Source organism: Cupressus sempervirens, chromosome 3 (genome assembly GCF_028749045.1).
Source record: "Cupressus sempervirens isolate cs-2001-9-10 chromosome 3, ASM2874904v1, whole genome shotgun sequence".
NCBI lineage: Eukaryota > Viridiplantae > Streptophyta > Pinopsida > Cupressales > Cupressaceae > Cupressus > Cupressus sempervirens.
The window spans coordinates 631,954,518-632,016,009 of record NC_143120.1 but is presented as its reverse complement, the minus strand read 5'-3'; the positions used below and the strand labels follow the sequence as shown (position 1 = coordinate 632,016,009).

At 33.7% G+C, this 61,492-nt stretch overlaps 1 pseudogene; it reads left to right on the top strand.

Moving 5' to 3' along the window:
* Positions 1–6,070: 6,070 nt before the first annotated feature.
* LOC149568269 (T-complex protein 1 subunit alpha pseudogene) lies at positions 6,071–7,255 on the top strand (annotated as a pseudogene).
* The last annotated feature ends 54,237 nt before the right edge of the window (positions 7,256–61,492 follow it).

The window sequence follows — 61,492 nt, the reverse complement described above, 5'->3', positions numbered from 1 at the left end:
GAAAAGAGTAAGATCTCCCCCCTCTCCCCCATAATATAATGCCATGTTTTCTTGTGTGTAGGTTGTATATCTATAGGTTTTTTAAAACAACATATTTAGATCTTGGAACTAAGGTTTTAGATAGCATGTGAACTTTTAATCCCAAAGATTTGTGTAAAGCATGTAAAAGACGACCTCATCCTTGACCCTCAATTCATCCCCAAAATTCACTTCATCCCTGTCAAGAGACCTCAAAATTCTTATAGATATTAGTTTTTAGGCCCAAAATTTGATCTGTTTCAATTCCTATCAATATTTTCTACTTGATTCTCATATTTAAAGTGATCCTTCCCATCGATCCTCAAAGTGAGTTTGGTATCTCATTATTTGTTTTATAATTATCACTTTGATGTATTAGATCCAATCATTTCAAGAATTTGGTTTTTATATGTGTTTTACATTACTTGCATCTTAATTGGTCAATCTACTTATATTAAAAGATTACATAATCATATAAATTATTTACACAAAAAAATGGAAAGAACATCTTATAGAAAGAGATCCTTAGGTATACTTCTTATAAAATGCCTTGGATTCAACATTGATACCCCTTGTATCCACTTTTGGTAGTGTTAATCTAATTTGGGCCCGTTGGAAGGTTATGCTTGAAAGCCCCTCTTTTTCTTTCCCTAATGTGACATTTACAATTAGGGTAATCAATATACACACTTTGATTTATTATCTTACATATTGACTGGTGTAGGGGCACACTCAAATGCATCTTCATCAAGGAACTAATGTATTAAAACTTCTCCATTTCATCTATGTAATAAGTTCTAGATGTAAGGGACACAAGATGCAATTATAAATCTTGTCATCTAACTTGGGTCAAGGGACACTTTTATGTTAGAATTAGAAGGACTAGATGTTAGGAGGTCTATATTATTGTTTTAAACATCTTCTAAGTCCTTTAGTATGCAAGAAACAATGACAACTTGCTTTTGACAACTTCTTGCTAAAAGTTGTCAAAAGTTTGTCAAAGTTGCTAATGAGCAACTTTTTGCATTTTAGTTGTATTTGTGAAAAATCATTCCAAACCACCTTTTGGTTGAAGTAATTGTTGTAAATGTAGAAATAGGATGGAAACATGTCCTATGATATATTGGAATTGATATTGTATGGAGGAAGCATGGATCAATAAGAAAACTGAGATTTTGGTGTATTTTTGTTGTTTTTGAGCATTGTATAGAATTGTACAGCCTGACATCATTGGATGAATTGCATCATGAGATAGAGGATTGAGTTACCTTTCTTTTGCATCTAGTTTGAGGCTTTGAAGTGCAGGAATAAGCCTGTTAGAGATTTTTTTGTGCTAATTGGTTTAGAACAAGCCCGTACCTAGGGTTTCATCTTCTTTTGCTCATATCTTACAAAGTAACCATGGGAAAAATATGATTCATGGTTATTTGTAAGATATGGTGGTTTATTTTAACACATCGGTGGTTGTAGGAAATGTCAATGTTTGCCACTGGAGTTATAAGCCAAACCTTAGGACAGGCATCTCTATGTGACTATCTAATTTTGTGAAAATAAATGCATAGATTGGGTTGGGGGTGGAATATGAAGGTGAAATCAGAAACCTTGACATGATCCAAGTGTTGGTGTTGATTGGGATGTAGTTTATAAGGTACTTGCTTTGCAAAAGAGCCCTAATTAGGCCTAATTTCTACTAGGTGAATTGAAGGAAAAGGGGTTTTAGAGGATTGGTCAAGTTCTCATCTCTTGGAATACCTTGAGACTAGTTGAGAGTGCCCTATAGAACTAAAAATTGGAAATTTTTTTTAATCCTTGGGAGCAAGTTATACCAAATTTCTGGTCACAATCCTAGTAGCCTCTCTTGTGGAAAGAGAGTTTCTTTGGATGCCAACACTTGGGGAATGTGTTGTGTATTCTAAACTTGTTTATTTTAAATTGTCTTAGTGTGAGGGAGATTAGATTCCACCCTAATAATCAAATTGAACCTTTAATACCTATTATTCCTAGATAGCCCATTATTTCTAAATAGCCTAGGAGAAGGCTAGTTTGTGGGTGTGAACTACCTTGTGGAGTCTCAACCTATCTTGTGGAATAGGATTTTTAGAATTTTGTTATTCTAAAAATAAAAAAGGTGTGAAAAGAGTGGATAGATTGGGGCTCTACACCAAGTGGTATCAGAGCAACATTAGATCTTTGGAAGAAGACAATTTTGATATGTAGACAATGAAGATGTGGAACTCCCTAGCAGGATAATAAATGCATAATTGTTGAAGATAGTTAAAGAGTATGATGTTGACAGAAAAATGATGAGGAAGGAGATGGAAAAGCTTAAGGAACAAGTCAACAAAGGAAGTACTGGAAACTCTAGACTTGAAGAAGAGGTTAGTGATAGAGAAGAACCACTGCAAGATGAGGAAGAAGAAGACATTCTTGCTAACCAAAGCCTACTTGTGAGGACTTTGAAATCCATGGAGAGGAATATGGATGGTAAGATTGACCTACCCATTTTAAATGGAAAGATGGACTCTGAAGAAGGCATGGATTGGCTTGATGTTCTCAACAGTTTCTTTGACTGTGAAGAGATACCTAAACAACAAAAGGTAAAAAATACAAAATCCAAGTTGAAACGATTTGCCTTAACTTGGTGGGATTTAACTCAATCAGAGACTGTGAAATTGGAAAAGAATCCTATAAGTACATGGAAAAGGATGGAAACCTTGGTGAAGGAGGCTTATGTACCTAAAGATTATGAAGTACAACTTCATGTACCAAAAGGTAGAATCTAAGACAAAATGAAATCGATGTCTCTAGTTATACAGAAGAATTTCATAAATTTTCCATGAAATCAAATATGGTGGAGCCTAAAAGTCTTAAAATTGCAAGGTATATGTGAGGGTTGAGACTCAACATTCAGGATGAATCGACTCTATGCTCTCCTAATACAGTCCAAAAATGATATTAATTAGCATTGAAAGTTGAAGGAAAAATCAAGAGGAGACAAGACCTAAGTGGAAGAGGTAGAGGCTAGAAGGACTTCAACAATAAAGGAAGAGGAACAAGCAATGGGAGAGGATAGAATAATAGACAATTTGGTGATAGCAGCTAAGAAAGCAATTAGGTAGAAGATAGTTCTAGAGGATCCTGTAGGGGAAGAAGAGGAGACTCTAGGGGAAGATTTGGAGGAAGAAATTTAGGACCTCCAAGATGTTATAGATGTAATCAAGTTGGGCATATTGCCTCAAGATGCCCTTAGAAGCCAAGTAATCAGATAGAGAGGAGAACTACTCTAATTAGGGAAGATGACAGTCAAAGGGACTAGATTCAAAATTCTTATGCACCACCTGACTAAGGGGAAAATCTAATGATGAGAAGGACCTTTTTAAGGATACCTACCACACAAGAGCCACCACATAGGAAGTCTTTGTTTAGGACAACTTGTAGAATTGGAGGCAAGGTATGTAAAATGGTGATTGATAGTCGGTCTACTGACAACATGATGTCTATAGAAGTAGTGGAGAAATTGAAACTAAGAAGGGTGCCTCAGCCTTTCCCCTACAAGGTGTCATGGCTCACAAAGAGTCAACATGTTGTCATTGAAGAACAAGCTTGGGTAGAGCTACAAGTTGGAAAGTATAGAGATAAGGTACTTTGTGATATTGTTCCAATGGAATTTTGCCACTTGTTACTTGGGAGACCATGGCAGTATGATGTGGAAGCACACCATGATGGAAGATTGAATACCTACACAATCAATAACAAAGGAGAGAAGGTAACTTTCTTACCCATGTCTGATAATATAGAGGAATAAAAGGAATCAAATTTTTTGTTTGTAGGAGAGAAGAAATTTCTAAAAACTATAAAGAAGGACGGATCCCCATGCTATGCTTTGGTAATAAAGCCACAAGACAAGAGGAAGAAGAAGGAATCCCCTAAGATGGAAGAACCAAATAGGAGAGTAGGTCCTAAGGAGGTTGTAGATCTACTTGAGATGTATGTTGGCATCTTGGCCACAAATATATCAAGCACACTTCCACTAGTTAGAGAGGTAAATCACAATATTGATTTGATTCTTGGAGTAACTTTGTCAAACAAAGCTACTTATAAGCTAAGACCTCAACAAAACAAGGAGATGGTAGAGTAGATTCAAGAACTCCTAGGAAAGGGGTTGATAGCAAAAAATTTGATCCCTTATGTAGTTCCATCCCTTTTAGCTCCAAAGAAGGATGGGACATGTAGGCTATGTATTAGACTCCAGGGCTATAAACAAGATTATTATAAGGTATAGATTTCCTATGCCTAGTATAGAAGATTTTCTTGATCATTTGAGTGGAGCAAGGCATTTTTCCAAGGTTGATTTGAAAAGTGGATATCAGTAGATTAGGATAAGAGTGGGGGATGAGTGGAAGAATACCTTTAAAACCAATGAAGGCTTCTTTGAATGGAGGGTGATGCCATTTGGGCTATCTAATGCCCCAAGTATATTCATGAGACTCATGAATGAGGTCTTGAGATAATTCCTTGGAAAGTTTTTTATACTGTATCTTAATGATATGCTAGTGTTTAGTAAGACAAAGGGAGATCACTTGGAGCATCTTGATTTGGTCTTAAAGAGGCTACAAGAGGAAAGGTTGTTCATCAACTTGGAGAAGAGTGTCTTTTTGCAAGAGGAACTTATATATCTTGGATTTATCATATCTAGAGGGATTATCAAGATGGACTTTGATAAGGTGGCAGCCATACTAAGTTGGCCTTCTCCAAGAAACATGTTTGAGGTCAAAGCTTTCATGGACTTGCTTCTTTCTATAGAAAATTTATTAGAAATTTTAATCAATATTGTGCACCTATATTGGACACAATAAAAGATGATCAGAGATGCAAATGTTCTTGGACCAAAGAGGCTAAATAAGCATTTCAAATGCTAAAGAAGAAGGTGGCAGAAAAACTAGTACTTGTTGTTCCTAATTTTCAAAAGGTATTTACCTTGGAATGTGATGCTTCAAATGTTGCAATTGGGGCAGTTTGGAGTCAAGAGAGTAGACCTATTGCATTTTTTCAGTGAGAAACTAAATGAATCCAAGAAAAGGTATTCATCTTATGATTTGGAATTATATGCATTGGTTCAATCATTGAAGAAATGAAGGCATTATCTGTTGCTTAGGGAATTTTTGCTTTTTACTGAAATAAGGCCCTTAGTTTCCTAAATAGCCAAGAGAAATTGACCATAAACACATGAAATGGGTAGAATCTATTCAAGCATTTACCCTCCCTATAAAACATAAGAAGGGAGTGGCCAATAAAGTGGTAGATGCTCTGAATAGGAGGAACTTGATAGTGTAAGAAATCAAGTTGCAAAGTGTGGGAGTTGATTCCTTGAAAGGAATGTATGAAAATAATGAAGACTTCCAAGAAGCATATCAGGTATGTTCTAATTTTTCTAGGGATTATCATGTAAAATATGTATATTTTCTCATCCAAGATGGGTTACTATTCAAAGGACACCAATTGTGCATCCCAAAGTGTTCAATGAGGGAAAACATAATAAAGGAGAAACATACAAGTAACATGAGTGGCCATTTTGGCTTGCATAAAACTTTGGAATAGGTAAGGAGGTACTATTTTTGGCCTTAAGGTTCAAATAGATGTGAGGAAGTATGTGGAGTCATGCACTATTTGTCAGAAGGCCAAGGGAACTTCTACAAATGCTGGTTTATACCAAACCCTACCTATACCAACTAGGCCATGGATTAGTTGCAACATGGACTTTATCATGGGATTGCCAAGAACACAAAAAGTTTTTGATAGTATATATGTTGTAGTTGATAGATTTAGTAAGATGTCTCATTTTATTCCATGCAAAAGTACTAGTGATGCTACCTATATTGCTAATTTGTTCTTCAAGGAGATTGTGAGACTTCATGGTTTACAATAGTCCATCATCTCAGATAGGGATGTAAAGTTCCTTGGGCATTTTTAGAGGAAACTATGGAGGAGTGTAGGCGCACTTTTAGTACCCCTATTTCAAAATTCCAAATTGTCTAGGTCAGTTTTCCCATAGATGGCAAATGACCTGGTTCAGAATAAAATCCACCCAACTCCTATCATCAGTGGATATAGACTCACAATGAGGGAAGCCTACAAATACATTGATGATAAATTGGTTGTCAAGGATGAGAAGTTTGGTAATGATTTTCTTATCAACTATGCGAAGACTAGCATGTCTTCAAAAATTGTAGCTATTGACAATGACCTATTTTCAAAAATGGTTGTTGAAGCTGTCCAAGCAATAAAAACTCCTAGAAGCAAAGGTGAAATGAAGTATCTGATAAAGGGCATCAATATTTTGAAGGCACATGGATAGGGATCAAAATATAGTTATCTATTAAATGGTTACGCCCTAAAAACTGGTCGGGTAGCTCAAGGAATGCCTACAAGAGTGGCCCCAACAAGAATTGCATATTTGGATTTCAATCTTCAGAAGACAAAAATGCATATGGGAGTGTAGGTTCTTGTTACTGATCCAAGGCAGCTTGATAGGATCCGTGAAAGAGAAGTAGATATATCTATCATTCCTTGGCTCTATAGATGAGTTTGTAGAAGAACGCATTGTTGATGATGATGCAATCTTAATTAAGGGACCAAAGAGTCCAAGGTGGTTTCCATAATTCTAAGATGAGCTAATGATTATATGCTGGATGAAATGGAGTCTAACACTGTAAGTTGCTGGTGGTGATGCTGTTGAAGTAGCTTTATCTATATACTTGGAGATTTTGGCAACTACCTTGGGTTCTCAAAAATAACTTGCTATCGCAGAGTTTGCAGAATATTTTTTTAATCATACCAAAGGTTCTTGCAGTCAATGTTGCAAAAGATGCTATAGAGCTTGTTGCAAAACTTCATGCCTACCATCGTAGTGCTCAAACAACATCTTTCAAACATGGGACTCGATCTCATAAAAGGGCAAGTGAGAAATAATCTTGAAGTAGGTGTTCTTGAGCCAGCAATGAGCAAAGACAAAATCATATAGTTTGCAACTGGTGATGCATCTGTTATTGGAGATGTGAAGAGTTCTGTTACTAGTAATCCTAAGATTGATCCAATAACTAAGCTTTTCAACTTCTTGAGAATTGAAGATCCCACACCTCTCAGCAATGTGGCATCTACTCCCCAAGCAGATGATGAACCATGGACAACATTTCATTGCAAAAATGACCAGATGGTGGATTCGAAGCTAGGCCAATAAAAAATGAATAAGCTCTGGAGCTATTGTCACTTAATGCAGATATATGAATGTCTACTGTATTGGTTATCGGCCATGACAAGCATCCAAACAAGGCATCCAAGTGCCTCAATCAAGGAATTTTAAGCATAGCATTCTCTTGGATGAAGTTATTATAATAAAACAATCAGACCTGAGAAGCATGTTGCATAAGGATCGAGCAGGAGACTCCATTGTGAGATATTCTTACAGCTGGGTGATAGCATACAATATTAAGTTATCTCGAAGTAGCTAACATTAAAACATTAATTTAGAACATACAGTGGTGACTGCATATATATGTTAGAGTCAGCGAAATCAACATCGGGCATATAAATTATCCAATGAATGAACATAAAGTACAAACATCAATGCTTGGAGATTATATCATATAGTAACAAATTAAATTGAAGATCATCGATGGGACATATTTAATCATTCAACCTATGTCTTAGTGTTGATGACAATCTTCATAGAACAGGCACTGATCTAAGACAAATATGTTTTAATGTGCCAGGCTAGTCGATTATTTAACCTTCATACTGTACCCATAGACATGAATATTAGTACTATTGCGAGTTTAAGAGAAGGAAAAACCATTATTATGTTTTAAAAGAAATCTAATTTAAATGATATTTCTTTTAGAATTTGAAAGGTTCCAATTTCAGTAGCTGAGAACACATGATCGATCAAGATAAATGGAGAATCTAAAAAGACAAATAGGAAAAGGGGAATTAGAAAGAAGTAGTCATGAAACCAAAGGTCATCATGCAAGAACTAAAAAGTCATCGGAGGGAAACCAAACAGGGGTTGAAGGAGATTATTTATTGCAAATCTTTTCCTAAGCCAGGTGTTCTTCTTCTTGGCTGCATATAGTCAGAGAGTTGGAGCAAAGGAGAGGGCATGTTATTTTAGGTTTTTTTCATTCTATTGCATATAAGGGTCGACAAATTTTGGGTGTGAAGCTGGTTGCAGAGACAATCAAGTCTAGTGCCATTTATTTTCTGTCCAATTGTATCTGGTGTTATTTCATTGTGTTGAATTGGGAATGATAAATAAATAGAGTTTTGTTCCATTGTTTTCAGTTTAACCAATCAGTAGGATAATCAGAGAATTATAACTAGCTATGGAATTGCATCAGCTACTTCATTTGCATTTCATAACTTGCATAATCATTCTTAAATTTCATTTCATAATTTGCATCTTTCATAATTGCTTCATTGCAAAATTCATAAGATTGTGAAGGTCATAGCATAGCATCTTTGCATTTAAATCCTACCTGAGATTTCACTTGCCTGGGTGGAATTCAGTTTCCTCTATTATTCTCCGGTTAAGAACATACTTGCAATAGGGATTAGTATTGAAACATAATTCATTGAATATCATTTACATAGGGAGTTGTACCTCAATTCAGAGGGAAACTAGATATTCTTAGAAACAGTTTCCCAACTATTGTGTAAAGTTGTTCTTCGTTATAAGTTTGGGCACATAAAAAGAGGAAAAGAAGAAGAACAATCTGTTTACCAAGAAGGAGATTATGCACAAATTTGAGTTTTAGTTTTGCCTATCACCCACAAATAGATGGGCAGACTGGAGTGGTCAATAGATCACTAGGAAACTTGCTTAATTAGATGTCTTACCAAATAATATGGTGCAAAGTGGGATAAAATTCTACTACAGGGCGAGTTTTCATTCAATGATTCAGTGAATAGAAGTATGGGGAGGGGTCTCTTTCAAATTGTTTATGGGTACAACCCGAAGGGTATCTTGGAGCTAAGAGACATTCCATCCAATGTTCCAAATAGTGCCCATGGTGAATAATTTTCTAAACACATGAAGCATGTCCATGAACAAGTGAAGATGACATTGGAAAAGAGTGCAATAAAGTATAAATAAGCCAAAGATAAAGGTAGGAGAGATGTGCAATTGTAGATTGAAGACTTGGTGTGTGTTTACTTAAAAAAGGAGAGATTTCCAAAGAGCAAGCACACCAAAATGCTCATGAAAAAGGTTGGTCAATATAAGGTGTTGAGAAAATTGGGAACAAATGCTTAAGAGTTAAACTTCCAACACACCTTTGTATCTCACCAATCTTTGATATCTTTGATCTCACACCTTATAAAGGTGGTATAGATGAAGGAAATGAAACATAGTTGGAGGAGTTTGAACAAGATGTTGCAAAATTACCTTCTGTAATGCCCCACCAAGGAATCCAAAAGAATTAACCTAAAGTTTTACTAAGTTTGCCAAACATTTCTTTTTTGAAAGAAGATAATTAAATCATTCACATCAAACACATAGTAGTGGAAGAAATGACATGTAATCAACTAAAAGCATACACAATAGGTTACATTTCTTAAGGATCCCAAGACGTTGAATCACATATAAATTTAACTAATACTAACTCTAACAACTACCACATCCATAAGAAAGAATAATTAAAAGTACAATGTCCATTTAAATAATATACATTTGTTCTAAATGCCTCTTGGCAAATGAAATTCGAAATGCTCAATCATCCACTGTACATGTCACAGGGTATGAAAGGCTTAAAAGTATATACATATGTAGAAATAGCAATACATCATCCTCCTCAAATCCATGATACAAAGTACATTAAAAATAAATAAAACCATCCACCATACATGATACATTCGTCCATCATAGAAGGTACAAACATCCATAATAAAATATAACCATCCATCATGAAGATACATAGATAGAATGAAAGCAAATGTAGACAAAGAAGCTCTAGCCATGGTGACTATGGATGGATCTCAATGGTAAGAGTGAAAAAAAGCACTACCACCCAACTGCGTGGAACCTAAATGCTCACTCCCACCACGCTGAGGAGATAGTCTCAAGTCCCAAACATGATATCAAACCACATATCAAAAATAATCTCTAAGTCCAGGAAATCCTAAAAGTATTCTAACTCAAAGGTTCTAATAAAGAACGACATCTAATCCCAGAGGCACAGAAAGAAACGTAGGAAACCTACTATGTAAGTGGGCAAGTGTCATCGCATGAATCACGCTGGAGTTACCCTGGCAATCTCTTAGGACTCCAAAGTCCATAGTGATCCCTATGTGGCCACTAGTATCCTCTCGTACTGACAAGACATACTACAAAATGCAAGGTTGCAACCAAGCGTTCTCTCTACTCTCATCCTAGTCTGTACTAGCACTTGAGGCATGGGCGAGAACATACAAAGACTCTTATTAGGTTCATTTTAATCCCCATTTAGTGTAATGTTTTCACTTATTAAACAACTTACAATGAGTTACCCTGGCAGTCACTTAGGGTCCCGACCCCCTTTGCAAGCCATTTCCCGACACTACATATAGATTACCTACCCTAGGCTCATAAAAGCACAAATGAATAATCATATAAAAATCACCTCAATCATATACAAGTGACTGGAAAGCATCAAAAGATAATCCACAATAATCACATCAGTTCTCTACGAGCAACTGGAAAGCATCCCAAGATAAATCACAATACCCATTGGTTCTCAACGAGCAACTGAAAAGTATCCCAATAATACTAATCAACGACTCAAAATGGTTAAGTCAAACATGTCACAACATAACATCACCAAGATCAAAGCAAACACTTCAGTCCCATCAAGGCGACCAGAAAGTAACCCAAGTATAATTGACCGAGGACTCAAAAATGGTTAAGTCAAGTAAGTCATACATTCACCTCAGTGTCACACAAGATCACTCGAAAGCAATAATGGTCAATAAATACAAACATATCATAGAGCATATCATCACATTACCATGGTTGGGTATGAAAGATCAAGAATAAATCATCATAACATCACATTCACAGAACCCCCAAGCCTCTAGTAACATCCTACAACTGGTCAAACTAGGTCAACTTGAAAACCCCAAAACATGGACAACACAAAAAAACAGAGTAGACTAATAGTTTGGTTTGATTTGAAAACACATTGTTGAGTTAATAGTAAGGTTCAACTTATTTGTTTCAATGCATGTTTTCAAGTAAATAAGTCTCATAGTTCACCCTTACAGTTAACCCATTCTTATTTTTAAATATTCTACGCAATTACCCCTAATCAATTTAAGTAAATTTTCCAAAATATTCAAAGGTAATTATTTATTTAAATTATTAAATAATACCTATCAATTTTCAAATAGAATAAGTTACAATTTATTAAAATTAGTATGGATTAAAACTCTATTGGATAACTTTAATTATCAAATAAACTTAATTAATTTACAATTAATTAATAATTACATAAATATCTATATTAGTATCTCAATAATATTAGTCATTAATAATTAATAAAATTAACAATAATTTCATTAATTAAAAATTAACGATATTTAAAGGCATTAATGTTTAAATTAATAATTAATAGTAAAACTTATTAATAACACTCTTTATTTATCTAAATTCATTAATTATTAATTAATTTAATAATATTAATATCATACTTCTAAAATTATTAAATAATAATAATTTAAATTTACATTAAACTTTTAATTAAATTATATTTAAACTAATTTAAGTTTTAATTAAATTAAATTTTTTAATAAACTAAATTTAAATAGTATTAAAATTTTTTTTTTTTAAACATGGCAGGCAATATGAGATTGCAACTGCCCACGGCAGCTCTACTGTCCATGACAACAGGTCTATCGCAGTAGCTTGCTGCCAGCCGCGCAGACCTTTATGGCCGCCGATGTTTGAAAGGTATGGAGAAAGGGGGGTGGGGGGGTGGTGGCCCCTGCCTCCCCAAAAAAATTATATATATATATAATTATTTTTTATAAAATTTAAATAAAACAAATCCCCAATATATATATGTATATATATTTTAAAACCTTGCAATTTTAGTCTGATAGGAGAAATACAATTAACTAATCAAATTTCTAATTAAAAATTTTCTTTTATTTCAAACCCTTCTCGAATAAAAATACTATATTCTTTAATCTACAAAACGAGGGTTTCTTGATTACTTTTCTAATCAACACGTATGCAGAAGATATTGACATGCATTCAATAATTTACAACATTGAAATATTCCCAGTTCATCACAGAGAAATTTTGATTTACAACCCACAGTCACGAAGAAGACAGAATTATTTAAATAACATAATTAACTGTACAATTCAAAACATACGAATCTACTTGAATTTTGATGCTAAAATCGCAATGCCCCAAAGATCTATGAGAGAATTCACCTCTATCCAAGAACTTCTCTCTAAATTTTTTTCCAAAATTTCCCTTCCCAAAATTCACTTCAGAATTTGCTTCCCAAATTCACGTCAAAATTTGCGTCCCTCAAAATGAACCCTCCAATTGTGATAAAGACTTCTCTCCTTAAATTAGGGCACTAATTGTGCATTCACCCAGGAGAACTTCATGCTCACCAGACTTCAACTCTTTATTATCTTTTCTTTATCTTTTCCATGCACATTCATTAATTAATTAAATTACTTTATTTAATTTTCACTTGACTCTTTTTAAATTAATTTGTTAAATTTAATCTCATGCACGTATCATGCGATCATGAAATTTTTAATAAATTAATTTCTTATATTTTAAATCTCATGCATACATCATACGAACTTAAACTTTTAATAAATTAATATCTTCTCACTTTTAAATTTATTTTTGAAACTTAATTGATGAAATATTTATTAACTTAAATAATAATATTATTTAGCATTTATTTAAAAATGAACTCCAAATATATTGTTATTAAATTAAATAAATATTATCACATTCTAAAGTTATCCTTATAACTTTTATCTTCAAACTTAATTCTTTTTATTTAATTAATTTCCTAATTAATTAAATATAATTAAATATTAAAATCTAATAATAATTTTCCATTAAATTAAATCATTTAATTAGACTTAATTAATAGAAAATTTACCAAAGACTCATAAAGCAACATACAAAAATCCATGAATGACAAGTCAGACAATTTCTCTCCTGAGTTCGATGAATGACAACATCCAATCCCTTGCTGGTAAACTTAAGGACAGGGGCTTGATGGTGGAGGAGGGAGGATAGAATAGGGATAAGGCCAAGTCAGATGATGACAAGGCCACAATAAATACTCTCACCAGTATGGATCAGGGCATTGAGAAGGTCCAGGATCAAATGGCAAAGGAGCAGCAAAAGATAATCGAGGCAGCTCAGACTATGCAGGAAATGGAGAAGATAACTGAAGACTAGTTTTCTTGTCTTTTGTCTTTTTGTCTTCCTGGCTTTTGGCTTTTCGACAGGCTTTCTGTAGTCTGTTTTAGTTTGTTTGTTTTCTGGCCTTTTTGTGGGCCTTTGTTTTGGGCTGGGCCTTTGGGTCTTTTTTCAGTTGTTGGACCTCTGTTTTGGTTGGGCTTCTTTGGCTTATTATCAACCTTGTTTATGTAAAACTTATGGGTTTCAGGATCCCTTAAAACCTGTTTTTCTTATAAAAAACATACGAAAAATCCATCAAAGAAAAACACATACAAAATCAAAGTAAAGGGTTATAATCATGAATTAATGTCATTCGACATAATTGGAGGGTACTCAACTCAGATACTTGTCCTAAATTTCAATTAGGACAAATTGTTTAAAGGTTTAGGATTTGGACTCAAGAATTTATCTCCCCTCTCTTACCATTGAGATAATGTGATAGGGTACGCTCATCTTGGCAATTTAGGGAAGTCGATACCCAGTACCTACAACCTGCATAAAATCCATGCATGTACAAACACAATATTCTAAGCTAAATATGCAATGGTAGGAAGTGGTGCATCATGTAGATCTTGACTAGCAGGTGACTATGACTCCCTTCTTTAACCACATCAAAAATGCCATACATAAAGAAAACAAACATGCACACCATACACATGCAGTATGGGGTAAGTATCCATAAGAAAATGTGTATGATAATAAACCAACTAACTAATCATCATCAATAACTGCAAACACTATGATAATCATCATGCATACATGAAATATAGAGTACCAAGTAATCTCATTATAAAATCAACTGAATGTAAAACAATATCTGATAATCTCGAAACAATGCTACTAATCATCAAACATAAAACTGACCTAAAAGAGTTTGGCAATGATAACAAAAATGCTCCAGCCATGGTGACTATGGACGGATCTCAATGGTAAGAGTGAAAAAGCACTACCACCCGACTGCGTGGAACCTAAATGGCTCACTCCCACCACACTCAGGAGATAGTCTCAAGTCCCAAACATGATATCAAACCAAATATCAAAATACTCTCTAAGTCCAGAAAATCCTAAAAGTAATCTAACTCAAAGGGTTCAAAGGTAAGTAAACATCTAATTCCCAGAAGCACACAAGACACATAGGAAACCTACTATGTAAGCAGGCAAGTGTCATTGCATGAATCACATTGGAGTTACCTTGGTAGTCTCTCAAGACCCCAGGGTCCCTAATGATCCCTATGCGGCCACTAGTATCCTCTCGTACTAACAAGGCATACTACGAAATGCAAGGTCGCAACCAAGCATTCTCTCTACTCCCATCCTAGTATGTACTAACACTCGAGGCATGGGTGAGAACATACAAAGACTCTTATTAGGTTCATTTTACTCTCATTTAGTGTAATGTTTTCACTTATTAAACAACTTACAATGAGTTACCCTGATAGCCACTTAGGGCTTCGGTCTCCATTGCAAGCCACTTCTCGACACTACATATAGATTTCCTACCCTAGGCTCATGAAATCACAAATCACAAAATCATAGTAAATTTCACCATTAGTCCTATACAAGTGACTAGAAAGCATCATAAAGATAATCATAATAATCACATTAGTTCTCTGCGAGCAACTGGAAAACATCAAACATAAATCACAATATCCATCGATTCTCAACGAGCAACCAGAAAGTATCCCAATATTACTGATCAATGACTCAAAATGGTTAAGTTAAATAATTAATTTATGTTAAATAATTAGTTGCGATATAAATAGATATTAAACTTATTTGATAATATGGGTTATTTAAGAAGGTTGGGAATTTATTTAATCTTGTTGAAGAGTTATTTAAATTCTGATTTTAGTAAATTACAATTACCTTACAAAAAGAAAATTAAGGAGAATTATTTTTAGCAAGTTTTAAACAAATACATTACTATCCTTAGAATATTTTAGGTAATTGACTTTAAATATAATGTGGTGATTCTATATTTTAATTGATTAAATGAATAAGTTAAATTATAGGGTAAATGATGAATCTTTTCACTGAAAAACAGACACTGAAATGGAAATTGAAACCCCACATTTAACTCAACCATGTGATTTAAAACAAACCAAAACATGTACTTGCATCTGGTTTCTATATGCTATCTGTATTTTGGGGTTTGGGGTTGACTAGATTGTTGACCAGTTCTAGGATGTCTACTAGAGGCTTGGGGGTTTTGTGAGTGTGGTATCATGCTGACTCGATCTTGATTACTTTTACTTAACCATGGTATGTGATGGTATGCTCTATGTTGAGTGTGATTATATTACTAATTACCATCTTCAGTGTCTTTGTGGGATAGTGAGATTTATGCTATGAGATACCTGACTTAACCTTTTTGAGTCCTTGATTAGAATTGTTGGGATACTTTTCGGTTGCTTGTTGAGAATCGTTGGATATTATGATTTATCTTTGATGCTTTCTAGTTTCTCACAAAGAACTAATGTGATTATTATGGCTATCTTTATGATGCTTTCTAGTCACTTGTATAAGACTGAAGTGATTTACAATGATTCTATGATTTGTGATTTCATGAGCCTAGGGTAGGAAATCTATATATAGTGTTGGGAAGTGGCTTGCAATGGGGGCCGAGGCCCTAAGTGGCTACCAAGGTAACTCATTGTAAGTTGTTCAATAAGTAAAAACATTACACTAAATGAGAGTAAAATGAACATAATAAGAGTCTTTGTATGTTCTTGCCCATGCCTCGAGTGCTCGTACAGACTAGGATGGGAGTAGAGAGAACACTTGGTTGTGACCTTACATTCCGCAGTATGCCTTGTTAGTACGAAAGGATACTAGTGGCCGCATAGGGATCACTAAGGGGCCGAGGTCCTGAAAGACTACTAGGATAACTCTATCATGATTCGTGCAATGACACTTGCCTGCTTACATAGTAGGTTTCCTATGTGTCTTGTGTGCCTCTGAGAATTAGATGTCGACCTATCTTGGAACCCTTTGATTAGATTACTTTTAGGATTTCCTGGACTTAGAGAGTATCTTGATATTTGGTTTGATATCCTATTTGAGACTTGAGACTATCTCCTCAATGTGGTGGGAGTGGACCATTTAGGTTCCATGTAGTCAAGTGATAGTGCTTTTTCACTCTTACCATTGAGATTCATCCATAGTCATCGTGGCTGGAGCATTCCTTATCTGCATTTATTTTCATTATTTCTATGTATCATTTGATGGATGGTTATACTTTATGATGGATGTTTATATCTTTTACGATGGATGGATGTATCATGTATGGTGGATGCTTTCATTTATTTTATTGTACTTGTATCATGGATCTGAAGAGGATGGTGTATTTCTATTTCTACATATGTATATTCTTTTAGCCTATCATACCCTGTGACATGTACAATGGATGATTGAGCATTCCAAATTTAATTTTCCAAGAGGCATTCAGAACAAATGTATATTATTTAAATGGACATTGGACTTTATAATTATTCTTTCATATGGATGTGGTATTTGATGGACTTACTATTAGATTAAATTTATATGTAATTCAACGTCTTCAGATCCTTAAGAAATGTAATTTGTTATGTATGTTTTTAGTTGATTGTATGTTGTTGCTTCCACTACTATGTGTTTAATGTGTACGCCATTCTTTCTTATTTAAATGAAAAAAATGTTGGCAAACTTAGTAAAACTTTAGGTCATTTCTTTTGGGTCCCTTGGTGGGGCATTATAGCAGGGCATTACACCTTCCCATGCAAAAAAGGAACTTGAGATGATATTGGACACTAAGGTCATTAAAAAGACCAAGAAGAACACTTACAAGAAGTATCTAGTGAATTGGGTAGGATATCCTGAAGAGGAGGCTATTTGCATGGATGAAGTAGACATGAAAAGGCATGGTACAAGTTTACAATAACTCATCTCAAAGGGACATGAGATTAATCAACCCCGAGAGAAAGGTGTAGGGGCACACTCAAATGTATCTTCATCAAGAAACTAATGTATTAAAACTTCTCTATTTCATCTATGTAGTAAGTCCTAGATGTAAGACCAAGGGACACGAGATGCAATTATAAATCTTGTCATCTAACTTGGGTCAAGAGACACTTTATGTTAGAATTAGAAGGAATAGATGTTAGGAAGTCTATATTATTGTCAAGGAACACTTTATGTTAAAATTAGAAGGAATAGATGTTAGGAGGTCTATATTATTGTTTTAAACATCTTCTAAGCCCTTTAGTATGAAATAAATAATGACAACTTGCTTTTGACAACTTCTTGCTAAAAGTTGTCAAAGTTGCTAATGAGCAACTTTTTGCATTTTAGTTGTATTTGTGAAAAATCATTCTAGAACACCTTTTGGTTGAAGGAACTATTAGTAATTGTATAAATAGGATGTAAAACATGTCCTAAGATAGATTGGAATAGATATTGTATGGAAGAAGCATTGAATCAATAATAAAACTAAGATTTTGGTGTATTTTTGTTGTTTCTGAGTGTTGTACAAAATTGTATGGCTTGACATCATTGGATGGATCACATGATCAAATAAAGGATTGAGTTACCTATCAATTTCATTTTTTTTGAGGCTTTGAAGTGGAGAAATAAGCCTGCTAGAAAGATTTTTGTGTTGGTTGGTCTAGAACAAGCCCACACCTAGGGTTTCATCTTCTTTTGCTCATATCTTACAAAGTAATCATGGGAAAAATCTAATTCTTGGTTATTTGTAAGATATGGGGGTGTAATTTAATATTTTTTTGGTTATTAGGAAATGCCAATGCTAGCTATTGGAGTTTCGAGTGAAACCCTAGGACAAGCATCTCTACGTGACTGTCCAATTTTGTGAAAATAAATGCATAGATTGAGTTGGGGAGTGAAATATGAAGGTGAAATCAGAGACTTGGTAATTTTTTATGATCCTTGACATGATCCAAGTGTTGGTGGTCATTGGGAGGCAGTTTGTGGGTACTTTCTTTGTAAAAGAGCCCTTATTAGGCCTAATTCCTACTAGGTGAATTGGAGGAAGAGGGATATTAGAGGATTGGTCAAGTTCTCATCTCTTGGAATACCTTGAGACTTGTTGAGAGTTTCCTATAGAAATAGAAATTGGGATTATTTTTGTCCTTGGAAGCAAGTTACACCAAATTGTTGGTCACAAACCTAGTAGCCTTTCTTGTGGAAAGAGAGTTTCCTTGGATGCCAAAACTTGGGAAATGTGTTGTGAAGTCTAAGATTTTTTCCTTTGATTTCCTTTAGTGTGAGGGAGATTAGATTCCACCTTGATAATAAAATTGAACCTTGAATACATATTATTTGTAGATAGCCTATTATTTTTAAATAGCTTAGGAGAAGGCTAGTTTGTGGATGTGGACTACCTTTTGGAGTCTCAACCTATCTTGTGGAATAATACTTTTAGAATTTTTTTATTCTAAGAATAAAAAAGGTATGAAAAGAGTAGATAGCTTGGGAATCTACACCGTTGATGCTTCTAAAATAATTTATGTTACAATATATAATAAGTTTTTACACTAATATTTTGTAAACACATTTGTTTCTTTATTATTAGACACTTTAGTTTTGATATAATTATGAGTTCCATTTTGTAGTAACATAAGTATTTAGTTTTATTCTTATTCATCTGAGGTTCTATTTGATGTAGATTTTATGAGATTCTATTTTTATTGTAAAGTTCCATATGATTCTTCAAGATCTACAAATGTTGGCTTAAGGATTTTAGGCTTTAGTGGTGCAAGGACTCTAACACTAGTTTTTCGGATTGGTTCCCACAATATGACTTACAATGGTAAACACTTTCTATAGAAGTATCTATAAAAGACCTTTTCATCTTTCTTGATTTTAAAATGTAATATATCAATGGTTAGATTTATATCCTCTCCTCTTTGGTCATGTTGTGGTGTTTCATAAATATAGATTTTATAACTCTAAAAAAAATTCATTCATTTGAAATGGTTAGGTGACAAGTTAGTATTGCATTGCCAAGAAAGAATTGAATGGAAAATTGAAAAAGAGGGAAGAAGATAACTCAAAATACTCTTGGATTTATTTGAAGTTGTAAGAAAAGGACTGTGTCTTTAATGCACCAAATAATGTGCCACTTGTGTTCTCTTCTCTTTAATGTAGCTTTTACATGCTTAACACATGATTCACATAGGTGAAGTCTTTTCTTCATACTATCTAATACTTGGAAATAGAGAGTTTTGGATATTCCAGATGAATGTACGTTATTTATTTACATCCACAAACTCATAACTAACTTTTATTTGACCTATTAGTAAGCTCAATCCATTATCTCATGTTTTGGGAGATTATTCATCTTACAAGTTTAACACACATGTCCATATTTCTATCACATATACAATTGTTATTTACATTTATATTTTTTGAATGCATTTTTTTCTTTATTATCAAATTCTTCATATTTTAATGTAATTGTGAATTCTATTTGTAGCCACAAGATTTATTTTTATTTTCATTCATTTGAGGACTAATTTGACATAGAGGTCAGGATGTTCAAAATTCTTCTTAAGTGTCATATTATTCTTTGAAATCTACAAATATTGATTTAAGAATCTTAGTTTGTACTAGTTTAAGGACTCTATAATACTAATTTTTAGGACTGATTCCCATAGTGTGACTGTATGGTAAATACTTTATACAAGAAGGCATCTATGCAAGACATATTCATCTCACTTAAATTAAAATTTTAAAATATCAATGGTTATATTCCTCTCCTCTCCTCTTCAGTCATGCTTTGGTGCTTAAAAAATGTAGAGTTGATGTAGGAGCATCTTGGGTGTACGAGCAATCTTGCATCACCCAAAACTATTTCTATTTCTAGTTTTGTAGTTTTTGTGTTTTTAATAAGGGTTACTCCTATACAAAGTTTCTATTTGTGGGAGCTTTCTAATTTTAATAAGTTGATATTATGTGCTCAGATTATTCTAATCTCATATGTGGAGGTTCATATTTGACATATCAACCTGCCATGTTTTGATGCAATTAGTGTATATTTTTTGTATGAATTTTGGCTATCAAAACTTCAGGTACAATGATGAAGGCTTGAATGGCTTTGAAATGAGGCAAAATATTTACTCATGAATGCTTGCATAATCAATTATTGTAGATCTCTAGCTGAAGATTTTAGAATGGGGTATAATAGCCCATCGAGTCAACGATTTTCTAGTTATGGTCTCCAGAAGTGGACCCATCCAATAATGTAATTTGTAAATTATCTTGAGTTGATCTTATGTAATAAAGTGTAATGAAATGATATAATATGAGGTTGGCTAACCTCAAGGGTTAGGGCTTAGTATCTAGAACCTTCTCAGGCAGTAGAAAGTGTCTATATAAGGAAGGCCTGTAGGTTATCTAGGACACTTCTAGATAAGTCTTGCAAACTATTGTAAGGAAGGCATCCATGTGGGTTTGCATATTTTAATTATGCGATTCTTCATTTATGGCAATAACAAGAAACCCATATTTTGTTATCTCAATTTGTGTTTCTCTTTGTTTTTGTTGTTTGTTGTGGTATTGAGGGGAACACCCTTCATCAAGAGCTTATAACTCTAAATTATGGTCATTCATTTGAAATAGTTAGTTAGCAAGTTAGGAGTAGATTGCCAAAAAATAAGAAAATAGAAAACTAACAAAGAGGGGGAAAAGGGAACAAGATAAATGAAATTACTTTTGGGTCTATTTGAAATTGAGTTTAGTTTTTAAATTAATATTAATCTTTTGAATCTCTAAAATCTATTCATCAAATATTACAAAGGTTTTTTTTGAAACAACCCAAAAATATTTATAGCTTAAATAAATGTTCCTAACAATATTACATTATTTACTAACCAAAATGTAAAATTTCATACTCTAATTCCCACATCTTATGTGATGCATTATTGATCATGTTCTAATGACCCTGTATAATGAGAAAGGATTCTCAACTAGTATGATCATATTTTAAATTATTATGATCTATTTTGGTATAATTCATTGTTGTTTTTACTTTTTTATTCATTTCTATGATGTTCACTAGAGGGATCATCTCAAACTTTTGGGTGTAGATTCAACTATAGGCTTCTAACTCCATATGGTGTAAAGGTTGGTGACAAATTCTACAGTAAAGTTTAAGGCAATATTTCCTAGGTCAAGATCCCCTTCCCACACCAACTTAAATCAACTCTTTTTTCTATCAATATACAACATATAAAGCTTCTACTTATATGAATTATGTAGTGCAATTTTAGTTTCTTTTTTCCAATTTAAAAAAATTCGTCATATAGTTTTGTTAGTGTAAAATCCTTTTGTTGAGATTTCTTATTGTGAAAATTCCAATCCTTTTAGATTTTATAATTTTGTTTAAGAGAGTTATATAGAAGCATGAGTAGTTGTGTAACCATCTCAAAATTTAATAGCGTTATTAGATTGAAGAAAGTGAAGAATTACAAGAGTAGAATGAAGGTGATGATTTGATTTTATTTTTTATTTTGGAAAAATGAAAGAAAAGGTAATGGAACCAATCTTATTGAGAAAGAGATGTGCATTTATATATTCAATTCCATATTTTTGTTTGACTAAGACTATAATAGACATATTGCACTAATTTGTCATTATTTTACTAGAATATAGGTCGACCATTTAATAGTTTGGATATGAATTCTAATTATTCAAGTTTGACTCTTTTTGTTTGTTCTAAGGTCAAATATTAAAAAATATTTCCTTAGTCTAAAATTACATAAGTATTAATGATTTAAAAGTTAGATATATTTGATTCAATCATAGAGAATTGACCATGTTTGGTGTTGGATAAATGAGGTGGGGGATGAATCAATTATCTTAGGTCCCTTAAAACAATATTCACCTTCTTAAACTTATCGAGAAATAATCCTTACTAATTTGATTTAGCATGCAACTGACTTACAACAACTTGCATCTTTATGCATACAAAAACATGAAATAGCATGCAATGCATTCAATCACATATTAACACCAATATTTAATGTGGAAACCTAATCTAGGTAAAAAAAACATTGTTGGAAAAGTCACCCACAAAGAAATTCACTCTTTTGAAGTGAGCTTAGTTAAGAATCAAACATGTTAAAGGTTACAAACAGTTTTACTAAGTGTGAACCTATTAAACTAACATTAGTAACAAAAAAAAAGACCCTATTAGGGTATTAAAACCAAATATTAGCTAGATCTATCACTTCTCAATGAGTGGCCTTATTAAAGGACTTAGTACATTTGTTATAATGCCACCTTACAAACAATTTACAAATAAGACTATTAAATCCACCACTTAAGATATTTTCTACTATAAGGGTTAGAAAGTAATAGTAAAAGCAATAAGAACTAGCTTTGCCTATTCAAATCTCCTTCCTACTCTTCACCCTTTTGCACATTCTTCCTTGTTTTCTGATCAATACACACACTTGATATCATTTCTTTCATTCACACTTTATTTGGTCTATGTTCTACTTGGTGACTCTTCTTTCCTCATTTCATTGTCAACAAATATCAATAGAAACATCATTCTTACTCATCCCTTATATAGGCTCAAATTAATCATATTCATTAGGGTTTCTTTGAATTCATCTCATCTATTTGATCACATCTCGTCTTCTGTATAATGTATCTGGTAGTCATAAAAATATTTTATGCATTGTTCCAACTGTAATTCACCTTGTAACTTGAACTTTTCTTGGATCATGAACCTTTCCTTGAATCTCTTCAATTTGATCTTACCTAACCAATTTTACCCATAGATTTCATTAACAAACTTCTTTCCTTTCTTATAATCTTCTAGAATAATCTAGATTCACCCTCAATGTCATCCCATAATTGATTTTATCAAAATTATTCTCCTTCATCAACCCATGTTCTTCCTTCGCCAAATAACCTCATCTACTTGATTAATATTGTTTACCCAGTTGACATTTTATTGCTCGATAACACTTTCTTTCTCAAACACTTTATTGCTTGGTAAGACTTACAAATTTTTTTCTAGACTTATGCTTGGTACATTTCCATCAAATAATATATTTTCTTACTGACCACCATTTCCATCTCGGTAGCACACTATTATTCCTTATCTTTTCACTTCACAACTTTAATCCTTTCTTACCAACCAATATATCTGAATTGTACATCTTTCTAATTCTTCATCAAATTATGTAATTTAACAATCAAACCAATATTACATTGTCAAAGATTGATTCATCAATTGCTCATTTAAGCTCATACACTTAACATTACTTCTTCATTTCATCTTCAATCTTTACCAACCATTATTTTCTAAACACCACATCCTTTAGATTATTTGGAAACTTGGATAAATTAGTAGGTCAATATTTATGACATCAATCACAAAATAACAACTAATCCAATTCTCCTACATTCCTTTTAGTGCTCAGTAACTAACCTTGTTCATCATCAACATCAGTTTGGGAATCAATATCAGTTATAGTAATAATCCCCCCTTTTGGAATTGATGGAAATACATATGAAATATACCATCCAATACCATGAATCTTCATCATTTGTATTCTTCTGTGGCAACATATCTTCTTTATTATTTAGTATCCCCCTTTGATTATTCTTATCGTTCTTTCTTCTTTTCTGCATCTTTCTTCTTTTCTACATTCTCATACTTCTTTCTTTGTCTATTTCATTCTACTCTCTTTTTATTTGTTCTCTCTCCCTTAACTGTATTATATTCTCATCTTGTTTTCTATGCTTCACTTCCATATAGTTCTTCTCCCCAATTCTCTACCCATATTCCCTTTGGATAGTCTTCTACCCCTTCGACAACAATTCCAAAGGTATCTCCAAAACTTAAATTAAATTTCTATAGAGTTATACCTTGTACCTTGCTTGTACCAATCACTTTTTTTTCCCTCATATCTTTCACTTTCTTCAAAACTTTAAGTTTCTACTAAAGAGTGAACACCAATATCAATTCATAGATAAATAATCTAATAAAGCATGAATTGATGCAACATGCATCTTTCTCTAATGAACATTAGATAGGTGAATGAACCCTGACTTCCTTCTCAAGTACTCAAAAATATCATATGGATTGTGGTGCTTATAGAGGGCACTGGCTACGGTGCAACATATTTGCACCGGCCGGGCCCCTCCATCCCGGCACTCCATCCTCGACGCAAGTACAAATGTCAGGGCAGTCAGCAAGCGCAGTCTGTTCATTCTGATTGCCGTATTCTAACTGCGCCGTATGTTATCAGACGTTGCCCTCCGCCCCCCTCAGCCATCCCCTCCGCCATCCAGCTTGCCTAACGCGCAATATTTCCCGCCAACGTTTTAAGCATGTAATAATTATGGCAATTAACAACCTATCAAATAACATAAATTTTCGCGTTCAAAGTTGTATATATAGTTTTTTACGTGGTGTTTTGTCCTCTGGTCAAAAGTTGCTTGTTTGCTTTGCTTTACCTTGTGCCTAAGGATTATGGGTTGCTTTGATTCTTAGAATGAGTTTGGTTTCTTTGGATCTAGTATCAAAACTTTTTTAATCAGTATAAAAAGTTTGAAGGATTTTTATTATTATTAAATTTAGAAATCGTAAATTGTATAAGGTTTTTGTTTAGGAAGTGTGTTGTTGGAGTAATTAGAATGTGATCTATTGTTTATCAATCAAGTCATTTCATTCCTTTATTTATATAAATTAAATTTAGATGTTACTTTTTAAAATTAGATTAGACTAATAATAGTTTCATTTAATTGAACTAATCTTTATTTTTTGAGTTAATTAATTTTACTTTCTTAATTTTAGATTGTGTTTCACTTGATTCTTCAAAAAAAAGTGGTCGTCATTTGTAATCATCTAATTTATTTACAACTTAATCTTAATATCACATTTTTCTTTAGATTTGTAGTTTTTTTTTTTACATGTGTAGGGTGTTTTGTTAGGAGGCAATGTATGCACTAGTGTGGATCTTATCAAAATCTTTCATTCATGCTTGCAATGAAATTATTTAATTTTTAAATTTATAATTAAGGAATAAAGTTATAATGATTATATAGTATTTAGTTATTTTTGTTTTAACTATAGAAATTAGATTTAATCTTCTTCAATATAGTCTTTTTAAAAAAAAAAATCCTTCTTCAATATAGTCTTAAGGTTTTGTGCATACTTATCATACCAATTGAGATATCTTCTTTGGTTTAGTTGACAAGTTCTATGTTTGATCAATTTAATGTCAATAATGAAATATTTATGTCTAGCTTGGTCTCACTTGACTTACCTAATTGGCTCGCTTTTCTAGTTTTTTTAAAGGACAAGGGGTGCCTATTTTTGTCAATTGCAATTCCCTTCACTTAATGAATGACTTAGAGAGGTATCTAATCCATCAAATTGTTATGCCTCCGTGTAAGGATGAAAGTGCCTTAACTTGCCATATTTAATGTCCTTCAACTTAGTTTCTAATATTAAGAGGTACCTATATATTTAATTAGTTTCCCTTTGTTTAGCCAATCATAAATCCTCATTTCAATAAATTGACCATAAGATTTCTCATTAATGTTTTTGATGTACTTACTCTCTTTAATGTAGACTTTGAATTAGCAAGTGGACACATATTTATTTATTAATGATATTATGTTTCCAGAAAAGGTATTTCAAGCACTAAATGGATGAAATATATACCTATTAAGGATAAATATTTATCTATTTCATCAATTTAATCCTCACAATCGCATATCTTAGAAATAAGAGGTTGTTTTTATTATGTCAAAAAAAATACCCTTTAACTTGGACTAAATAAATAATTAAGAAGTACATTTTGACAATGTCAACTCCTTCCCAACTATATGCTAAAGTTTGTCTTTTTCAATTTATTGTATAATCAAATCACTCATTTTGAAATCAATCAAGGACTAAGGAATAACTAACTTGATAAAAACCAATTCCTTCATTTTATTACTACAAACTAAAGATATATAGAATTTATTGTAACTAGTTTTAAACTCGATATTGTAAACAAATAAATACTATATTACAAAAGTCAAAATTCTCACTTTCAAAATTAATGTTTAAAATATAAGTATCAATTTTCCTACACTTATACTATCTTGACAAATTTTTATCTCCTACTATAGATATTTGAAATTTAAGATATTTGCCCAACTGTAGATAATTCACCCTCTACCATCCCCTTGCCTTTATTTAAATTATATATACATTGTTCTACAATTTTAAAGAATTTTGTATATAATAATATAATAAATATTAGTTATTTTAGATAAGTAAATAGAATTTATATATTTTTATTATAATAATTATATTGTTAATTTTTTTTGTTTTAAATACATAGTAATATAGAAATGAAATAAATGTTGTTTATTTTATAGAAGTAATAATTTTTTAAAAGTAAAATTAGTTGTTTGAGAGATAAGATTAAATGAATTGATTATTATATTAATTATATTATGAAATTCAATTAATAATTTAGTACATTAAAAAATAAAAAAATATTTTTGCATGAAATATTTAACATATTTAAGATTTCTAACTGATTTTGAAAAAGAAAATAATTTTAAAAATTGAAGTGAAATAGTTTAAAATTAATAATTATAATAAATAAATAAATAAAATAAAAATAAAATAAAATAATTTAAATGTATATCATTATATCATTATAATTTTCCTATTAAACAATAGGTTTCAATTTATTTTTCTAAACTACATTATTATTTGAATTTTTAAAAATAAGACTACACTATTGTATAAATTTTATCCCTTACACTATAAAAATTTCCAATGTGAAGCTTAGCGTATTCTTATGTTATTTGATAGGTTGTTAATTGCCATAATTATTATATGCTTAAAACATTGGCGGGAAATATTGGGCGTTGGGCAAGTTGGATGGCGGAGGGGATGGCTGAGGGGGGCGGAGGCCAATGTCTAGTAACATATGGCACAGATAGAATACGGCAGTCGGAATGAACAGACTGCGCCTGCTGACTGCCCTGACGTTTGTACTTGCACCGAGGATGGAGTGCCAGGATGGAGGGGCCCGGCCGGTGCAAATATGTTGCACCGTAGCCGGTGCCGCTTATAGAGACCCTTCTATTTTCCACTATTCTGATGAAAGGTTGGCCCCTACTATTCCAAGATAGAGATAGATAGTTTGTAATAAATAGAATGCATTGATTCCTCCATTGACATTGTGTAGGGAATAACCATGATCAGACCCTATATATGGGGACAAGAGTTCAATAGGGGTTTGGTTCAAACTTGGCCCACTCTGTCCTTTAATGAGTTGGGCTAGAGATAAATCTCTTAGGTAATGGGTTCGTGAAGATATCAATAATCTTCTCTTTGGATTTCACATATTCTAGCTTTACTTGTTTCTCTTGAACTTTTTCTCTCAAAAAGTGATACTTGATTGATATATACTTTTTCTTGGAATGCATCATAGGGTTCTTTGAAATGTTTATAGCATTGGTATTATCATAATAGATTTTCATAGGACCATTAACTCCTCTTTTATCCCTCATGTATTTTTTTGATCCACACAATATTTGAATAATTGATTGTAGCATCTACACATTAAACCTCGATAGTAGACTATTAAATACAACTTTTATTTTTTCTTATCAATGTCACCAAACTTTCTCTTAAGAAGAAAGCTCCTCCAATTTTTCTTTTTTTGTCATCCACATTTCCTAGCCAATCAACATCAGTATACACTTCAAAGAAAAATATCCATTCTTTCTATACCATAAGCCATAAGCCATAATCCTCAAATCCTTTTAGATATCTAAATATTATTTTCACAATAGTCATATGTGTCTCTTTAGGATTAGAAGAGAATGTTGGCACAATACCCACAAAATGAGCATATTAAATCTACTATGTACCACATACTATAGCTTTCCAATCATGGATCAATGTAATGTCTCATTTACCTAGTTAGAGTTATCTTTCTTTGATACTTTGAATCCAGTTATCATCAATGTATCAAGTGGTCTTGAGTCTTCCATCCCAAAAGTTTTCAAGATCTCCTTAATGTACTTTGATTGTGTAATGTATATTATATGCTTGGTCTATTGAACTTGTATGCCAATGAATAATTTGATTTCTCCAATCATTGGTATTTCAAATTCCCTCCTCATTTCATCAAAAAATGATCTACACATTAGCTCATTACCTCCAAATATGATATCACCAACAAAGATTTGAGCTAATAATACCTTATCTTTAGATTCACTCTTCAAGTACAAGTTACTATTCTCACTATTTCTAATGAAAACAATATCTAATAGATATGATACCATGATTGGGGTGTATGTTTTAAACCATACAACACCTCTGCAACTTGCATACCATATTCTTCTTGTCTTTGTCAATAAATACTTCTAGTTTTGCAATGCATACTTCTTCTTCTAGTATTCCATTAAGAAATTATGTCTTTACATCTATTTGATATAATTTGAATCCTTTATAAGTATCATATGAAAGTATAATTATTACATCTTCTAGTCTAGCAAAAGAAGAAAATATCTCACCATAATCAATGCCTTCCTCCTAAGCATATCCTTCACATACCAATCTTTCTTTGTTCCTTATCACTTCTCCATTCTCATTTATCTTATTCCTAAAAGTCCATTTAGTATCAATAAGATTTTAATCCTTAGGTCTTTCTACCAATAAGCAAGTATTTTTCTTTTCAATCTAATCAATCTCTTCCTTCATTACATGAATCCAGTCTTCATTATCTATTGCATTCTTGACTTATCTAGGCTCAAATCTGGAAATATAACACACATTGTCTCTTAACTTACTTCTCATCATGACTCTTGCATCTTTATTTCCAATTATCTAATTTAGTGAATGATTCCTTCTGACATACTTTTCTAAGACAATCTTGATTCCATGTTGTTCAACATTTTCTTCACTCTATGGGGGTTCAATTGGTTCCTTGGTTTCAACTTGTTATAGCTTAGGTAAAGTTTCGAGAACTCCTTCCTAAATATATAAACCTTTTATAATCTTCTTGTTCCTTTTTTCTATCTTCTTCATTTTTATCTGCAAACTCATCGACCCTTACATTTTTACGTTCCACAACTTTGTTAATAGCTTTAATAAAATACTTATAAGCTTTTCTCCTTGTGGAGTATCCTAGAAATATCCCTTCATCACATTTAGAACCAAACTTTACATTCCTAATATCTTTCTATATGTAACATCCAATTTCAAAGATTTTAAAGTAGCTAAGTGCATTCAGTGTATGCCCATACCAAAGTTCATAAGGAGTCTTATTCGTACTTTTCTTCAATTGTACTTAGCTAAGAGTGTAAATAAAAGATCTAATGGATTCTCTCTAGAATATTTTTGCAAAATCCTTTTCAATTAGCATTATTCTAGCACAATAAACTATTGATCTATTCCTTCTTTTAGTTATGCCATTCTAGTACAAATAGTTGTCTATTGATTCCATTTTCATTGTAGAAGATCTTAAATTCATCATAAATATTAAATTCACCTCCTTTTTAAAATCTTAAGCACTTAAATTGCTTACCTATTTCCTTCTCTACTCTTTCCTTATGCCATTTGAACATTTAAAATGCATCATTATTTTCTTTCAAAAATATTACAGACATCATTCTAGAGTGGTCATCAAAAAAATATATTTCTCACCATAATAGCTTTGCACTTTCATAGGAACATAGATATCAGCATAAAAAAACTCTTGTATATCATTAGATGAATAGGAATTTCTTGAAAAACTTGATTTTTTCATCTTACTAATGTGACATTCCTTACACATGACATTTTTAGGCTTGCTTAATCTTGGTAAACCCCTAACTCTTTGTTTCTTACTAATCTTAATCAAGTTATCAAAGTTTACAAGATAGAATATTTTATGCTTTAACCAAGCATCTTCATTTCTTGGTTCACTTCTTGCAATAAGACATACAGTTGTAGTTGTACACTCAAATTGTGCACTTCTTTGAACCATTCTATCTAAAGCATCCCATATATTGGGAAGCTTAGATGGCAGCCTAGAGCTCCCTAGTCATGGAGTGCAAAGGGATACAATGAGAAATAAGATGAATCTTAGCTAAGCCTAAGGAATACAACCCCTTGCAAATAAACCATGAAATAAGAGATTCTAAGACAAGAGCAACAATACTAGTGTCCAAGAATTTCCATGGAATACAATGCAACAATACAACTAGCTAAGCAAGATGCACATAATACAACTAAACTAGCAATATAAGAGTGTTACAAATCCTTCTAATTAAGCTATGTGAGCTATTCTATTACACAAAATAAACTAATCTAGCAGGTTTATGCAACAATGAGAGAGAATATAGAAGTTTTTTACAAATACTCCAAGAAACTTGGAGAAAAACTTGCAGCGTAACAATAATTCAAATTCAAACTCTTAGATGAGGAGAGAGCTCTCCCTTTTAAAGATGTATGAATGATAGATATCAAGATCTAGAGGCACATGATCAAGGGTGGGGGTTGAATTTTTCATGATCCATGTGCAAGATCATTTCCACCAATGAGAATGTGTTGACTTTTGCATCTCCCTATGAGATTAAAAGTCTTTTATTTTATTTTTAAATTGGGGGAAAATGCTTTATGTGTGCAACTTAGGATAAGGGGGTGAAAGGGGTATTTTATTTAATTAAAGGAGTACATGTTCCTTTTAATTAAATATGAACTTGGGATATAGTGGTCAAACTGTAGGCTAAAATCAAATAAATTGATTTTAAAAGATTTGGTTTAGGCAAATAACTAAATAATTTAGCCAAAATGCTAAGAAGGGGGCTAATAATAGGTGACCATTTTTGGGTGATAACATTTGCCCCTCTTTGACTAATGTGTGATCAATCTAGGAACACAATATGTCAAAGATTTAAGAAGCTACGTAGGCAATTGAGAGACTTGATTCCGAAGAATGAAATGTAGAGCAAGATAGACAATTTGAAATGCACAACATGGTAGGGATAGTACTAAGCACTATGAGAGAGAAAATATTGGAACTCAAGAAGAGTACTATGATGCAAGAGCATCCTGGCTTGCCTTGTTATCCTACTCATTTTTGTTCATTTTGCATGTGGATGCCGAGTTACTGTAGTTCCTGTGTATGCTAAGTGACTCTTCATTCGCCAAGTTACCCAGTGTATGCCAAGTGACTCTTCATTCACCGAGTTACCCAGTGTATGTCGAGTGTTAGCATTTAGACGTGATTTCTGCAAGCTGACTTGTAGGATTTATTTTGTTCGCGACATTTATGTTAAGATATTTTCTTGGGACGAGTCCAAACTATTGTTGGGTCATCCTTCCTCTTATGTAATGTTCTAGAATAATTTTTAAGCCATTTTGGCAAGTATATATAGAGTGTTTAGGCTTAGAGTTAGGTAAGTTTTTGGGAAGAAGATTGGAGCGCAGAACTAAAAGTGCAAATTTGTAGTTGGATCTTTGAATGTGAATGTATTTGTAATTGGTCATAACCTAGAAGGCCTTACAGCTAGGCATGTATGAAGATATTTTGATGAATCAATAAAAGTATTTCACTCTTCTTCCTCCTTTGGTTGTTGTTCTTTATGTTTGCTTCCATTGTGTTAACTCTTGTAGGGTGGTTTGGATAGCTGGGTGATCCTTTGGCCCTAGTTATTCATCCCTTTTACCTACATTAGTTGGTATTAGATCTTGAGGTTCATCCTTGTGGAGATTGGATCATGTAGAACCCTAATTTGGGATTTGGTTGTTGGGTGGTAGATTTGAAGATTTGACCTATAACTTGAAAAGGGTTATGATCTTGAAGGAACCTGATTTGTAAAGATGGTTCATAGTAGAGGAAATAATGTTGATAATGCTATATTGGATCAGTTGGGATAAATTGCAGCCATATTAGATGCTGTGGAGACAGCCCAGAGGAGAGGAGCACATCTTGATGTTGTGAGTGGTGATGAAGCAACAACACCAAACCATAATCCAAAACCTAAAGAAGATCAAGATGAGGAAATATTGTTGCAAATATTGTTTAGGGAAAATTTAAAGCCTGCTATAGAAGTTGTTCCTTATTATGGAAAACTAGATACCAATGTTGTGTTGGATTGGATCTCTGATATGGAGAAGTTCTTTGAGTATGAAAACACTCAAGATAATAGAAAGGTGAAGATTGCAGTCACTAGGTTGAAAGGTCATGCATTACTATGGTGGGAGCACTTGCAAACTAATAGACAAAGGAGAGGAAAGGAGAAGATCAGAACTTGGCCAAAGATGGTGAATAAGGTAAGGAACAAATTCCTTCTTGTTGATTAGCAAGTTAGCTTGTTGAGAAAGATGCAAAATTTGAAACAAAAGGACATGACTGTGAAAGAATATACTGAGGAATTCTATAGATTGGACATTAGATTTGGACATGTGGATGATGATGTTGAGAAAATTGCAAGGTACATTAATGGATTGAGATGTATAATTTAGGATGAAATAAGTTTTGTGAAGTTGGAAAGTGTAGAAGAAGCATATCAATATGCCTTGAGAGTTGAGGAGGTCTTGACAAAGAAGCATGAACAAAGACAAAGAAGTAGAGGTGGTAGATTCTAGAGAGGTAGAGGTATATCTTATGGAGAAAGTGGTAGATCTGACAGTTCTACGTAGGATAAAGGAAAATCTAAATGGAAGAATGATGACAAAGGCAAGATCAAATGGAAAAGTGTTAATTTTTACCGAGGAAGCACTAATTCTTACTGAAGAAGAGGTAATTCCTATTCTAGAGGTGGATTTCATGGTAATTATTTTAGATGTGGTAAAGAGGGACATAGATCTTTTGAATGTAGATCCTTTGAAGTAGGCAAGGTAACAGAAATGCTGTGATTCAAGAAGATGATGAGGGTCCACCAAGTGGACCTAAGGCTAGAGAAAATTTGATGGTGAGAAGAACCTTATGTAATAAGGGAAGTGACGAGGAACCTATTTTAAGGAGAAGTCTATTCAAGACCAGATGTAAGATGGCTGGAAAATGCTACAAGGTGATTATTGATAGTGGAAGTTCTACAAATTTGGTAGTAGAAGAGCTGGTTACCAAATTGTAGCTGTAGAGGCTGAAACATCCCAAACATTATCATGTTTCATGGATCAAAGATGAGCATAAGATATTGGTAAGTGAGCAATACCTTGTGAAGTTCAAAATTGGACATTACTTTGATGAAGTTTTGTGTGATATTATGCCCATGGATTGTTGTCATATTTTGTTGGGTAGACCTTGGAAATATGATAGATATGTTGTACATGATGAAAGATTGAATCAATATACTCTTTGGGTAAATGGGAAGAAACAAACATTGCTGCCTTTGATTGAAAATCTAGATGAGGTTAATTGTACTGCTATAAAAATTTGCATGGTTGATGGGAAATAATTTGAAAAGGAAATGAAAAAGAATCAAGTTTGTTTTGCCATAGTTCCTAGAGGACCGAGTGTTGGTAGTAATGACTGAGAAACAAAAGCTAGTAATGACTGAGTGACAATAGATAGTGATAGCCAAGTGCCAATAGAAATTACTAAATTGCTGAATGAGTATAAAGAAATTATTATTGATGATATTCTTGATGGTTTACCTCCAGTAAGAATTATAAGTCATTATATGAATCTAATTCCTAGAGCTAGTTTCCCAAACAAAGCACCATATAGATTGACACCTATAGAGAATGAAGAACTTAATAGACAAGTGCATGAGTTGTTGTAGAAAGGTTTGATCAAAGAAATCTTGAGTCCATGTGTTGTACTTGCTATATTAGCACCTAAAAAGAATGGAGAATGGAGAATGTGTATTGATTCTAGAGCTATTAACAAAATCACAGTGAAATATAGGTTTCCTATGTCAAGGATGGATGCCATAATGGATTGTTTGAGTGGAGCAAAGTATTTTACCCAGATTGATTTGAAGAGTGGCTATCATTAGATCAAAATCAAAGAAGGTGATGAATGGAAGACTGCTTTCAAGACAAAAGATGGTTTGTATGAATGGTTGGTTATGCCTTTTGGTTTGACTAATGCACCTAGTACTTTCATGAGGTTGATGAATGAAGTTCAGAAAAGATTCTTGGGTAAGTTTGTGATTGTTTATTTGGATGATATTCTAATATTCAGCAAGACTAAGGAAGAACATCTTGAGCATATTAGACAAGTATTGCAGAGGTTGAAAGAGGAAAAGTTGTTGGTTAATCTAAAAAAGTGCTCTTTTATGCAAGAGGAGATTGTGTATTTGGGATTTGTGATTTTAGCTGATGGATTGAAGATAGATCTTGAGAAGGTTAAAGCAAATTTGGAATGGCCTACACCTAAGAATGTGGGTGAGGTAAGATCATTTCATGGTTTGGCTAGTTTTTACAGAAAGTTTAGAAAGAATTTTACTGTTGTTTGTAATGCTATGACTGAAACAATGAGGGGAGATAAAAAGGAATTCAAGTGGACACATGGAGCTGATAAGAGTTTTGAGACTTTGAAACAAAAGGTTGTTGAATTACCTGTATTGGCTTTACCTGATTTCAACAAAGTATTTCAAGTTGAATGTGATGCAAGTGGTAATGCAATAGGAGCTATATTAAGTCAAGAAGGTAAACCCATTGCTTTCTTTAGTAAAAAGTTGAATGATGCTAAAAGGAAATATTATGTGTATGATCAAGAGTTTTATGCTATTGTTCAAGCCTTGAAGAAGTGGAGACATTATTTGATTCCTAAAGAGTTTGTGTTGTATACCAATCATAAAGCTTTACAATACTTGGGAAGTCAACATAAATTGAATCAAAGACATATGAAGTTGGTTGAGTGCTTGCAAAATTTTACATTTGCGATCAAGAATAAGAGTGGAGTTACTAATAGAGTTGTTGATGCATTGAGTAGAGATGTTCTTTGTTGACTGAAACAAAGGTTGAAGTTATTGGTTTTGATGAAATGAAAGAATTGTATGATGCTGATCCTGATTTTTCTGAGGCATGGAGAGAGTGCAGAGCACCAAATATGATAGACCACATAAGTAAGTATGAGGAATATTTCATTCAAGAAGGTATGTTGTTCAAAGGTATTCAGTTGTGTATTTCTAGAAGTCCTATGAGGTTGAATTTGATTAAGGAAAAGCATAGTGGTGGATTAGCTGGACATTTTGGAATTGATAAGACATTAAGTTTGTTGAAAGAGAAGTATTATTGGCCACAAATGTATAAGGATGTTTAGAAATTTTTAAAGAGTTGTGGAGTTTCTCAAGTTGCAAAGGGAGTGAATCAAAATATTGGTTTGTATACACCTATTACTGTTCCTGAGAATCCTTGGACTGACATCAGCATGGATTTTGTTCTTGGATTGCCTAAGACAGTAAAGGGGTATGATTCTATATTTGTTGTGGTCAACAGATTTTCTAAGATGGCTCATTTCATACCATGTATGAAGACATCAGATGCTGAGCATGTTGCTAAACTTTTCTTTAAAGAGATTGTGAGATTGCATGGATTACCAAGAAGAATTATTTTAGACAGAGATAGTAAGTTTGTTGATTATTTTTGGAAGACTTTGTGGAAGAAGATGGGTATTGAGCTGAAGTTTAGTTCTACATTCCATCCACAGATAGATGGATAGATAGAGGTTGTGAATAGAAGCTTGGGAAATTTGTTGAGATGTTTATTTGGGAATAAGCCAAGTAATTGGGAGATGGTATTAGCACAAGCTAAATTCACATATAATAATTCTATGAATAGGAGTATAGGGAAGACACCTTTTGAGATTGTCACCGGAATGCATCCTAGAGGTATATCAGATTTGAGAGATGTCACTGGTGAAGAAAAGAAAAGTGCTGCAGGAGAAGAATTTGATGATTTTATGGAGTCTTTGCATAAGGAAGTGAAGTTGAGGTTGGAACAAAGTAATCAGAAGTATAAGGAGAATGCTAATCAGTCTAGAAGACACCATGATTTTTAAGTTGGTGATGAGGTGATGGTTCATCTAAAGAAAGGAAGATTTCCAGTTGGAACATACAGTAAGCTGAAGATGAAGAAATTTGGACCTTGTAATATCTTGAAGAAGTTTGATAGTGGTAATGCTTATGAAGTTGAGTTACCTTATGACATAGATATATCTCCTATATTCAATATTTCTGATTTGTATAAGTATCATCAGTCATATGATGAATTTGTTATATTAGAAGATAATCCTAAGAAGTAGATTGAAGAAGTTGAATAGATATTGGATCATAGAGTTGGCAGGAGCACAAGAGGAAAAAATTACTATGAATATTTGGTAAAGTGGAAGACTAGGCCTATTGAAGATGCTTCATGAATTTCTCAATCTAAGTTGGATCCCGCTCAGATTGTGATGTCTCAATGATTTAGGAGAATCATTTCTTTCAACCTTATTGTTTGATGCAGGAGCATCCTAGGTTGCCTTATTATCCTGCTCATTTTTGTTTATTCTGCATGTGGTTGCCGAGTTACTGTAGCTCCAGTGTATGTCAAGTGACTCTTCATTTGCCAAGTTACCCAGTGTATACCAAGTGACTCTTCATTTGCCAAGTTACCCAGTGTACCCCAAGTGACTCTTCAGTTGTCAAGTTACCCAGTGTACGCCAAGTGACTCTTCATTTGCTGAGTTACCTAGTGTATGCCAAGTGACTCTTCATTCATCAAGTTACCCAATGTATGCCAAGTGACTCTTCATTCATTGAGTGACCTAGTGTATGCCAAGTGACTCTTTATTTACCGAGTCACCTAGTGTATGCCAAGTGACTCTTCATTCATCAAGTTACCCAATGTATGCCAAGTGACTCTTCATTCACCGAGTTACCCAGTGTACGCTAAGTGACTCTTCATTTTTCGAGTCACCCAGTGTACGCCAAGTGACTCTTCATTCACTGAGTTACCCAGTGTATGCCAAGTGACTCTTCATTTTCCAAGTTACCTAGTGTATGCCAAATGACTCTTCATTTTTCTAGTTACTCAGTGTATGCCAAGTGACTCTTCATTCATTGAGTTACCCAGTGTATGTCGAGTGTCAGCATTTGGATATGATTTTTGCGAGTTGACTTGTGGGATTTATTTTGTTCGTAACATTTATGTTAAGATATTTTCTTGGGATGTATCTAGACCATTGTTGGGTTGGCCTTCCTCTTATGTAATGTTCTAGAATAATTTGTAAGCCATTTTGGTAAGTATATATAGAGTGTTTAGGCTTAGGTAAGTTTTTGGGAAGAAGATTAGAGAGCAAAATTGAAAGTGCAAATTTGCAGTTGGATCTTTGAATGTGAATGTATTTGTAATTGGGCATAAACCAGAAGGCCTCATAGCTGGGCATGTATGCGGATATTTTGATGAATCAATACAAGTATTTCACTCTTCCTCCTCCTTTGGTTGCTATTCTTTGTGTTTGCTTCTATTGTGTTAACTCTTGCACAGTAGTTTGGATAGTTGGGTGAGACTTTGGCCCTAGTTATTCATCCCTTTTGCCTGTGTCATACTAACATCAAGCAAAGAAGATATATTAAGATAAAATGGAAAGGTCAAGCATATGCTCTTTAGAAATAGATAGCCATGATAGAAAAGTAATTTGCAGTAATAATAGAATATTCCTTCCCCCTAGGATCAAAATGAAAATGAGATAAAGGGGATACATAAATGAGAAAAATATGATCAAATCAAGATAAAGAAAGGTCCATGATGATAGAGAAGTGATTAAAACTCAAGAGTGAGCATGAGGAAGTGATAAAATGCTCCAGTTTGACTAAAGTTCACCGATAAAGATAAAGCATTAAAATTAGATCAAATGAAATAAGATGAATTGAAGTAAGTAAGGAGTGTAGGGATGGTGAAGAAATGATGATGTCTTAACAAGATTCAAAAATTAGGCCTCAAAGGGTCGGCCAACTACATAGAATAAGGAAGTAAATTTTAAATATAGCTTTGACCATCAAGATAAAATCAGATTTTGATTTTGATCCCAAAAATTGATCCATTATGTTGAAATTAGTTTGGGGTGAAATTTTTGTGCAATTCCAAGTACTTCAAAAATTAGGTCAAAAGACTATATAAGGGGTCAAAGTGTCATTTTTCATTCATTTTTTTGTGAATTTGAGAGTTTTTTAGTGTTCCAAGAGAGATAATGATGGCTGAGGCAAGGATCCTAACACATGAGCATCGATTCAAGCACAATCGATTGCACAACTAACCTCCAAACTACGGTGCCCCTGTAAGTCATCAATTTTTTTGAGAAATTTTGTCATTCTTTGCATGTTTTTGGCATGTTTTACTCATATTTAATAGTTTTGTGCAAAATATCATGCAATACTTTAAAAGTATAGCATGCCTATTATGGAGACTATCATGCGATACTTTTGGTAGTGAAAATGTATCACACGACTATTTGGGGAAGTATCATATGAGGACTACCCATTAGTCATACGATACCGTGTGAAGTATTGCACAAGCACAAAGTATCACACACATATAATGCAAAGTATTGCATGATGCTAGATCAGCTAGAAGTATCACATTGATATTATAGAAAGTATCACATAAATATATTTTGAGCAATTTCACATATTCTAAAACAAGATTTGGTCATGTTGATTTTGATTTCTCATTTCCTTTGATATTTAGATCCACCATGGCAAGTACTGACAGACTTTTCCCATTATTTTGGGTTATGTATATGGTGTTTCCTACATTGATCATTAGAGCCCCCAAGGTAGTGGGGCTACAAGTAGTGTGCTATCTAGATGATGATAGAGTAGTACTAGATAGCATGGGTTTTGGTTGGTTGTTACAAATGCCCCATTTTTGGGAAAACCATGACCTATTGTCTGCATTAGCAAAGTGGGGGCATAGTGAGCATAATACTTTACATTTGCCCACTAGAGAGGCCATGATCACACTAGAGGATGTGTATCACATCCTTTGGGTACCATGTAACGAGGACCTGGGAAGTAGATATGCTTTGAGGTTTTTGCTTTTGGATCATGGCTTCCACACTATAAGTGCTGACATGAGTTTTGGCATTTCACAGGTGTATTATGATTAGACCCCAATAGAGGGGAGGGAAGAAATACAAGATATTTTTGAGGATGTCACCATCCTAGACAAATACTTTAGTTGGGAGCAGTTAATAGAGGAGTATGTGGATTAGTATCCCATAGCCTTTCTTGTATGTCATTTGGTAGCTCAAGCCTTGGTGATAGATAGGAGCTAGAAGGGCGTCCCTTTAGGTTGGGGCTGATTAGTATTAGACCTAGTTGGATGACTAAGACTGATGGCATGGGGATCAACTATACTCATAAACATGTATCATGAGCTACATGAGACTGTGTACTATAAGGGGCAGACATTAGCATGTGGTGTAGTTTTAGCCTAGCTCTGGACATGAGAACATATAAAGGTGGTTCAATTACACATACAACTATGAGAGAGAAGATATCCTTTCATCTATAGGTATACCAATTTCATCTCCTAGCCTCATAGTGGGAATTTGACATATTAGTAGAGGCTATTCATTGAGTTATCTTCTTTTGACTAGAGACCCTACTGGTAGTGTGCAAGATGGGCTAATGTTGCTAATGAGATGATATAGTGATCTACTACAGACCACTACTTATTAGAAATTTTGAGATTGTAGACTATTTTATCATCAATCATGTATGGAAGTAGTTTGGGTAGCAACAAGGGGTGTCTATAGAGACCACTACTTATGTCTAGTTTAGGGGAGAGGAGAGCTAGGGGTGGTTGGCCATGTTAGATTGCTAGACATCCGATAGGATACTATGACACTATAGAAAAAGGTGTGGGAGTATATCCCTAATGTAGTAGATTCAACATATGTATATGAGATGTAGAGGCATCCCTTCCCTCATTTTACTATGTCAAATGCATTACCTCAGGATGTGGAGTAGGGAGGAGATGGTGGAGATAACAAAGATGGTGGAGTCAATAGAGGGAGAGGTGTCAAGAGGAAGGATGTAGGGAGTAGCTCTAGAGGAGCATTGGGTAGCTAGACATGATTGCAAAGTTAAGCTGAGAGGGAGGAGGCTAAGGAGGAGGAGGGGGATGAAGAGGATGAGGGGGAGGATCCCAAGGAGGATGAGAGACTCATCAGATGCCAGAGGGTGGAAAGGGTAGAGCTGAGGAGGGAGCAGCCTATGGGGGGAGATAGGGAGGATCCTTGAGATGCTCAAATCTACACTCTAGAGGTAGATGTATTGTAACTAAGGAGGACCATTGTGGTCAGAGACCAATAGCTAGTCAACACAAATGAAGAGGTTGAATGATAGTAGATATCCTTGTGTGAGGATGTTGGATACAATTGATTAATTGTGTGTTGTCTTTGATGTTACACAAATTTTATAATAATTATCAATCAGCATATGCTGAGCTCACTCGAGTAGTAAAGATAGTTCTTAGTGCCAATCGATCATTCTTGTGATTGCCTAGTTCAAAAGGCAGTGTCTACTGAGTTCACTTAGGCATCAAAGGAAAAGTTGTGGAAAGTGAGTGTTAATCGAGCTCACTCAGGTACTGAAGGAAAGTTGGATGGAACCAGTGCTAACCAAGCTCACTTAGTTGCCAAAAGATTTTTGTAAGTTTGCAGTTTTAACCAAACTTATGTTGGTTAACAAAGGAAATCATTTCAAAGTTAGATTCTACCAAGCATGAGGGTCAACTAACAAAGGATTTTCTTATTTTGTTGTATTGAGCTTAATTGATCTATCTATTGATTCTAGCCGACTAAGGTGATGAATATTGATTATTATAAATTATATTTGATCCAACTTGACAAAGTGGAAGGTATAAGTATAAGGTCAAGTTTTGATTTCAAATTGTGCAAGTGTGTGAGTGGAAGAGAATGTGCAAATTATGATGTTGTGATTCAAGATCTATTGATGAGAAAAGAAAGCAAATTTGAAGGATAAGTAGAATATCCTTATGGTGTAGCAAAGCCATATTTGATCAAGAAGGATCAAGTACAAGCCAAAATAGAGATCTAAAATTAGCAAATTAGTTGCATTCAAATCAGGTCATCTCATTGTTACTCTCTAACCATTATAGAAGTGATCTAAATCTCTTAACAGAGTTGGCTTAACAACTATTTTTAAATCCTCTAACAAGGTGGCAATTCCATTGAATTGTTCTCAAGACCTCTAACCAAGCCACTCCTAATAGGGTTATTAAATCCATTAACAGGCTCACACCTAACAGTGTGTTTTATAACCTTTAACATGGTTGGCTCCTAATAGGGCTCACTTTAGAACAATGAAAATTAGTAACTAGTTGCTATTGATGGTTTTTCTCAAATTGGGTTTCCACGTTAAATCTTGGTGTCAAATGTGTTCATTCTATTTTCTTTATGTATTTACAACTAAGTTAAAGTAATGATAATCATAGATAACATTTGATGGTTTATATGTTAATCTTTTATTGAGCTAATCTAGTTACTACCGAGTTACAACATTTTGTGTGTTTACCGAGCTTCAGCAGTACTCAATTATTTGTTTGCATTTTGTATTGACATCAAAGGGATCTGGGATATATTTTAGTAGTAACTGATTCACCAATTCACCCCTCCCCTCTCAGTTACTCCTCTTGTGTTTCCAAAAATTGGTATAAGAGCTTTTGGTGCTTGTAGAGAATGTTTCAAGGACCTAAGCTAAAGATCAAGATGTCTTACAAAAGATAGATTTCCAAGCTGAATAGAGACAATTTTGTAGCATGGCAAAGATTTATGAGATTACATCTGGCTACCATCAGTGATTTAGGTTGCAAGTATCTTGATGTTGATTATAAGACTCCTACTAGAACATTATCAGTTGAAGACATTGCTAAAAAGAAGAACCATAATATCATGATGATTGATATTACATCTACTCTCAGTTATGTTGAATGTGATGAGGTACAAGATTGCAAAACTACTTTTGCAATGTGGAAAAAATTGAAAGATATCTATGGAGGAGATGATAATGTAAGAAGAGTCAAAGAAAAAAGCCTTAGAGGACAATTTGATCAAATGAGAATAAGAGAAGATGAAAACATTGAGAAATATGTGGAAAGGATCAAGGCTAGTGTAAGTGCAATCAAAGCATCTAGAGGAGACATCAAGGAGGAAACTGTTTTAAGTAAAGTACTCAAAATTCTTCTTCCCATTTATGAAATTAGAGTATTTTCTATTCAAGAAATGAGATTTGATCCAACTAATAAGATAGGGTTGGATGCTCTAGTTGGAAGATTAACATATTTTGAGTTAGACAATTATGATAACTATGTTCCTACTGCAAAGAATATTGAATTTGCATTCAAAGCTAAACTCTCACTTAAAGAAAAGGGTAAAAAGTGAAAATCCAGTCAATTAGGAAGTGAAGAAGATGGATCATTAGAAGAAAGTTTAGATAGTAATCTTGAAGTTGTTGAAGCCCTGCTTGCAAGAAAGTATTCCAAAGGAAGAGGAAAGTACAAAGGTAAAGTTCCTTTGATTTGCTTTTCTTTTGAAGAAATTGGTCACATTGCTTCTAGGTGTCCAAACAATGAAATTAAGGATGAAAAGAAAAGCAATAAGCATAAAGGCAAGAAGGACTCCAAGAATTACAAGAACTTCAAGGATAAAGGTAAGAAATCTTGTTCCATAGCTAAAGATTCTAATAATAGTGAAGATGAAATGGTTTATATTGCTGTGAAAGATGAATCTAATGATGAAGAAGACAAGATGAAACTTATCTCTCATGTTAGAAAATATGATATATGGATTACTGAAAGTGGCTACTCACATCATATGACTGGTGACAAAACAAAATTTGAGCATATGGAATATTATGATGGAGGTAGTGTAAGATTTGGAAACAATGAACTTTGTAACATAAAAGTAAAGGGATGTATCTTGTTGACTAAAGAACTTGTGTGTGATAATGCTTATTGTGTTGAAGGACTTAAGCATAATCTACTAAGTGTGGCACAATTGAATAACATTGGGTTCAAGGTAGAATTCATGAATGGATAGGCCAAACTATTGGATGGGAAAGGAATTTTGGTTGGTTTTGGCAAGCAAACAAAAGATAATCTATTTTATCTTGATCTCAACAATTGTTCATGTTTTATTGCTCAAGTAGAAGAAAGCTGGTTATGGAACAAAAGAATATGTCATGTGAATTTTAATAATTTGGTTAAGATAAAAAAACATAAAAGAGTAAGAGGTATTCCTAGTTTGAAGAAGCCTAGCATGGGTCTATGCAAGAATTGCCAAATTGGTAAGATGGGAGAGACAAGCTTCAAAAGAAAAGACTATCAGTCAGAAGAAGTCTTGAAAATTGTTCATATAGACTTATGTGGACCTTTTGGAATAGGGAGTTATAGTGGAGAGAAGTTTTCCATTCTCTTTATTGATGACTACTCTAGAATGATGAAAATAATGTACCTAAAAGAAAAATCAGAAGCCTTTCAAAAATTCAAGTGGTATCTAGCAAGAGTAGAAAAGGAAATTGGAATGAGTTTGAAGTGCCTAAGATTAGACAGAGGTGGTGAATTCATCTCCCATGAATTCAAAAATTTTTGCATTGAAAGAGGAATCAAAAGACAAGTATCTACCCTTGGTACACCACAACAGAATGGCATATCAGAAAGAAGAAATAGATCTATCATGGATTGTGTAAGAACCCTAATGATTGAAAATAATGTTGCTCTCAAATACTAGAAGGAAGCTATCAAAATTTTAGTTCATACCTTGAACAGAGTTCAATTGAAGAAAGATTCAAACAAGACACCTTATCAACTATGGTATGGCTAAAAACCTAATGTAAGTTACCTGAAAGTATTTGGAAACAAATGTTAAATATTGAAAGTATCTAGAAGAGGAAAATTTGATGTAAAAGGTGATGAAGGCATATTTCTAAGATACTCCTACAGAAGTAAAGCATATAGATGTTTGAATTTATCTACTCACAAAATTATAGAAAGTGTACATGTCAGAATTGATGAATATGTAGAAAAGAGTGAAGAAGAAAACAACAAGGAACCTGAAGACTACATAAGATTCATTTACTATGAACCTGATCCCTTCCTAATCTATCTAAAAGAAAAGAAGATTCAACTCCTGAGTCCCCAAAAACTCCAATAGCTACCAAGTTATAGATAGTGTAACCCAAGCTACAAGGACCCGAGTCACAATCAGAGGCTACCGAGCTAGTTCAAATTGAGCCTGATGGACCTGAGTCACAGATAGAAGGACTTGAGCTTGAAACTAAAATTAAAGAAGAAGATCATGGAACTCATTCAAAGGCCAAGGAGCTTGTATTAGCAAGATATGTCATAAGGTATCATGCACTTGATCAGATCATTGGAGACAAATTAGATGGAACAATGACAAGAAGCAAATTAAAAGGTACATGTTTACTTGCTGAATTTGAACCTAGAAGTGTTAAAGATGCTCTAGAAAATAAAAGTTAGATTGAAGCAATGAATGAAGAGATAAAATAGATAGAAAAGAAAAAAACTTGGACTCTTGTTCCTAGACCCAAGGATAAAAATGTAATTGGTACAAAATGAGTATTTAGAAATAAGTTGAATGAAGATGGAAAGGTATCAAGAAACAAAGCAAGATTGGTATGCAAAGGTTACTCTCAAGAAGAAGGTATTGACTATGGTGAAACTTTTGCTCCTGTAGCAAGAATTGAAGGTGTTAGAACTTTACTAGCATATGCAACACATAGAGAATTTAAAGTATATCAAATGGATGTTAAATCTACTTTCTTGAATAGGAAGTCTACATTGAACAACTAAAAGGTTTTGTAGATCCTAGCAAAGGAGACATGGTTTGCAAACTACATAAAGCTTTATATGGTCTCAAACAAGCTCCTAGAGCTTGGTATGAAATACTCCATAATTATTTGGTATAGATTGGTTTTCAAGGAACTAATGATAATAGTAGTCTATATATCAAGGAAGGACTAGATAAGAAGATTGTGTTAGCAGAAATATTTGTTGATGATACTTTATTTATAGGAAATGATGATTTATGTAAAGCATTCTCAAAAGAAATGAGAAAAGAACTTGAGATGTCCATGTTTAATGATATAAAATTCTTTTTTGGATTGTAAATACAATAGAATAAGAATGGTATCTACATCACTCAATCTAAGTATATCAAGGAGATACTGAAGAAATTTGGAATGGAAGATTGAAGACTAGTTGGAACACCTATGTCTATTGGACATAAGCTTTCCAAAAATGATGATTCCAAAGAAGTAGATAAGACCACTTACAAATCAATGATTGAAAATTTACAGTATGTAGTTCACACAAGCCCTGATATTGCTCTAGCAATTGGAATAGTGGCAAGATTCTTAGCAAATCCCAAGGAAATCACATGATGGCAATCAAGAGAATCATGAGGTGTTTGAAAGGTACTAAAGACTATGGTTTATGGTATAAACTTGGAGGTAATTTGGACTTGAAAGTATTTACTGATGCTGATTGGATAGGAAGTCTTGACGATAGGAAAAACACTAGTGGTGGAGCATTCTTTCTTGGTAAAAGACTAGTATCTTGGACAAGCAAGAAGCAAAACTATACTTCTCAATCCACAACAGAGGCAAAATATGTAGCAGTAGTAGTCAATTTCTCTAACATTGTTTGGTTCAAACAAATATTGGAAGGAATGAAGGTAGAAATCAAAGATCCAGTTGTCATATATTGTGATAACACTAGTGTAATCAACATATCAAAGAATCTAGTAATGCACTCCAAAAAAAAGCATATTGCTATGAAATATCACTTCTTAAGAGAATTTGTGCAAGATAAAAAAATTAGATTGGAATATATAAATACAAAAGAATAGATTGTAGAAATATTCACTAAGCCATTATCTAAGGTTGTTGTATCTAAGAGGTAAGCTAGGGGTCATTCCCCTATCTAAAATTCACTAAATGAAGTTTAGTGAATGCATCAGCCTGAACCTATTGAAGATCAATGAGTTGGTGCAAAATTGGCAAGGGCATATTACAAATAAATCAGTATTTACAGAGTTATTGTCTTTGGCATGTGTATTCAAAGAGGGAGAAGTTTACTGTCATATCTTTGAGAAATTTTTGGAACCAAAATAAAGTTAGAAACTAGAGAGAGAGAAGTCTTCTAAAGATGAAGTATGCTGAAAGAGGGAGGATGTTCTAAATGAACTTGGTAACAACTATTGTAGATAGAATTTAGTGAAGGGAAGAGCTCATACTAATAGAGGAAGTTCTCAATTCCAAAATTCAAAATTTTATTATGCTATGACATGTTGTGTTGCCATTAATTCCAAAGAGGGAGATTGTTGGATACAATTGATTAATTATGTTTTGTCTTTGATGTTACACAAATTTCATAATCATTATCAGTCAATATATGCCGAGCTCACTCGGGTAGAGAAGATAGTTCTCATTGTCTACCAAGCATTCTTGTGATTACCTAGTTTAGAAGGTAGTGTCTACCGAGTTCACTCCAACGTCAAAGGAAATGTTGTAGAAAGCAACTATTAACCAAGCTCACTCAAGTAACGAAGGAAAGTTGGATAGAACTAGTGCTAACCAAGCTCACTCGATTGCTAAAGGATTTTCATAAGTTTGTAGTTTTAACCAAGCTTCTGTTGGTTAACAAAGGAAATCATTTCAGAGTTAGATTCTATCGAGCAAGGTCGACTAACAAAGGATTTTCTTATTTTGTTGTATTGAGCTTAATTGATACATCTATTGATTCTAGCTGACTAAGGTGATGAATACTAACTATTGTAAATTATATTTAAGCCAACTTGACAAAGTGGAAGGTATAAGAATAAGGTCAAGTTGTTATTTCAAAGTGTGCAAGTATGTGAGTGCAAGAGAATGTGTGAATTATGATGTTGCGATTGAAGATGTATTGATGAGAAAAGGAAGCAAATTTGAAGGATAAGCAGAATATCCTTGTGGCACAGCAAAGCCATATTCAATTAAGAAGGATCAAGTATAAGCTAGAATAGAGATCTAAAATTAGCAAATCAGTTGCATTCATATCAGGTCATCTCATTGTAACTCTCTAACAATTGTAGCAGTGATCTAAATCTCTTAATAGAGTTGTCTTAACAACTATTTATAAATCCTTTAACAAGGTGGCAATTCCATTGAATTATTCTCAAGATCTCGAACCAGGACACTCCTAACAGGGTGATTAAATCCTTTTTTAATAGGGTCACACCTAACAGTGGTTTTTGTAACCTTTAACAAGGTTGGCTCCTAACAAGGCTCACTTTAGAAGAGTGAAAATTAGTAACTAGTTACTATTGGTGGTTTTTCCCAAATTGGGTTTCCACATTAAATCCTGGTGTCAAATGTGTTCATGCTATTTTCTTTGTGTGTTTGCAACCAAGTTAAAGTAATGATAATCACAGATAACATCTAATGGTTTATACGTTAATCTTTTATCAAGCTAATCTAGTTACTATCGAGTTACAACATTTTGTGTGTTTACTAAGCTTCAATAGTATTCAGTTATTTGTTTGCATTTTGTATTGACATCAAAGGGATATGGGATTTATTTTAGTAGTAACTGATTCACCCTTCCCTTCTTAGTTACTCCTCTTATATTTCCAACAGAGGATCTAGCAGAGGCTCAATGTCAGGTGGAGAGATAGGGAGAAAGAGCAACATATTATCATGGAGTCTATATAGCCGTAGCTCCTACAAGATAGTGGGTGCACCTCTATTTAGAGAGAGCAAGAATATTTGATTAGCCTTCAACCAAGACACATGCACTTCCCCCTCAATCACATCCTACTCATGAGGGAGGGAGTCAGTCTTAGGTCTAGGGCTAAGTCTAGGCTAATGTCCTTGTGACATTTTGATGACATATTTTGAGATAGTTATCCAGATTTTGGATCTCACATGTATATGTATTTTGATTCATCTTTATTTATGAGATATTGGATTTGAGTTATGTCTTTGTGTACTTGTCTCTTTTCTTTCTCATGTGATAGATTTATATGGATGTTTCAACACTTGCTCTTATGTTTCCATGTGATATTACTCATATGTACTCATGCTTATGCATGCTCATAGATTTATCTTTCTCATAGATGTTTTTAGCTCTCATATTATGATGTACACTCATATTTTGAAGATGTGATACTTGGATAGATTAGATATGATGTTGAGATTAACCCCTTGTGATGATAGGAATAGAAGAAGCATTGAGTGGACATGGTCGACGAGGAGTGAATGATATGATCAAGAGGGAGTGAGAAAAGAAAAATGTAGTTAGTTGACATGTCCATGAAAAATGAAGAGAGAGCTCTCTCCATATTCAAGATGCAAGACTAAGCTAGAATGATCCTTAAAATGAAAACTACTATGTAACATGTTTAATTGCAAGGGACACATAATTTTGAGACTCTAATTTCATCATTGATCTTTATTAGGGACATTGAAAGATCATATAATCATTACTAGTATAACTATGAAGATATGAATATGATCTATATTAGGTAAGTATGTGGGAATCCAACCTAAGCATCAAAGACATGAGGTCTAGATGAATAATTTACTTAGACTCCTTAAGTTTTGTATAGCAAGATTACACCTGTATCAAGACATAAGTGCCAAGTTAGCCTCTAAGTGTGGTCTTGCACAAAAAATAACAAGGATGATATGTTGTAGATCTAAAATGTCAAGTAGGACAAGCATGAATGTTCATGACACTTTAGATTAACAAGGTATACCTACAAGTAGAAAACAAGTAAAACATGCCCCATTCCCCCATTTTTCTAGTGCATGACATCCCCATGAGACTATTTGGGAGGGAAAACTTGTTGGAATACTTTAGAATAACTGGGGTGGGGGATGGGGGTGAATCAGTTGTCCAAGGTCCAAATGTACAAATAAAACTTTTTAGTAGTGCAAGTTATTCTTATGCATGCATTTGACCATTCAATATCTTAAACATATGCATATTGTTGTCCTATGTCAAAATAACTTTGTAGAAATATAAACATGCAATACCACAAAATCAATCACACATTTTGACACAAGGATTTTACATGGAAACCCAATTTGGGAAAAACTAGTAGTAACATGCTATCAATTTTCACTCTTCTGAAGTGAGCCCTGTGAGGAGCCAACCCTATTAAATTTTACAATGCACACTGTTAAATGTGACCTAGTTAAAGGATTTCAATCACCCTGATAGAAGTGAGCCTTGTTAGAGGACTTCAAAACATTCCATTAGAATGTCACCTTGTTAAAGGATTTACTAATGATTGTTAGGTCAACCTAAGTCCAAAGGATTTATCTAGACTGATACAATTGTTAGAGAGGAAAATTAGGACTTTATCTGATAACAATAAAATCTCACTTACAAATTACAAATCTCACATTTAGTCCTCCATTCTTCTTTGCATTCTTCATCTCTAATAGCTTGTTCACCCTTCAAGCCTCCATCACCTTAATCCTTTTTTCTTTGTATGCCAACTGCAAACTCTTTCTATTCAACCACCATATGAAGCACCACCTTGGACTTCTTGTCTTCCTTAGGTTCTCACACATGACAAAAATTTATTTTGGCCTATTATCTCTATAAATAGGGAGCTTAGATCCTTTGTCTCTTAACCACATTTGTCCATTCTAGGGTTAGGTAAGATTAAATGAGTCTACCCATCTTTCCATTTTATTCCCTTCTAGAAAATTTCTCTACAATCCTCTTTTGAATTTTCCTCAAAATGATTTATCTTGAATTCTGTGCCACCAGCTCATCATAGTAATCTTTTACATGCTTTGCACAATTCAATAAATCAATTTTTCTGGCTTATATTTGTCAAAATCTTTGATCTAGCTCATTTTAGTAGCACTCAACAATAACACTCTATTTGCTTAAAAAACATTGTCTTTTGATGCTCAACCAACACTAGGTTGCTTGATATCCACTAATTCTATACTGGTATTTGACACATACTAACTTTCTTCCCTCAACACCAACTATATTTCACTTTCTTGGTTCATACTAAACTTATTACTTGACTTCAACTAATTTTATGTTTGACCTGTACTAACTTTGCTCGACTTGCACTATTTGCTTAGTTAGGCTTGGCAGACACATTTATTTACTTAGCCTTCTTCTAGTCTTTGCTCAAGTATCCTTTAATTATAACCTTAAGCAAATAAACAATACACTATATCATCAATGTCTTGCTTGGTCTTAGTGCTCCTTTTATACACCATATAACTCAGCCTTTCTCTAAGTTCTCTTGTTATCCATTTTTTCCAAATCCTCTTCATCAATCAATCAATTGATAGCATTCAAACCAAAGTAAGTAATTGTCTTATGAACAAGTAGTATGTTTGACATCAATGACAAAATAATGATTTTTCCATGATAGATTTTGTTGGAATTCTTTAGAATAACTTGGGGGGGGTGGGGGGGGTGAATCAGTTATCCAAGATCCAAATGTACAATTAAATTTTTTCGCAACTTAGTGAACCCATATCCATAAAATATTTTCATCATGCATGCATCCATTAGATCATACAATTATTTAAATGTTTAGGTTATTATCAAATCAACTTTGTAGAAATGTAAGCATGAAACATAGTAGATTCAATAACACATTTGATACAATGATTTAACATGGAAACCCAATTTGGTAAAAACCACCAGTAACATGCTACTCATTCTCACTCTTCTAAAGTGATGACTTATGAAAGGCCAACCTTGTTGAATGTTACAATGCATAATGTTGAATGTGATCTAGTTAAAGGATTTCAATCACCTTATTAGGAGTGAGCCTTGTTAGAGGACTTTAGATCATTCACTGGAATGTCACCTAGTTAAAGGATTTACAAATGACTATTAGGTAAACCTTAATCAAAGGATTTACACTAAACTAATATAATGATTAGAAAGTAACAATAAGGCTTGATTTGATAATAGCTTACAACTCCAATTTGCAGATTACAGATCTCTATTTTTAGTCCCCCATTCTGCTTGGCTTTCACACACTTTAGCTTTGATAGCTTGTTTACCCTTCAAGCATCCATACCCTTAAGCCTTATTTCTTTGCTTGCCAATATCAATCTCTTCTCTTAGGTCACTAAATGAAGCAATACCCTAGACTCCTTATCTTCCTTAGGTTCTCACACATGAAAACCTTTGCTTTTGACCAGTCATCTCTATAAATAGGAAATCTAGATATTTTTTCATTCATCCTCCATTGTTCATTTAGGGTTAGGTTGGACTAGGTAGGATTTAATTAATCTACCCATCATTTCATTTTATTCCCTTCTAGAAAATTCTCCTTCAATCTTTTTTGAATTCACCTCAAAATGGTTCACCTTGAATTTTGTGCCACCAGCTCATCAAGCTTATCTTCCACATGGTTCACACAATCCAAGAAATCAAATTTATTAGCTTAGATTCATCAAATTCATGATCTTTCTCATAATGCTAACACTCAACATTAACTTGCTTCTGATGCTTGACACATATTATGTTGCTCGACATCCACTATCAAAACACTCGGCATGAACTAAAGTTTACTGGTGCTTGACATCAACTAAAATTTACTGGGCTTACATTGTATCACTCAGCATACACTAAACTTTGACTTTTCTTGGCTCCAACTAATTTTCTACTTGGCTTACACTAATTTTTATCAACACCTACTATGCAGATTGTTAAGCTTGACAAACATACTTTGTTTAACTTGTTCTTCTGAACTTAATTAGTGTATCCATTCTTTGTAATCTTAAGTAGATTATTAATGCACTATGATATCACTGTCTTAATTGATCCTTGTACTCCTTTTCTATATTATAACTTAACCTTTTGTCTAGGTGCTATTGTTAGCTCATTTGATCAAATCTTGTTCATCAATCAAACAAATGATAGTACTCAAATAATCTAAGCAATTGTCTTACCAACAAGTAGCAAGTTTGACATCAATAAAAAAACAATGATTGAAACACATTTTCATACTTATATCAATCTATTTTCAATAATCTCCCTCTTTGGCATTGATGGTAAACCAAACCAACCAAACTTAATCAATACAACCAAAAAAAATAACAAAAAGAAAATAATTCCTTGTATTGAAATCTCTCCCTCTATTAGCAAATTTCATCTTCTAAATATGTTACAAAATTCTTTTCTGATCAAAAGACAATCAATCAACTTATCCTTATGACTCCCTCTAGATCATTTCTTATATCTCCTTTGACATTAACTTCCTCTTACTAGGTATTCCATGTTTCTTTTGTGTTTTCTTTCATCTCCCTCTTTGACAATAATATCTCCCTCAATAGTCGAGATTTCTCCCTCTATAGATTATCACCTTCTTTGACAAAAATGCTAAAGACTTGTCATCTTAATATGCAGATATAAAATTTTTTAGTTTCTCCATCTGCCACCTAATTTGTGACTGATTTGTAGCTCTAGCTCTTTGATTACTTTAGGCAACTCCTAAAGTAAGATCCATTGCATCAATGTGTATCATATATCTATCATCTTGTTTGATCTAGGGCACTTCTCATGCTTCTTAAATAGCCTTTGAATAGGGGTATCACACCTAGTTTACCTCTGAGATACTCATGAGCATCCTTAGGTAATACTTTTGTGAAGATATCAACTATTTTCTCTTTTGTGTTAACATATTCCATCTTCACCTCTTTATCTTGAACTAACTCTCTCAAGTAATGATACTTGATTGAAATGTGCTTAGTCTTTATATGCATTATAAGATTCCTTGATATATTTATAGAACTTGTATTATCACAATAAAGTATCATAGGTTCAATGATTTTCTGCTTCATACCTTTGAGTAGTTTTTTGATCCATATAATGTTTGTACAGTTTATTGCAACAACAACATATTCAACTTCATCAGTAGATTGAGAGATGTAGTTTTTTTCTTATTAGTCCATGTAGCTAACCTTTTTCCTAAGAAAAATTCTCCTCCACTAGTGTTATTTCTATCATCAATATTTCTAGCCCAATCAACATTAGTGTAGGCTCTTAATTCAAATTTCTCATTCTTCTTGTAGTATAGACCATAGTATTTTATTCTTTTTAGATATCTCATTATTCTCTTAACAACCATCAAATAATTCTCCCTGGGATTAATAGAGAATCTTACAACTATCTCAACAGATAATTCAATATCAGGTATGTTGTGTACTACATATTGTAATTTTCCAATCATAGACCTGTACAATGTTTGATTAACCTTAGTTGAATAATCATTCTTTGACAATTTATGTTCCATCACCATAGGTGTGCTTACTGGCATGGAACCTTCCAATCCAAAAGTTTTGAGTATCTCCTTTACATATTTTGACTAAGAGATGTATATGCCATATTTCATCTGATATACTTACACACCCACAAAGAACTTAATCTCTCCAAACATAGGCATTTCAAATTCTTTCTTCATTTCATTTGCAAAAGATTTACTTTAAGTATCATGAAATTCAAATATGATATCATCAACAAAATTTTTAGATAGTAATATACCTTTTCCTTTCTCTATCTTCAAGTACAAATTGTGGTTATCATTAGTCCTCTCAAATCCAATCTTTATAAGATAATTATGAAGCCTTTCATACCATCCTCTTCGTGCTTGCTTTAAACCATATAAAGCTTTGTGTAGTCTACATACAATGTTTTTGTTGTTAGCATCAACAAATCCTTCTAGTTGTTCTATATAAACTTCTTCCTCCAATATTCCATTCAAAAATGCAAACTTAACATCCATTCAATAAACTTTGAAACCTCTGTCTATAGAGTAGGCAAGTAGAGTTCTTACTCCTTCCAATCTTGCAATAGGAGTGAATATTTCTCCACAGTATGTCCCTTCTTCTTATGCATATTTGTTTACAAACTAATCTTGCCTTGTTCCTTGTGACTTCACCATTTTCATCTAACTTGTTTCTGTGCACCCACTTGTTGTGAATCACATTTTTATCTTTTGGTCTAGGAACTAGAGTCCATGTCTTATTTTTTCTCAATTTGTTCAATCTCTTCTTTCATAGTTTTACTCCAATCCACATCTTCTAAGGAATCTTTCACTATTTTAGGTTCATGCATGCTAAGAAAACATGTATCATTTCTCAACTTGTTCCTTATCATTGATCTTGCATCTTTATCTCCAATGATTTGTGTAGCAAGGTGATGTCTCTTGACATAATTTGACAATCTTGGTTCTGCTCTATTTTCCTCATTTGGTCTCTCAACTTTTCAATCACTATGTACATCTCTATTAGGTAGTTCAATATCTTTCACATACACTAATCTTAGAATCAAAATGTGCCTCAACTTCATTCTATAACTCAACACTTGAATGTAGCTCGGTTCCTAAATGCAACTCAACATTCATAGTATGCGACTTGACAATCACTAAAACTTGTTGTTGATTTGCAACTTGGTTTATAACATTTTCATTAGTAGACATACCTTCATAAAAATATACAAATGATTTGTATTCCTTTGGTTCCTTCATAGGTTCAACCTCATGTACTTCTATATATTCATCAATTTTCACATTTGCTCTTTCCATAACTTTGTTAGTGTTAGTATTTAAATACTTATAAGCTTTACTTCTTGTGGATACCCAAGGAATATACCTTCTTCACTTTTTTTATATAATTTACCATTCTTGAAATCTTGAGAATATAACACTTGCTTCAAAATACCTTAAAATATTTTACATTGGGTGACTATCCATACCATAGTTCAAAAGGTGTTGAATGAGTACATTTGTTGACTTGTACATGGTTCAAGGTATAGATAGTTATACTTACAACTTTTCTCTAGTATTTCAAAGAAACATTTTTCTCCATCATGAGTATCCTAGCATAGTCCATTACAAATTTGTTCCTCCTTTCAGCAATTTCATTTTGTGGAGGGGTCTTAGAAGCAGATGTCTATTCTTTGATTCCTCTATCATTATAAAACATCTCAAACTCATGTGATGTAAATTCTTTTTCTCTATGAGATCTCAAACATTTCATAATTTTACTTGTTCCCTTCTCAACTCTTGCTAAGTACCACTTAAAAATTTGAAAAGCATCAGATTTTTTTTCAAAAACATAACTATCATCATTCTAGAATAATCATCAACAAATAGCATAATGTACTTATCTCCCTTGTAGCTTTGTACATCAATTGGTCCACACAAGTCAATATGATCAATCTCCAATATTCCTTTATAGGTATAAGTCTTACCCTTAAAACTTAACTTTTTCATTTTTCCTAACTGACATTGTTTGCAAATTATATTTTCAGGGTTCTTCAATTTAGGAAAATCTCTAACTCTTCTCATGTTACTGATACTAACAAAGTTATCCAAATTAACATGACATAGCCTCTTGTTCCATAGCCATACATCGTCAAATTCTATAACTGAATAAGTAACATCCTCTATATCAAGGTAGAATAGATTACCTCTAGTTTGATCACCTTTTCCAATTAGTTTTCCATCAATATCATATATCTTAAAAATCTTGTTCTTGAACTCAACCTTACAACTTGAATTATTCAGTTGGGACACACTCAACAAATTGTAGTTAAGTCCTTAGACATAATAAGCATTGTCACATAAAATCTTTTATGTGAGTTTGATAGAACCTTTTCCTTTTATCAGGCAGGATGCATCATTACCAAACCTTACACTATTTCCATCATAATAATTCAAGGTAATGAACTTACTTTTATCTCTAGTCATGTGATGTTAACACCCACTGTCAATGATCTATCTATCATTCTTGTTCATACAAGATACTAGTGCAGTTGCCTAATCCTCATCAGATTCATCATTCATTGCAACATACACCACTTCATCGTCATGATCATTAGATCCATGTTTTTTTTCTTCTTCGGCAATGTAGCAAGACTTCTTGCCTTTTTCTTTGTAATCTTTGGTGCCTTTATCTCTTCTACTTTTGTACTTGTCTCCACCTCTGTAATTCTTCTTCTTTGGACATCTAGGAGCAATATGACCAACCTCATTGCAATTGAAAATATGATAGGTAACTTACCTTTGAATTTTCCTTTACCTCTATGAAATCTCCTTGCTAGTAGTGCTTCAAGTTGTTCTACATCTTCCTTGTTTGTATCACTATCATTGGAAACATATTTTACCTTTTTCTTCTTCTTTTGATTAGGTTCCTTCAATGACAACTTGGCTTTGAAAAAACATTCAACATTGTCAGGTTTGAAATTATCAAAATTAGATATCTCAAAATCAGTGAGCCTACCTTCTAGACCTTCAAGAGTCACATTAGAAACTTGTCTAATGTAGGCTCGAGAGTCTTATATTGCAAAAACTCTAATAGCATAAATGGGCAATAGTGTTCTCAAAACTTTTCTTAGTACATTCTCATCATCTATTTTACCATTAGCTCATCTTATTGCATTAACAACATCTTTTATCCTAGAACAATATTGAACAATATTCTCACCTTCTTGCATTCTCATATCATTGAACTTACCTCTAAGACTTTAAAATTTCGCTCTTAGAACATTTGTGTCTCCTCCATAAATAGTGTGAAGAGCGTCCTACATTTTATTTGCACTATCATAATCCTTGATACCATCAAACTTAACATAACTTAGAGTAGAAGCAATCTCCAACATTGTCTAGTTGTGTTCTTTCTTCTTTTTTAGATCACAGGCTGTAGCAGGATCAACATGCTCATTAGTAATGGTAGATTGTGCATGATTTTGAAGACCTCCTAGGTGTACCTTTATTAGAATTTTCCATGCAAGAAAGTTATCTATACTAAGCTTGGATGCCTCTCTTTTTGACATATTGATCCTTTTGCTTCTAGTACCTTCAAACTAGTCCTCTTAAGTAGATGGCTCTGATACCAACAATTGATGTAGTTCTTTAGAATAATTGAGTGAGGGGGGGAGGGGGGGGGGGGGGGGGGGGGGGTGAATAAGTTATCCAAGGTCCAAATGTGTAATTGAAAATTTTCACAACTTAGTGAACCCATATACATAAAACATTTTCATCATGCATGCATCCATTAGATCATACAATTATTTAAACTTTTAGGTTATTATCAAATCAACTTTGCAGAAATCTAAGCATAAAATATAACAGATTCAATAACACATTTGACACAATGATTTAACATGAAAATCCAATTTGGGAAAAACCACCAGCAACATGCTACTCATTCTCACTCTTCTAAAGTGATTCCCTGTGAAAGGCCAACCCTGTTAAAGGTTATAATGCACACTATTAAATGTGACGTGGTTAAAAGATTTCAATTACCTTTTTAGAAGTGAGCCTTGTTAGAGGACTTCAAATCATTTACTTGAAATGTCATCTAGTTAAAGGATTTATAAATCATTGTTAGGTCAACCTTAATCCAAAGGATTTACCTTATACTGATACAATGATTAGAAAGTAATAATAAGGCTTGATCTGATAACAACTTACAACTCCAATTTACAAATTATAGATCTCTATTTTTAGTCCTCCATTCTACTTGGCTTTTACACACTTCAGTTCTAATAGCTTGTTCACCCTTCAAGCATCCATACCCTTAAGCCTTTTTGCTTTGCTTTCCAATAGCAGTCTCTTCTCTTAGGTCACTGAATGAAGCAATACCCAGACTCCTTGTCTCCTTAGGTTCTCGCACATGATAACCTTTGCTTCTGACTAGTCATCTCTATAAACAGAAAATTTATATCTTTTTTCATTCATCCTCCATCATTCATTTAGAGTTAGGTTGGATTAGGTAGGATTCAATGAATCTACCTATCATTTCATTTCATTCCCTTTTAGAAACTTCTCCTTCAATCTTCTTTGAATTTGCCTCAAAATGATTCACCTTGAATTCCATGCCTCTAGCTAATCAAGCTTATCTTCCACACAGTTCACACAATCCAAGAAATCCAACTTGTCAACTCAGATTCATCAAATTCACAATCTTTCTCATAATGTTGACACTCAACAGTAACTTACTTCTAATGCCTGACACATACTACCTTGGTCAACATCCACTATCAAAACACTGGGCACGAACTAAACTTTACTAGTGGTCGACATCAACTAAACTTTACTCAGGTTACACTATATCACTTGGCATGCACTAAAATTTGACTTCGCTCGACTCCAACTAATTTTCTACTTGACTTGCACCAATTTTCTTGGCACCTACTATGCAGATTGTTAAGCTAAGTAGACATTCTTCATTTAACTTGTTCTTCTAAACTTAATCAGTGTATTCATTCTTTGCAACCTTAAGTAGATTATCAATGCACTATAATTTCATTGTCTTAATTGACCCTTGTACTCCTTTTCCATATCATAACTCAACCTTTCCTCTAGGTGCTATTGTTTTTGATAAGGTAAACAGGTTTTAAGGGGTCCTGAAACCCATAAGTTTAACAACAAGAAAGGCTGAAAATAAGCGAAAAAACGCCCAGCCAAAACATAATCCTTATGGCTGAAAATAAGCCCAAAGGCCCAGCCCGAAACAGCTGCCCACTAAAAAGGCCAGAGAACCAACCAGAAAAACAGAGACCAGACAAAAAGCCAAAGCCAGGAGAAACAAAAACCAAAGGACAGAGACCAAACCTAGCAGACTACTTCTCCATCTCGAGCATGGTCTGGGCAGCTTCGGCGCACTCTTGTTGCTCTTCTACCTTATGATCCTGGGCGTTCGTCAAATCTTGCTCCATAGTGCTATCATTGGCTTTATCCACATCCAGCCTATCTTTGTCTCTGTTCTGTTTATCATCTTCCTCCATCTGGTTCCTATCTTTGAGATTATCCAAGAGAGAGAGGATGTTGTCGTTGATCGAAGCGAGGAGGGAGATCATTTGACTAGCCAGGTTGTGATTGTAGTTCTCAATATTTTTTACTCTTCTCTCCATCAGAGTCTCCCAGCTGTTCCGGTCGCCTTGGCTTTCAGCACCTGTCTTGCTCTTGATTTTTTCCATTTGGGAAACCCTATCTCTGACATCCTCAAGCTCATGGAAAAGCCATTTGATTGATCTGAAGTTGTCGATCATGCTATTGCGGGCATTGTTCAACAAATTCATACCCGTTTCTCTTGCATTATCAGAAATAGCCACCATAGCCGAGTCAATTAGCTCATTGAGTCTAGGCTTCTTGAGGTCATCCACCAAGAGTTGGGGGTTCATCGCCTCTCTGTAAATTCCCATAGTGGCCGTTCTCACATTGAAGTTCTTCCAAGCCTTCCTTCTGTTATTAACTTGCACTTCCCCCTTAATCTGTCCAGAGTTGTCATTTTCCTCCAAAGGAGGCTGAGGATGTATAGGGGAGAGGGGAATGGGCAGAGAATCCTTTCCCTGACTGCTGGAGCGCTCTATGCTCTCTCCTTCCCTCTTCTGTCTTTTACTCAGTTTCTCCTCATCCAGCTCCTCCTTCGAAACCTTGTCAGAATCCTCAGTATCCATTTCCTCCTCCTCCTCAGCAGAGCCAATTTTAGCTGGGGTATGACCTCTAGGGCTCTTTCTGCTGGGTAATTTGATAGAGGGGTAATCCTTCTTATGGCTTTTAGTCTTCTTACCAGAATGCTCAAAAACCTCATCAGAGCTGATGCTCTCGACATCGTCGAAATCTGAGGAAAAATTGGAGTTGCTCTTGTCTACATCCGCCCCCTGGATAGGGTTTTTGCTAATGGTTTGAGCATGGAAATGCTCATGAATCAGAAGCAGAAGACCCTCATGCAGTGCCAGGCTGACGGTAGCTTTCTTTTTAAAACTAGAAATGGCCTTGTTCCTCTAGGTGCTATTGTTACCTCATTTGATCAAATCCTATTCATTAATCAAACAAATGATAGTACTCAAATTATCTAAGCAATTGTCTTATCAACAAGTAGTAGGTTTGACATAAATGACAAAACAATGATTGAAATAGATTTTCATACTTATATCAATCTATTTTCAATAGAGTCATCAATCTTCTTCACTTTGACCATCTCATTTCAACAACACTCAACAAAGAAATAGTCATAGAAAGTACATGAAGAAAATAAAACCAATCAAGTCTTAGCCAGTTTAATGTGTAAGTGTACATGTGTAAGTCACATAAATACCTCATTAGGACTCAAGTCTACTAGCGAGAGACATCCTAACATCCTAGACCATAGTTAAAGTATCTAAAAAGTGTTGATAAACACTCAATTTTGAGGGAAAGTGCTGATAAACACTATTGGAAAAGTTACCACAGAAACACCAATACATGCAGAAACCTTGATAATCTAAATAGTTTTGTCCCCTGGACCTAGACATGAGAGTGACTTCCAAGCTAGGTGAGGTAAAGTGAAAGTGAAGCGAATTACCACTAAGTGAAATTGATAGACATAGGTGCAAGGGTCTCAAGTAGTGCATGTTCCCAAGTTTTCACCACTCAATAATTTTTTTAGGATTTTCTAAGATTTTATTTTATTTTTTGTATTTTTTATTTTTTTGGTGATACTTCAAAGTGCCTATTGCTAGGTTTTCACTAAGATGATCATTTTTTAGGAAATTTTATGATTTTAAGGATTTTTAAGCATCATATATGATTTTTTTTGGGATTTTTTCAGGATCATAAAATATGTACAAATAGCTGAGCTATAGAAGCCTTAGGCATAAAACTTCTTTACATGAAGAATGCTGATAGGTTCTGAGAGATTTTCTCCCTCATATGTAGAAAGGTGATAGGCACTAGACTTGAATGCAATAGTGACAATGTATGAACCTAGCCAATTAGGCTCAAACTTACCCTTTTGTTCTTTATTCTACTGGTTCTAAGGGTTCTATCAAAGAATAAGCTCACCCACTTGGAAATAACAAGGGTGGATTTTCTTATTATAACTGGTAGGCATCCTCTTTTGGTAGGCTCGCATGTGATCAAAAGTGACCTTTTGACACTCATCTAGAGCTTCAATTTTGTAAATTCTCATAGCCCTATGGTCCTCATTAGTGATTAATCCATATAAAGAGACTTGTAGAGAAGGAATATGAAA